Source organism: Emydura macquarii, unplaced genomic scaffold (assembly GCF_026122565.2).
Source record: "Emydura macquarii macquarii isolate MOO-44397 ecotype Brisbane River unplaced genomic scaffold, CSIRO-AGI_Emac_v2 contig_1253, whole genome shotgun sequence".
NCBI classification, from domain to species: Eukaryota; Metazoa; Chordata; order Testudines; family Chelidae; genus Emydura; species Emydura macquarii.
The window spans coordinates 3027371-3094170 of record NW_027131390.1 but is presented as its reverse complement, the minus strand read 5'-3'; the positions used below and the strand labels follow the sequence as shown (position 1 = coordinate 3094170).

General features: G+C 49.3%; 2 protein-coding genes across 2 annotated transcripts in view; both read left to right on the top strand.

Moving 5' to 3' along the window:
* Positions 1–22516: 22516 nt before the first annotated feature.
* RAP2C (RAP2C, member of RAS oncogene family) lies at positions 22517–34482 on the top strand. The gene is made up of 3 exons (XM_067548014.1): positions 22517–23180; positions 25597–25916; positions 32020–34482. The coding sequence occupies exons 1-2, from the start codon at positions 22908–22910 to the stop codon at positions 25873–25875; spliced, it is 552 nt and encodes a 183-aa protein (XP_067404115.1). The 5' UTR covers positions 22517–22907; the 3' UTR covers positions 25876–25916; positions 32020–34482.
* A 17620-nt stretch (positions 34483–52102) lies between these two features.
* FRMD7 (FERM domain containing 7) overlaps positions 52103–66800 on the top strand; it is a 24172-nt gene continuing 9474 nt past the window's right edge. Inside the window, exons 1-3 of the mRNA XM_067549670.1 lie at positions 52103–52348; positions 62486–62590; positions 64157–64199. Coding sequence (XP_067405771.1) covers positions 52103–52348; positions 62486–62590; positions 64157–64199 — 394 coding nt within the window. The remainder of the gene's footprint in view (positions 52349–62485; positions 62591–64156; positions 64200–66800) is intronic.

Sequence of the window (66800 nt, the reverse complement as noted above, 5' to 3'; positions counted from 1 at the left end):
AAAAAGCCCTGAATCTTGGAACTGTCCTTATAAAATTGGGACAGCTGGTCGCCCTACAGCAAGAACTGCAGGCTGTATTCCAGATGTGGACACACCATGGGTTTATATAGTGGCATTATGCTATTTATTGTCGTCTTATCTATCCCTTGCCTAATGGTTCCCAACAGTGTTAGCTATTTTGACGGCTGCTGCACATTGAGCGGATGTTTTCAGAGAACTAGCCACAATGACTCCAAGATCTTTCATGAGTGGTAACAGTTAATTTAGGCCCCATCATTTTGTATATATACTTGGGATTATTTTTTCCAGTGTCCATTACTTTGCATTTATCAACATCAATTTTCAGCTGCCATTTTGTTTCCCAGTCTCCCAGTTCTGTGAGATCCCTTTGTAACTCTTCACAGTCAGCTTTGGACTTAACGATCTTGAGTAATCTTGTAGTGTCTGCAAACTTTGCCACCTCACTGTTCATGCCTTTTTCCAGATAATTTATGAATGTCTTGAAAAACACTGGTCCCAGTACAAACCCTTGGGGAATCCCGCTATATACCCTTCTCCATTGTGAAAACTTGACCATTTATTCCTACCCTTTGTTTCCTGTCTTTTAATGAGTTACTGATCCATGAAAGGACCTTCCCTCTTATCCCATGACTGCTTACTTTGCTTAAGAGCCTTTGATGAGGTACTTTGGCAAAGGCTTTCTGCAAATCTAAGTACACTATATCCACTGGATCACCCTTGTCCACATGCTTGTTGACAAATTCAAAACATTCTAATGGATTGGTGAGGCATGATTTCCCTTTACAAAAGCCGTGTTGCCTTTTTCCCAATGTGTGTTCATCTATGCGTCTGATAAATCTGTTCTTTGTACTGAGATTGGGTTTACCAGCCTGTTATGGCCAGGAGCCTTTTTTTTTAAATTTTTTTAGTTGGCATTACATTAGCTGCCCTTCAGTTCTCTGGTACAGAAGCTGATTTAAATGATAGGTCACATACCACAATTAGGGAGTTCTGCAATTTCATATCTGAGTTCCTTCAGAACTCTTGAGTGAATACCATCTGGTCCTGGTGCCTTATTACTGTTTAATTTATCCATTTGTCACTTAAAAAGAACGGCTTAGAATCTCCCTCCCATCCTCTGCCGTGAACACCAGTGCGAAGAATTCATTTAGTGTATCTGTAACAGCCTTGTCTTCTCTGGGTGCTCCTTTAGCACGTTGGGCAGCCAGTGGCCCCACTGAGTGTTCAGCAGGCTTCCTGCTGCTGATGTACTCAACAAACAAACAAACAAAAGTTCCTGTTTAGTTTTTGAGTCTTTTGCTAGTTGCTCTTGGAAGGCTGTTTTGACCTGCCTAGTTATTACACTTTTACACTTGACGTGCCAGAGTTTACGCTCCTTTCTGTTTTCCTCACAAGGATGTGACTTGCAATTTTAAAAGGATGCCTTTTTTGTCACTAACCACCTCTTTTACTCTGTTATTTAGCCATGGTGGCATGTTTCTTGGTCCTCTGACTGTTTTGTTTGAGGGGCAGGGTGCTGTACATTTAGGGTGAGCCTCTATCATGGTGTTTCTTTTTTTAAATGTCCATGTGGCTTGCAGACATTTCACTCTGGTGACTGTTCCTTTTAATTTCCATTAGCTAGCTTCCTCATTTTTGTGTAGTTCCCCTTTCTGAAGTTAAATGCTACTGTGGTGGGTTTCTTCGGTATTTTTCCCCCTACAAGGAAGTTAAATGTAATTACACTGTGATTGCTATTACTGAGCGGCTCACTTATGTTCACCTCTTGGACCAGATCCTGTGCACCTCCTAGGACTAAATCAAGAACTCCCTTTATGGGTTCTGGGACTAGCTGCTCCAAGAAGCAGTCATGAATGGTATCTAGAAATTGTATCTCTGCATCCCATCCTGAGGTGACATGTACCCAGCCAGAAATCTCCCATTATTATTGGGTTTTCTCTTTTTGTAGCCTGTCTAATCTCCCTGAGCATTTCACAGTCACTGCCACCATCCTGGTGGGGTGTTTGGTGGTACATTCCTGCTGCTATACTTCTCTTATTCAAGCACAGAATTTCTATCCTTAGAGATTCAATGGCACAGTTTGAGTCATTTCAGATTTTTACTATATTTGACTCAATGTTTTCCTTCACATATAGTGCCACTCTGCCACCAATGAGACCTGTCATTCCTATCTATTTAGTACTCCGGTATTACCGTGTCCAATTGTTCCCCCAGCCTTCTGTGATCCCTAGTCTATCAATATCCTCATTCAATACCAGGCACTCAAGTTCACCCATCTTAGTATTTAGACTTGTAGCATTTGTATCACGTTTGTCAATATTTCGTTTTCTGCCTTCATGTGATGGAATTGAACCGGACTCTTTCTCATTTGAGTGTTTTTCTCTTCAGTTCCTGCCTGTACTTTAACAACTTCTGTCCTCTGCTCTTTACGAGGATATAGAGAATCCCTTTTAATAAATCCCACTCTAAGGGACGTCTCTGTCGGAACCGTGTGCTCCTCCGCACGTGTCCGGTTTCCCCCCCGCCCTTAAGTTAAAAACTCCTCTGACCTTTTGAGTTTTACACGCCAGCAATCTGGTTTCTGTTTGATGTAGGTGGAGCTGATCCTTCCTGCATATGCTTCTCCTTTCCAAAAGGTTCCCCAGTTCCTAATAAACCTAAATCCTTTCTCCCTACGCCATCGTCTCAGCCACTCATTGACACCCTGCAGTTCTGTCTGTCTGAGTCGCCCTGTGCTGGAACTGGAAGCATTTTGAAGACTGCTACCATAGAGGTCCTGTTCTGATGCCCTGGGAAGGAATAGGGCGGGGAACCTCCCTGGCCATTTATTGTAGGGTCTGATGTGCCTGCCTTGGGCCCCCAGAACTCCCTTTGTAGGCAGGAGGCTGGGCTGATCCTTGAGGGTCAGCGCTACGAGATGGAGATGATTCTCTCCGAAAGGCGACTGGTTTTTCCATGTTACATGCTTGGGAGCCCCATTGCATCAGGGGCTCCCGAGGCCCGTCCCTGCCCTGAAGATCTGACAGGCTAACTGCAGGAGACGGACACAGGGTGGGGAGACCACCATCGTATAGGTGGGGAACAGAGGGGCAGAGTGACCTGCCCCACGAAGTCCTGGGAATGGCTGAGAAGATTTCCCCAGTCTGACCACAGTGTGAGCTTTCCTCTCGCTGTGCAGCTGCAAACCCGCCGTGCTCTGCTTGAGGATGCTCCAGCTCAGGGAAAGCGGACGCCAAACAGCGGGAAAACATTTTAGTTTCTCTTTCATCTTTAGCAAAACAAGCCACCTTCCGGGGGGGGGGGGGGGGGGAACAAGCCAAGCACAGAAGAAATGATACAATTATTTTTTTTTATATAAGCCCATTACGAGCTGACTTCTCAGGGCACGTTAAGTGACTCCCTCGCTGTGCCAAGCTGCTGGCGACTTTTTCTGTAAATGATCTTGCCCAATCTGATTGCGAAATTGACTCTCTCGTTTATTTCCAGAACCGAAAACCAGGGCTCTGGTGCTCTTCCTGCCTGTAGAAATGGGGCAACGCTTCCAAGTGTTCAGATAGCGAGGCGAGCGCCGAGAAAGAGCCTTTTTTTAATGGCTAATGTGTTTATTCCCCCGGGGGGCCTGCTATCTCTGACCCTCAGCCTTGCCTCCACGGGGCCAGCAGAGCCTGCCCACGCCTCTGAGGCTGGGAACAGGGCCAGTGGATTTGGTAGGCGTAAGCTCACGTGATTGCTTGTCAGCATGAAAGAGGAACGTAGAGCTCTGTTCTTAAATAAGCTGTGTGCCGCGGCGACCTTTCCACCCAGCGCCTGCAATAAGGGCCGTTACCTGGGAGAGCCCCAGTTCCTGTCTGGGCTGGCAGGAGCGGGCAGCGGTGGGAGGGTGACACCTGGCAGTGCCGGTGCCGCTGCAGGAGTGGATCTGAGCTCGTGCCAGCTGCCCAGCGAAAAGGAGGGGGTGTCTGTGCTAGGGAAACCAGCACCGAGTCTGTCTCCCGGCTGAGCCCTCCCTGCGCGGGCCAGGCCCAGAGGGGCTAGTTGCGCTGCTGCCTTCGCCCACGTGAAGTTCCTGGACGTGTGAAGACAGCCTCCGGGGGATCTCCGGGCAGGAGAGAGGGGGCTGAAGGGTGGCGGGCACCTCTCCCTGCCGGCGGAGGGAGATCTATGCAGCTGAGCGCGGTCTCCGCCGAGCGTGCCCAGCCTGCAGCAGCTGGGGCGTCTCCGGGAGGCTGCTCCTGGAGCAGAGCCGAAGGGGAGTGATGCTCAAACACCTGTGCTGTGTCTGTGCTCGTCACCGGGGGGGCACACGGGGACATGGCTGAGGCCAGCCCGTCTGCAGGCCTAGTGGGGGAAAAGGTCAACAAAAAGCAGAGGCCACAGCGCCAGGACAGCCGCCCCCAGCAGCTCAGCCGTGCCCCAGCTAGACCAGGGCGTTTATGGTTCCAGCCCAGGGCTCGGAGCAGGCGTCTTTCCTGCTGTACGCACCGGGCAACCCAGCGCCATCAACCCGGCTCAGGCCAGCTTGTGGACGACTTCCCAGTGCCGTCAGCGGGCGCCGGGCTGGGCTCCTGGGAGCGGTGTTGAAAGCAAGAGGACAAAATGAGAGCTGCAGCCCATGGCAAAAATCCCCCAGGGCCGGAGACGGGGACACATGATGGGGAGGGCTCTGAGTTACTACAGAAGATCCTCTGGCAGGCGTCTGCCGGGTGACTCTCAGGGTCTAGCTGATGGCCAGATTTGGGGTCAGGAAGGAATTTTCTCCCAGGTCAGCTTGTCAGAGAAACGGGGGGCAGGGGGATTCCGCCTTCCTCTGCAGCCTGGGGCACGGGTCACTTGCCGGGTTAAACTAGTGTAAATGGTGGATTCCCTGTAACCCGAAGTCTTTACACCACAATTTGAGGACGTCAGTCACCCAGCCAGAGGTTAGGGGTCTCTTACAGGAGTGGGGGCTTTGTCTTAGATAGGCACCTCTTACCCCCTGCCTCCCCCCCCCCGTCCCAGTGTTTCACACTTGCTGTCTGGTCCCCCTACAAATGTCTGTCCAGAACGGGGAAGGTGCTTTACAGATGAAGCTACAACACAGCATGTAAATGAACGTACCTGATACCGTATTTGTGGCATGTGTCATGTGGAAGTATACGCCAGGGTCCATTCAGCTCTTACGCTGTTGAAGCTCCTGTGGGAAGCGCAAGGAAAAATCCAGATTTCCAGGCTTGCTCCACATCTGAATGGGCCTGTGTGGTCCTGACGGCAGACCGGTTTGTATTGAATCCCGCCTTGGTGCTGAATAAATAGCTCACTTTGATCTATTTATTAGGAGGAGGAGGAGAACTGAGGAAGAAATCTTTGGATAACCCACGAAGAGTTGTGGATTTAAAACAAAATCCTCTCCACAGAAGGCAGCCAGCTACCCCCTCCTTTAAACAGAGAGAGATGTTTCATGGTGGATGTTAAAGCAAGAAAAGGCCCTTTGAAAATAAGCTTTTTGTTTTAAGGCTTTACACTAGCAGTTGGGGCTTGGCTACAGGCAAAAGTGAAGCTGGAATAAGCGAGGGTGTGACTTTTAAAGCATAGTCACTATTTCTGATTAACTGTACGTGGATTCTCGTATTCCAGAATAACGCTCCAAGTAGACAAGTCCTTCGTTTCAGATGTCCCAGCTGTAGTCCTCTCTCAGCCGACACGGGCTCCTAAGCACTCAGATCCCTAGAGGTGGGCGTGCATCCAGAAAAGGGCTCCCCTACGGCCGTACGCTGAACGCTTTTGTGCTCCGGCTCGGGTTTGCATGGCTTGGCAGATGCCGCAGGAACCCTGCAGAACCCGCGCCGAGTCTGGTCTGTCACGGAACAGGCACCTAGTCAGGTGGGCGTGGTACATCACACACACGTGCTCTTCTCCATCCGGCCTGGCCATGTGCTTCGTGCATTGCCCTGAATTTGAATGCGCAGATCCAGCCGCGAAGTCCTGGCGTCAGCGTGCTCATTAGCAGGACGTGAGGAGGTCTGTATGCTCTGTGCGTTTCGTAGACTCTGGGTGGCATTTCAGAGACTGTAGCTAGAGTTTGCAGAGCTATTTCTGCTTTGCTCCACAGTTTGGGGGGGGGAAGCCCCACCTCATGATTTTACTCCCCTAGTTATGCCTCACCCCCAACAGCTGCAGCACACTCATGCTTTCTTATTCCTGTCCTCCCCCCAACCCCGTCCATGCACCAGCCCATCTCGCCCCACCCGCTCAGGGCGTGTACCTCCGGACAGGCAATGCAGCAGGTGACAAGCGACAGTGATGGACACAGCTGCCTTTATTTGCAAGGGAGTCTAGCCGTGAAGCCCAGCTGAAGGGGGGGAAGGACCTGGGGGTTACAGTGGACAAGAAGCTGGATATGAGTCAGCAATGTGCCCTGGTTGCCAAGAAGGCTAATGGAATATTGAGCTGCATTAGTAGGAGCATGGACAGCAGGTCGCGGGAAGTGATTATTCCCCTCTATTCGGCATTGGTGAGCCCGCATTTGGAGTATGGTGTCTAGTTTTGGGCCTCCCACTACAAAAAGGATGTGGACAAGTTGGAGTCCAGCGGAGGGCAACAAAAATGATTAGGGGGCTAGAGCACAAGACTTATGAGAAGAGGCTGAGGGAACTGGGCTTGTTTAGTCTGCAGAAGAGAAGAGTGAGGGGGATTTGATAGCAGCTTTTAACTACCTGAAAGGGGGTTCCTGGGAGGATGGGGCTAGGCTGTTCTCGGTGTGGCAGATGACAGAACAAGGAGCAACGGTCTCAAGTTGCAGTGGGGGAGGTGTAGATTGGATATTAGGAAATAGTTTTTCCCTAGGAGGTGGTGAAGCACTGGAATGGGTTACCTAGGGAGGTGTGGAATCTCCATCTTCAGAGGTTTTTAAGGCCCAGCTTGACAAAGCCCTGGCTGGGATGATTTAGTTGGGGTTGGTCCTGCTTTGAGCAGGGGTTGGACTAGATGATCTCCTGAGGTCCCTTCCAACCCTCATCTTCAAGGATTCTGTGATTCTGCCTCCTTTCCTTTCTATCCCTGGGGTCGCTGCTCCGGCGCACGGTGCTGCTCATCCGTCCCAGGAGCGTCTTGCCCCGTTCTCTTTCTGCTCTTGGGACACGCACGTGACAGGATGTGGTAAGTGACGGAGCAGAGGCGACCCACTCAGCCGGGTTGGTAAAGGCGTCGTGGTACCTGCCCCGTCCTGGCTGCGCCTGGGGGTGGGCCTGCCCCGGTGGAAGAGCAGACCTCGCTGGGAGAGAGCTGGGCGGCTGCTGTAAAGGCGGAAGGCGGCTCTGCAGTCGCTGCCCGGGATGAGAGAGTGGGAGGGCGCAGGAGGAAGCCGGGGGGAGAGTTGGCCCTGAGGTCCCCTCTTGAGTAGCCACGTCTAGTGGGACGCCAGGAGAGAGATGGGGCAGTCACTGGGGCTGGACTGCGGGGAAGGTGTTGAGTGAGGGCCTGGAGCGGGGTGGAAGGCCGAGCCGGAGGAAGGCAGACCTTGGGGTCAGCTCCATTTTGGGGATTTGTTAGGGAGTTCCAGCCGGGAGCCCGGCACGTCCTGGCCTGAGGAGGCGGTGGGAGAGGCCTGCTGACAGGCGTAGCAGGAAGGAGTCCAGGGGCTGGCAGCAAGTTGTTGTTGTGATACCTGGGCCGACACATTTACCCAGCGCGTAAGCTCCGCTGATGGAAAGCGGGTAAAGCGTCGTGCGTTGTCACGCCGCTCTGCTGTGGAAAGCTGGTCGGAAAAGGGGTGAGGCGGAAAGAGAGCGGCTGGGTTAACTGAAACAAAAAGGGGCCAGTGCGAGCGCTCGAGGGGTGGGTTCAGACTGGGGTGGGTGAACCAGAGGAGCAAAGCCCCGGCAATCGAGGAACTCAGTGTGGCTGGTTGGAAGCGAAGACCGATGGGTGGAAGAAAGGCGAGGATGGGTTATTCTGCCCAGAGCTGCCTTTGGGGAATCCTTAAAAAGAGACTGTGGGGGAGAACGCAGAAAGAACTGCTGCCATCACCCCGGCTTCGGTGGTGGGCCATTAACCCTCCGTGTCCTGGACAAATGTTCTGCGTATCCCCACTCTTGTTTCAACTGGTTATTCTTTACCACCCGTCCTAATCAGGCATGTTGCTGTGTGCTGTTGTTCTGCTGTTTCTGTTGCACCCTAGAGGTGGCTGCAGTTTAGGCCTGGTTAAAGCGTTGACAGGTTGCCTGTGGTTTGTATTGACACTTACGTTTGGCAGGTTTGGTGGAATCCAAGGCACCACCCAGGGCTGTGTGGCCTCGGAGCGTAGCAAGAGCTCGAGAGCTTCAGGGATGCACAGTGACCAGTTTTTAAATCCACAGGGACGTCCGGGAATATGCAAATACCCTAATGGCCCCTAATTGTCTAGCGTCGACCTCGCCGTCTCTGCTCACAACCAATGAGCACCGCCCGAGGTCTCGGCTTGGAAAAGTGCTGCCGGAAAGTCCCAGGGCAGGAAAGTGAAGACATCCGAACCCAGGAGGGAGATGCGACGAGCGGGCTGCCTGGTCCACAGATGAGCCTCGTGAAGCCGGAATTGATGCAGCCTGTTGCGTTGTTCCGCCTGCCACCAGCACGTTGGCCAGTCCCTGGCGGTGTTTGAGCGGAAGCAGTCGCTCTGTCGTTTAGACTGTGTCTGTTGGAATGAGAAATATGAAAAATCCACGGGCCGGCCCAGTGTCCTCTAAATAATGCCGGGCGCTGGCGCTTTCTAGTCTCTGTCTTTAGCAAATTGACAAAATCAGACGAGAAACAAGGCTTGGCGTCAGCCGAGGGCCGTGCTCACTGCAGCGGGCTGACTGGCTGTTCGCCTTCACCTGTCGGTGCCTGGGGTGGACGCTGAAATGCCTCGTCGGTCACGTTCTCTATTAATCGTTACTGGATGGACCAGCCCAGAGGAAATGACCAGAAGAACTGCTGTAAATGGAGCCGAGCACTCCTAGGAGCGCAGCTCTCCAGACCTGCAGCGGCATTGCCTGCTCGCCCTCAACTAGGAGCGGAGTCACTAGGCATCTGGGGTGGGGCAGAAATGCAGGCGTGAGACGTGTGGTAGGCAGGATTAAATGGGGGAATTCTCCTTAGCTACCCCCAGCAGAAACACCTCTGCTGAAACAGACTGTTCTGTCTAGCTGTCCGAACGCTGAGGACGTGTGCGCCCTTTCTCGGCTGTGCAGTCCGCTCTCGTCTACCCCCCAGGGGAAAGGATGCACCACAGCAGTCATCCTGCCTCCTCTCTTGGGAACTGTTGGAAGAGTAGCCTGTGAACCTGTAGCAAAATGCAGGAATATCTGTCGGGGGGAGACAGGCCATTTAAAGAACAGCAGCCCCCCCTCGCCTCACCCCTTTCCAACACTGGCGGAAGGGTGTCGTCTGTTAAAGGCGCTAGAGACGGACTGTGCAGTTAACAGTTGGCTTCTGTGTCGGATCCCAGCCACACCCAGGCTGGTGGGGAGAAAAATAAATAAAGCCGCCTGTCTGCTCTGCATCTGACACAGAAGAACAACGGCCGGCCACTCCCTGGTGTAAGCCTTTGTGGTTACTGTGCCGGTAGGAGGGCCGTTTGGCTGGCAGTAAGTGTGTCACTGGATCACGATCAGAGATCATGAATCATAAGTACCCACTGCCGGCGAACCCTTCCCTGAGAGGCGTTGCACAGTGTGACTCAGAAACGGGGAAATGGAGAGACACACCTGCAGAACCGGCTTCTCCCCCTTCTCCTCTGGGCTCGGGCTGTCAAAATGAGGGACCTTCTCTGTCATAAATCTGATTGGCCCGTGCGGCTGGGAAAACGACGTGAAAAAAGGGCAAAAATCCGCCAGCATTAGCACAGGTGCACAGGCCTCGCCAGCGCGGCTTTATTCCCCCGTTCCCCTGGGCGGATGGGAGTTCATTATTCCTAGGGTGGCTATTAGCGGGCGTTGAGCACCATTCATCATGCACATTTGTTGCCCTCTGTCCCCAAAGCACCAATGAAGACAGGGCGAAATGGCTTAAAATGGAAACTTTATTTGTCACTTTCCCTCCTGAAATCTGGCGCCGGGCAGGCTGCGCTCCGCTCAGCGGCTTTTCAGCCAGCTCGGCCCGCTGCGCCCAGCCTTCCATCATCATGGCAGGAGATTCTTCGACATGAAAGAAGAATCGGTCTGCCGGACTGTATTGGTCCTCGTCAACTCACTGGGTTCTTGGATGTAGCCTTTCTGCCTTAGTTTCCCGCTCTGTCAGGTGGGGTGGATGCTGTCCTGTCTCCCAGCAATGTTGTGGGGGTTCCTGGATTTCCCAGCAGCTGCCCCTCCTCTCTGCACCCTCTGGGGAAACTGAGGTTCCTCGATGGGAGCTGGGCTCTGTTGGGAAACCAATGGTGCAGCATGATTTCAGTCATCGTTTTCTGTATCCCGTGTTCACGCAGGTCAGGCTCAGATCCCAGTCCCCGTGTTTTCTAGATCTGCGACTGATGGACAGCTTGGTAAACGTGAGCCGTGGGGCTCCCTGCCCGGCCATACGTCGCACCAGGGAAGAGGTGCAAAGAGATGAAGACGCTCTGTGTGTGCTACAGACACTGAGACGTTATGAATGCGGCAAGCCTCCAGCCTCGCTTCGTTGTATTCTGTCCTTCTCTTTAATCCCATCGTGATTTGGGTAAGGAGGGGTTAGGCCCAGACCTGGAGTCTGCTTCTGCTCCCACTAAAGCCTGTGGCCCAATCTCCCCTTGGATTCCAGGAGAGCGGTGTCGGGCCCCCCATGTGCACATGGGGCAATGGAGACTGGGAATCGAGCGTGCCCTCAGCGCCCTCCCTCGCGTGTGTGAAGGAGGGACAGAGTGGGAGAAGGAAGAGGAGGCCACAGGTGGAGAGCGGAGCGGAGCCTGGCTTCCCAGCGCGGGGCCCGCCGGGCCGCTGGCACCGCACAGCCATCGCCGGCTCGCACGCTGGGCGTGAACGTGCTACAGAAACATCCCCTTAATGCTAGGGCTGCTGCGTGGCTGGGCCGGGCGGAGACGTTATCAAAACCCAGCGTCCCCTTCTACCCCCCCACCCGAGGGGGGGCTACCACTCGAGACGGGAGGATGCGACCCCCTGGGCAAGGCCCGCGGGCCTCCAGGAGGGGGGGAGTGAAGCAGGACGCGGGGCTTGGTTCCCAACGGGGCCTGCTTAGAGCCTTGTGGGGAGCAGGCCCTTCGCCCGGATGGAGTCACTCAGGACACCCTGCCCGAGCCGCGGCTCCTCCTGGGGCAGCGTTTCCGAGAGAAACCAGCGGTTCCCCTGCTGCGGGGCTGAGCTGCTCCCAGGAGGAAGCTGGGTCGCGCTGAACTGAACCAGAGCTGCAGCACTCAGGACTTTCTCTAGAAGGGCAAGTTGGCTGGGGTGGGGCCAGGGCTGAGGGGGGGCAGCTAGAGAAGGAAAAAAGGAGCAAGAGCAAAATGCTGCCCAGTCTGCAGCAGTCGGCGTCCTCTGCCCATTCAGTCCTTATGTAAAACTGGCACCGAAGCAGGCTTGCTCCAGAGCTCCCGCTGAGCCCGTCAGTCCCTCGGCTGCACACGCCAGGCAGCCTGGCTTAGGGGCATGGGCGCTACGGGCCGAAGACCTGAAAGGGGAAGCGATGCTTAGAAATTAGAACCAAACATGGTAAAACATGCGGGAAACGAGAGGTTCCTGACCACTTCCTCCTCGGCTGCCCCCTGCCTCAGCTCTGCCGGGAGCTCGTTTTCGGGACGACAGAGAAGTTGCTGTGAAATGAAAACACGTTTTTGAAGGGTTAGGGTTTTTTTTTTATTTTTAATTAAACCTACAATGTCTGAGTAATATTCTGGGGCCAGTCAGCGCACGCTGGAGAAGCTAGTGGGCCATGCCCGAGGCTTGCTAGTGCACACAGTTTGGCGTGACATCTCGCTGTGTCAGTCAGACTCGGCTAAAGATGAGATCAGGCCATGGAATTCAGAGTGAGATCGCAACTGCCAGCATGCTCAAGTCCCAGGCTAGCTGGGTCAGAGGGTTTGAGTTTGACCCATTGGAAGGGTCTGGATCTGGGTTTGAATTTCACAGATTTGTTCAGACCCAGCCATCGTGGTGTACATTCGTTGCACGCAAAAAGAAACCCAGGGGCAAATTCTGATCTCAGTTACAGTGGTGTCATTCTGCTCGTTTCAGTGGAGATACAACACTGGGAATCCAGAGTAAGCTGGAGCACATACTGGCCTGTCATATATAAATTAATATCAGGATCCAACTCAAAGAAAAGCTTCCTCTTGCCTTTTATCCAGCTATTGTTGTTGTTTGAGTTGCTGCCTTTATTTGTAACATAATGTCCATCGCTCGCTTACCACAAAGCACTGTGTAATGAAGGATAATTTTCTTTCTAGGGAACATGCACAAATGTGTGTCAGGCAGGAATAATATGCAAAGACTCCATGTTTAAATGATCAGAACATGCTGGCGATGCAAGGCATGAAAATGGAATATACAGGGATTAAAAAGATGTCATAATTATGCAGCCAAGTAAGAAAAAGAAAATGAAGACTGGAAGAATTTTAAAAGGGAAGGAGTTAAAATTCAGCATAACATAAAATGTTGCGAAAGGGGAAGAATGGCCGGAGAGAAAAGCAGATGTGTTAGACTGTAAGTTCTTCAAGGCAGGAGGCAAAATCCTGCCGCAATCGATCTCCGTCACTAAACTGCCGTTAAACCAGGTCCTCAGATGTGTGTATACAGCACCCGGGCACTGGTCTGAAATGGACGTTCAGGTTCTACTGCGATGTAAGTAAGACACGTGGCTTTCAGGGCTGGCCAGCTGGGAAGAGAGAGATGGGGCTGAGAAGCCCATGGGCACAGGGGGCTCAGCTCCTCATCGCATTGCGCTGGAAGAATCCTCCCTCGCTGAGGCTCTGGGTCTGGGCGGGCTCCATGGCCGGAGGGGGGGAGTGGAGGGGAGCAGAGAGGCTTTCACGGACAGGCAGCGCCGCAGGAAGCTGTGGAGATGGCAGGGGCTTGCGGGTCTTTGCCTGCAGTCTCTCTATCGAAACTCGTGCCAGCAGGAAGTCAGTGAAAGCTCAGAATTAAAATGGGGGGAACGAGGGGTGTAATCACCCATGTGCACCCTGACAGCTGGCAGTGACAGCAGGGGTAAAGGGTGGAGCTGAGCAGGTGCCGGGAATGTGCTACAGCTGACGAGCAGGTCCCCAGGAGCAACATCCATCTGGGAGTGTCGGGCGTCATGGGATGTAACGAGCCTTTTTCCTGCCTGTTTTAAAATGTCCACAGGAATCCAAATTCAGAAGAGCCGGGGTGTGATGGGGGAAGGGAAGATGGGGGGAGAACGGGAGGGTCCAAGTTCCCTTTCGAACAGGACTTGATTTTCTCCACCATTGGCTTGATCCTTCCCAGCCTGTTCAAATTAGGAAATGCATTGGCACTACAACGCACTGCTACACAAGACCAAACAAGCAGCATCCTCTCAGTGCTAAGGAAGGAAAGATGGCTACAGCTGGGTTTGCGTTCAGTAGCTTCTACCTGCACAATGAAGGCCAGTGAGTTCATAAACTGCAGAAGAGAATATTAAAGACCAATTGCCGATTACCCCTGAGACACCTGGAGTCCTTACAAGCATGGGAGTGCCATTAAGCCTGCTGATGACCTCGATTGCTTTTAATCACTCTCTAGTAAAATAGTAACTGGGTTTTCAAGTGGAGAATTTAAACTACTTTGCAACTACATCCAATTAGAGTGGACTAATTAAGTGGTCGCAGTAATATTCCCCAATGTATACACCTTAGAATAACGCTGCAGAAGTCTTCCTTGACTAAGCTCTTCACCCTTTCGATACCACATACAGAAGCTGGAAACCGAACCAGATGTATTGCTATGGCCCGTCGTATGACTGAGTCCCCGCGTTATCAGGGCTGCAGTGGTCATGGGCGGTGCGAGGATTCTGGCATTTCTCTGTACACTTTCCGAGTGGACTGGTGTCCGTGTCCAGGACATCTGAGAGATCCTGGCAGGGGCAACACACAGCTTTCCACTGTCCTGTCCCTTGCCAAGAAGGCTGATAGTGTATGTCTTAATGCGATGTGGGGTTAGCTTTTACGAGTGCAAGCTGGGAGAGTCCCTGTCTGTCTGGACATTACTCACAGGCCTGCCAAGAACCTTGTCTGGAAATTCTTTTCCTCTGGCCGGGGGTTCAGGGAGATTTTTGACCCTCCCCAGGGGCATCACAGTGGATTAACCGGCTCCGTTCCTGAATGCTGTGATGAATAAGAAACGTACACCTGACATTAACACAGCTACAGTGTAGACAGGCCCACTAGTGTCTGGGCAAGGCGAAAGGTGTGAAAAAGGTTCCTGGAGTGGAGTCAGCAGCAGGACTGAGAGACAGAAAATCAAATTTGAAACTGATAAAAATTTTCATTTTTCTGCCCCCAAAACGGGTTTGGTCTATTTTTGGGGGTGGGGAACGTCATTTTTAGCCAGATGTTCTACAGAAAATGTCTAACTGGAATTTAAAATATTCAGTTCGTTTGCTTTGGAAATTTCCCACAAGAAATCAGATTAAAAAAAAAATGTCCCTTCAAAACTTTTCATGAGTAAATAACACTGGGTTTCGTTCCCACCCAGCCCTGTCCAAGTTCTCCTCTGCCGGGGGTCAGAGGGTGCTAATGGAAGCCTCTGGGATTTCCGCTAGGGGCAGAGAGCGGGCAGAGGGCCCCACTCTGCTCTGTCACACTCCTGAAAGCCCATTGACTTCCCTGAGGTTGCTTTGGTGTAAGTGAGAGCGCACGGCTCAGCCCGCAGACGCTGGGCCTGATCATGCTGTCCTTTATGTCCGGTTTACACCGCTGTCACAGGACTGACTAACGCCTGCTCTTTACCAGTGTCCATGGAAGGAGAACGATCCCTTTTGGCCTCAGTTAGGGGGAGCTGCAGGTTGCTTCAGTCATTGCACGTCTGCCAGTGCAGGAGGTTTCCTCCCTAGCCCTGCAGTTACAGAAGCGTGGATGGGAGCAGCTACAGAGCTTTCTATTCGCTGCATGGGCCAAAAGTGCTCCTGGGCTTGTGTCTGCGGCGGTGTCCCCGCTGCGTGCTGGGCTGCCGCTTCTCCAAGGCCTCTGTTTCTTGCCCTGGCTCCTTCAGCCAGGAGCTGGGTTATTCTTTGCATTGCTGACAACTGTACAAAAACCCACTGGGGCCTTCGGTTCTGGTGGCCTCTTGAATTGTAGGATATATTCAGCACTGTCTTTCCAGACTGCAGGAAAGCCATGGCATGAGATGATATGATATATATATACACACATATGGTAAATGTTATGCAATGGGAATCTCATTGACAGAGCCTGGCTGGAGGCTGCACTCCTGCGGTGTGGCAAATAATGTGAACCTCACCCGCCTATCCTGACTCATCATCAGGAGTTCTACCACCAGGCAGAGGTTCTTTTGTCCGTTGCTCAGCGTCCAGCCAAGTGCGCAGGGTTTCATTCCAGGCAGCTGAGGCACAATCCAAGCGGGAACTGGCGAGTCCATACGAGCGTAACCCAATAAAATGCGCAGGGTTCATGTCTTTTGGCTCCCTATGGCTCGGTAAGTAAATACTGTGCCCGGGTGGTTAACGCAACACGAAAGCCGCCTTCTGCCCCATCTTTTCTGAATCCTGTGGTGGCGGCACTGAGGCCTGGCCCGGCCCTGTCGGAGTAGGACTTTCTAAGGGTTTTCATGCTCCAGACAGCACGCTCTGGAACGATGCAAAGGCCCAGAGCCTGAGCGGGGCTGAGAGGTGTGCACAGAGGTGGCCCTGGCATTTCCCCCATCACACTTCTCGTGCTCGCTGTCTGAGAAGGGGTGCGCTCCCCACACCGGCCCTGAGAGAGCTGCGTTAGGCCAGGTGGGCCCAATGAGCCAATTAAGCAGCAAACTAGGACGAGTGGCGTGCTTTGATTAGAAAGAAGCTCACCTGTGAGGGAACAGATGGGGGTGAGAGGCGTCTCTAAAGCCAGGAGGCTGCTCAGAGTGTGGGGAGGAAGGCAGTAGTCTCTCTCCCGTACGTAATGGAGAAGGTGCCCCTGAGAATGGAAAGCTTGAAGCAGCAGGGCAGGAAGTTGTCCAGGGACAGCACTAAGGTAGATGCAGCCGCTATCGGGCCCTGGACTGGAACCCAGACTGGAGAGCGGGCCTGGGTGCCCCTGCCATCCGCTGCAGAGGGGTGTTACACGGGCAGCGAATAGGAAGAGTCACCGCAGGAGGGACACAGTCAGGGCAGCGGAGGCGAGGACTGCCCGAGGGATGCTCCAGGGGCACTCGCTCCTACACCACCTTTGGGAGCATGCAATCCGCTTCCTCGGACTAAGTCATCGTTGCAGGCTGGGGTGGAGGGGAAGAGCGTTGCTTTGCCACCTCTGCGGGGTGTCTGGCACCCCAGAGGGCGCTAGCAGGGGGCTGTCCACGTAAAGCGTAGGGACTGTACATAGGCCTGGCCCCTGCTCTGGGGATGCATCCTTCTTATGCCTTCTGCATTCCCTAAAATCCCGTGAGAGCCAGGTGCTATCTGGACCAATCTCTTAGCTGGTTATATTCATACGAACCTTACTGCTATTGGCACGGATAGCAGAGAGCACCTGAGTCCATCCCCAGAATGGAGCAGAACTGGAGGGAACCGTGCTTGGAGCAGACGTTAACTTAGGAGGTTTGTTTTGACAGAGGAATCGAAAGCGCACTGAATGCGGGAATTGGCTGCAGGCTGGCAAGCCAAGGGGCTGCTCCCAAAGCCCTGGAGTCCTTCTAAACATTCTCAACTGGGGCTCGGGGGTGACACAGCTGCAGGAAACTTGTGAGCGGCTGCATGTGGCATTTACACAATTCCTGAAGGTGGAAGGGGGCATCAAGGTTTTATCAGCGTTCCCTTGGGGTGACTTACGTAACTCACTCATCTTTGCTCGTCATTATAATGTAGCTATTCCAAGCCCAGGATGGTGAGACTTTTACATCACCCCCCACCATCATGTAATCCGTAGGGACCGCGTCATGATGGAAAGTGATTAATAAAGATCTGTAAAGAACTGCTGGGTGAAATTGACAATATACACAGGAAGTACTACTGACACCATCCCAGAGACTTTTGGATGCGGGGACAGCCTCAGTTCAGAAGCCAGCTGTACGTTGGCCTGAGCGGCATTTTGGGAAGTAAGTCTAAGGCAATTTAAGCTGATGTAATTGACGCATCAAGCACCTAGAAGAAGGGGTCTGAGGGTCTGCGGTCCTGATCCTGCACGCACACGCAGTCCAGGCTCTGGGCTGACTTCGAAAAGCCAAATTTACTTTCACTTCAAGATTGTTTTTTCTCCCCCTTTTGTTTTACCTTTGACCCGTTATGCTTTTTTGCCCCAATTTCTCTCCCTTACCCGCCCCTCCATCCATCAGGATCACTGTAACGGAACAGCAGTACCAGAAAGACATGTACATAATGAACTTAAGTGACCGTGTAATCTTATTATTGTAACCCTTGTTCTCCTCTTTCACCTTTTCTCCCCCCTACAGTTTGTCACTCTTGCATGTTGTTGCATCATGACTAAAATTAGACTGGTAGCGCCTCCATAAGAGCCTGCGCCTGTGATTTGCTGTGTGTCGTACACTTTAGGTGCTTTGTAAATTATAGTTTATAATAAGGCTGAAGTAGGAAGTGGCTTGTTTTAACTAACACCTTCTTCTATCTCCTAGCTGGTTGCTTTTCCAGCCACTCAGTTTGTATTCACTCCAGCAATACACTCAGTGGAACAAATTCAGAGGTGAGCTGCAAGTGGGTCTCAGATATATGTAAGTAATAAATGGGGGTGACTCTGCCTTGGTATCACTTACATGCTGAGCAGGACAGAAGATTTGTTCCACCAACTAGAAGTCCCCTCTGAGTTTGGCCCATAATGTTCTTATTCTCTTAGTGTAAGGAGTAAAATGTGTGGGCAAAATACAACTATTTACCCAGTCTGACCGTGGAGCAGGGCCATCATCAGGACATTTTTAACTGCTGTTTTTTAATTGGCCCCCTGATATTGACAGGAGACCACTCCCCTGTTCTGCATAGGAAGTGACCAAGAAGAGGGCTCATTGTGCTAGGCACTGTACAAACAGAGCCGTAGGCAATCTCTGCCCCTGCAGTCTAAATACACAAGACAGGCAACAGGTAGGGGAAAGGGTTACTACATGTTGTGTAGACTGGAAGGTTCACTTTTCAGATCTTGTCAAGCAGAGCTCTCTGGTGTCCGGAAACAAATAAGTTCCTGGGTTGAGGTAGTAGAAGGCTTCTTCTCCTAATGCTAAAAACCTTTAGCACAGACAACATTTGATTGTGTTAAAAAGGGACACAGTTTTGATCAAAAATGGAAGTGACAGCTATCTGTTATTTTCCAGTCAATTCCTCTGAGAGACAGAAGAGTACAATTGTATTTTCATCATACTATGTATGGGAGAAGTGCTTTGTCTGGGAAATCCTACTGATTGCCAAACACAGTCTAGTACTGTAATTTTGGCAGTCTTACTGAAGGTCATTTCTGCAGATTTTCAGGCTTCAGTTGCTTTTTTTTTTTTTAAATCCTTTACTGACACCTAGTGTCCCTTGAGCTCACGGCCTCCAAGACAGCTACTGTAAAGCAGAAGAGAAGGAAAGGTAACATAATTCAAGTCATCAAACAAATAACTTCCTAGAGCCATACAACCCCAGTTTATTTATAATGATATTCTGTATCGAGTGGGTAAGACTTTTCATACAAACAACAATAAAACAAAAGAAAATAAAGCTCTTTATAAAGTCGAATCTCAGCACTATGCTAGGAACCTGTTCACACCACTGACTTGACGGTCAGGAAGCATGTTCTAACCAATGCATACTTAATATATAGATTGTGTTATAATGAACAGTTCCCTAACTGCATTTTGCCTGTGGAGACATGACAAAACCTTTTTAACCATGCTATCATATCACGTTACATCCCTTCCGAAGTAGTTACCAAGGATTGCTTCCTTTCAGCTTTATCCTTTTTTGTAACACAGTAAGTTAATAGCTCCTGACCTGAGGTCAAAGCCAATACAGGGGTAGATTCATAGAGGAAGTAAAGGTTTTCTAGTCCTGCCCCATGAGAATTGTGTGAAAACCTGTGAATGTGAGAGGGTGCAGCCAGTCTACAAACAATCAGATTTCCATAGAGATACGGGTACGTGATCTTGAATACGCCAAAGAATGTTATATCTTCAGAGAAGGCCTGATCCAATTTCCACTGACGTCAATCGGAGTCTTTCCAGTGGCTTTATCTGGGAGTTGAATTAGGATCAGAGAGCATCTAAACTCATCTCCCTCAAGAAGTATTGGAATCCCAAGCTTTACCTGACAGGCTGCATAAACAGTAAACCGCAGTGTGTGACAAAGGAACATTACTCTTACAGTCCTATTCTAAAACGACCGTCAGCTTGTCTCTGCCGCCTCATGAGATCACTCTGATTTAGTAAATTAAACCAAAAAGTTATAAATATAAAAAAGCAATGCCTCGTTTCTAATCTGGGCCTCAGGGCCTATGTGAGGACTGCACCATAGAGCTGGTGGAAAAGCTTCTAGTGAAAACTTGGGGGGGGGGGGTGTTTGTTGGAAATTAGTGTTTAATTGAAAATGAAATTTTTCATGGAAAAGCTTTCCTGATAGAATCCTATAAGAAAGTGGGGGCAAGTGGGCGGAAATTTTATTTTTATTTAAACAGTAAAACGGGTGAGTGAGTTGTTAACTTTTACTCTTTAAAGAATAACAAGGCCTGAAGAGTGGTTTTTTCCCTCCACTTTCTCTCACTTTTTCACTTTCCCCTTTTTTCCCATTCAAGCTGGGGTCCTCAGGGCTTCCCGGCTCTCAGCTGTGCGTCTGGGTGCTGAGCACTGACTACAGCCAGCAGGTCCCAGGGATTTCCAGCTCCTGGCTGCCTGGCTGGCAGGGAGTCTGGGAGGCCTGGCATGGCAGCGCTGCCCTGGAGCTGCAGCTCCTGCAAACTCAGGGCCCCTGTCTGTGGGGCAGGCCGTATGACATGGCAGACCCTGGAAAGCCCGGGTGCCCAGCAGCCTGCCAGGGGAACTGGCAAGGAACTGTTGGAAACCTGCCTCTGAATCAACAAAGCTGGTGGAGCTGGACTGACTTTCGTGAGCGATTGCAGGTTTGGTGAAGTGGCATTTTCCCACCTGCTCTCTTTTTGAGCGCTTGGGGTTTGGAATCTGGCTAATGACTCCTCCACCCCACCCTGCCGGGGGAACCCCCAACCCTGCAACATTGCCATCTTCCCCCATGCTGCTGGGGGCCTCCACCCCACTGTGACACCCACACCTCCGCTCCCCCAGCCAGGAAAGGGGTGGGGCTCAGACCCTACCATCCACTCTCCAGGCAGTTCAGTGTGGTGAAGGTGTGGTTACGTGACAAGCCGTGGACCTGACACCCAACCCTGGGAAGGGCTGAGCCCTCATCTCCTGCCTTACCCCTTCCACTCAGCATTACCTTCTCCTGGTGCTTATCCTTCCTGCTTCCTTCTCCCTCAGGCTGCCGATGAGACTGTGCCCTTCCCAATTTTTCCTCAGACTTCAGCAGAAGCATAACACAAACATAATTTACATTTGGTGCCTTTTGTTGGCAAACCTGCCCAGTCTCCAGCATTATTGGGGTTGCCATAGAGCCAGGTTGAACACACCTCCCTGACCCCACAAGGGGCCATGTATTGCTGACCTGTACGGGCTAAACACCAGAGAGCGATCAAAGACACAGCGCTGCACCACTCGCCTCCACTCGGCTGCAGAACTGAATACATGACTAGAGGCTGCAGCGGCGTGGTCAGAAACATGGGATTTTTTTTTTCCCTGCAGAATTTGCTGCTGTAAAAAAAATTCTGTTTGAAGTTTTTGATAAAAATAGTTTGGCTTCCTGCAGAAATTTTCTACATCAAATGAACATTTTAATTTAATTTCCATCTCCAATGTCATTTTATTTTGTTTTTTAAAGCTGAAACTTTTTTATTGTTTAATTTAGTGTTTCCCCTCCCATTTTATGACCTTTTTACTTTCCTCCTTTTTTAAATGGAAAAAGCTGGGGGGCGGAAGCTCTACGCTGGAAGCCTTGAGAAGCTGGGAACGGGCGCCAGGACGGATCACTCAATGATGACCAGTTCTGTTCATTCCCTCTGAAGCACCTGGCATTGGCCACTGTCGGAAGACAGGAAGGCTAGAAGTTTGGCGATCGTGGGAGGTTCTGCAGCTCGAGGGCAGCCTCCCCATGTGGATTGCCCCTGCTGGGCACCCCAAGGTGTCCAGATTCCTGGGCTTCCCAATGCCAGGTAGCTGGCCAGGACACTGGAAGCCCTAGGATGCCCCAGGGTAGTCTGCATAGCCGGTCTGCTCCTGATCCAGGGACCCCGGGAGTCCCAGCAGCTTGCAGACTGCAAGTGACCTTCTTGTGGTTTCATGCCTGCTAATGAAACTGACAAAATGTCCATGTCAGCCGGACACCCTGGGTCCCGTGGAGTGTATTTCACCATGGAAACACCACCACCATGTGTCCAAAATGACCTTTTCTTTGGGATTTCTGGTTTGGTTTGATTTCTGATTTTCTGGAAAATCTCAGTTTCACCCAACTCTACTCACCAATCTTTAGCCTTCCCCCCTCCCCGCTCAGTTTGGAATGAGTTTAAATGAGATTTTTTAAAAAGAAATACAGGTGGGATGCTTTTAATTTGAGTTTTGGTTCTCGGGGCGGCGGGTCCCGTTGTAAAGATTTTCCTCTCAGGCATGAGTGCTAGAAACCTTATTTCAACAGCCGCGGGGGTTCTCCCCTCCAGGAGCTGGGCCTCGCAGGGGAACACTAAATACCCCAAGCATGGCTACGGGGCCGGGCGCCCCTCGCCCTGCCAGGGGCAGGCATCCCAGGAGCCAGGGCCTGGAACAGCGCGGGGGAAGGACCGGGCCTGGGCCTGGCCCTGGGCGGAAGACGACAGGTGGCGGAGCCGTGGGGTGCTGAAGAAGGGCCCGCGGTGACCAAGGGGGGACGCGGGGTGTGAGGCGCACCCCTGGGCTGCCCCCGCCCCACCCTGGCGCAGGCCTGGCGCAGGAGAGTCCTGGTGCCTAGCCCCATCCCGGGTGTGGGCGCTCCCTGCCAGGCGGGGGGAGGGGCCCTGTCCCAGTATTGGGGGGCCCCTCAGCAGGTTGGAGGTAGTGAGGGCCCCCTCGGGGGGGGAGGGGCGGTGACGTCACAGCGGTCAAGGTCCCCTCGGGGCGGGGGGCGGTGACGTCACAGCACTCAGGGTCACCGCGGGCGGAGGGGGGAGGGGCGGTGACGTCACGGCGCTCGGGCGGGGGAGGGGGCCCCCCCTCGGGCGGTGTCACAGCGTTCGGGTTCCCCTCCGGCCGGAGCCGCGGCGCGGGCGCTGCCCGTTGCGGAAGTGCGCGGGCGGGGCCGGCCCTGTGGGCGGCGCGCGCAGCTGCCGGGCCGGTGCCGCGCTGTAACCCTTCCGGCCGGGCGGGCGGGCCGCGGCGCGCCCCGAGCCTGAGGAGAGCCCAGCCCTCCGCCCAGCCCAGGCAGGCAGCGCCGCCCGCCAGCCCATGGAGTGAGGCCGGGCCGGGCCGGGCCCGCCGCTAACGGCTCTCTCGCTCCCCCCCTCCCCCCATTCCTCCAGGGCCGGCCGGAGACGCCGACGCCGCGGCCTGGGGCCTTGGCCGGGCCGGGGTAGCAGCAGCAGCAGCAGCAGCTCGGCCGGCCCCCGCGGCGGGGCGATGAGGGCGCGGCGCTCCCCGCCCGCGCAGTGAGGCCGAGGCCGAGCCCGGCCGGCTGGTGGGCGCGGCGCGGCGCGGTGAGGCGAGGCGCGGAGGCCGGGCGGGCCGGCCGCCGGCCCCATGAGGGAGTACAAGGTGGTGGTGCTGGGCAGCGGCGGCGTGGGCAAGTCCGCCCTGACCGTGCAGTTCGTCACCGGCACCTTCATCGAGAAGTACGACCCCACCATCGAGGACTTCTACCGCAAGGAGATCGAGGTGGACTCCTCGCCCTCCGTGCTGGAGATCCTGGACACGGCCGGCACCGAGCAGTTCGCCTCCATGCGGGACCTCTACATCAAGAACGGCCAGGGCTTCATCCTGGTCTACAGCCTGGTCAACCAGCAGAGCTTCCAGGTACCGCCCGGGCGGGGGGCGGCTGGGGGGGCCGGGCCGGGAGCCGCCCTGGCTTCCAGCTGCACTCGCGGGGTCCCCCTGCGGCGCGCCTCCAGGAGCCGAGGCCCTGAGTCGGCGCGGCGCCGGCTGCCCGAAGAGGAAGTGGCCCGCCCGGCCCTGGTCCTGGCCCTGTGACCCCCTGACTCAGGCCGTGCCCTCCTTGCCCGCACCCTCCTGCCGATCCGGGAGCAGAAGGCCGTGCTTTGGGAGGGCGAGCCACCCACCCACCCACCCACCGCCGCGGACATGTCAGCCAAAGCCTGTCGGTGTCACGCAGCCCCGGGCACCGGTGTTTCGCTCTTTCCTTCAGCCTGTCCTCCTCCTCAGCATCCAGGAGGCAAGCTACCCGTTCCCAGGCCTAGCGGGACACCACAACGCTTTGGTTGCAAGGTTTAAACCGTTCCCACTGAACTCTTCTCAACAAAACATTTCTTATTCCTTTCAAAAGAAATGTTATAAAGCCTGAAAGTGGGGTTCGATTTAACCCGACTGGGTGCTTTTAAACAGGAATATTTTCCCAGTTAATCTGAGAAGGGCAGTGCCCAGGTTGCCTCTTTTCTGACCTGGAGTTGCTACTTATAACTTGTGAATCTCGCTAGTAAAACCTGATATTATTCTCTCTCTCTCTCTCTGTATAACAAGCTGCCATCAGGTGTAAGCTTGATGCTCACACAGTGTGGGTGGGGTGACCATGAGAAAGACCGGTCACATGTGGAAATGAAAGTCAACCCACAAACTTGCACTGCAAAAACTGACAAGAAGCAAAAAATCCCTAACTGACCCAAACTGCCTGTGGTAATCAGCTGCCTGTATTTGTTGGCTGCAGTTAGGTTGCTTGAGCTGGGTGTAGTCCAGCTGCTTGGCAAAACCTTTTACACCCTACTAAGGCAGAATGTTTCTGTTGAAAGCTGAATATTATCTTAAATGAGGGCACATACCTAGATAAATTGTCTCCAAATTAGGGATTTATTTTCCTTGCCTAGCAACCACAGTCGTCATGCTTTGAAGTTTCTCCCCTGCCTATGGTCAGCTCTCATTTATCTAGGAATTAGGGATTTTTCCCCTCAAGAATTGAGTCATGTAGTTAAGAAAAAAAAATCTTAGAATGGATGAATATATTTTACTTCAATTGCATGATTTTTTTTTTCTTTAGCCCATTTAATCAAAACAGTGTGGGTTTAAAACTCCCCATGCAGTTCCATTAACAGTGGCCGCTTCTAATTGCTTCTCTTAGAACTGTGCAAGGAATTGTAAACCTTTATTTATGGTAGCAAATTAAAAACTTAAATCCAAGGTGGTGGAGGATCTGAACTTCCAAGAATATGGTATATAAATATCTTTTCCTTTTTTACCTTTGGGAAGGCTATAGGATTATTGGGTTTCACAGAGTATTAAATCCTGTCTTTATTGTATCTAAATTGGTCATTTATGCATAACCAAGCCTGTGTGTTCACAGTGAACACTTTTTAAGCATGTTACAACTATGGGGGAGAAGATAGTGAGTTAAAAATTTAATTGTCACAGACAGTAGTCTGGTCACAAGTTTCCCATCTGTTTAAGGGATCACATAACATAGATGCGTACTGTAAACTTCAAGTTCTGTCATGAGATTAAAAGCAAACTTCACTTTTTGTAGCAAATCCTGCTGAGGACCAGAAAATAGATTCAGTTGTATATAATTTAAGTTAATTTATACAAAATCTTCTTGTATCTTAACTAGAGCTGGGCAAGAAAACTGGTCACCCAGTCCATGAAAAAGAAACTTTCCACAGAAAATCACACCCACCCTAAGGAGAGTTTGCCTGGGATGGTGAGAGCCATAACCACCACCAGGCTATTGAAGGCTAGGTGAATGGGTCTCTCTCACTGTGGCTGGAAATTCCTTCCTGGACCTAAGAAAACTTCTCAACAAGTTCTTGTTTTGACAAATCCATTATTTTCCAATGGAAAACTGTTTTGTCAAATTCCTGACCAGTTCTAATCCTAACCAAAAGGCTTTCTGGGAAATGAGGTAATTTTACATTGCAGTAGTGCACTTTCTAAATACAGGAAGATGTAGTCTGTATCCTTAATAATGTGCATTACAGATGGAGGATAAACCTCCTCTTTCTGAATTTTAGACACACCCTAGTCTAAATCCAAGGTAGGTATCCATTTAGGAATTTTTCATGAACTATTATGTTAATATTCCGTAACACATATATATAGCACGTATAATTCAGTAACACAAGGTCTATAAGCTTGTTAAAACACTTTTTGTTTTTAAAGTGGTATGTTTTCTGGAGCCAGTGTTAACTTTTACAGCAATCAAGTGTGATTATTACTTGAAAAATGCTTAGTACTAAAAGTGTATTAACCAGTTGGATTGTTTAATCAGGACATCAAGCCAATGAGGGACCAGATTGTCCGAGTGAAGAGATATGAAAAAGTTCCTCTAATCCTAGTGGGGAATAAAGTGGATCTGGAATCAGAGAGGGAGGTCTTATCTGCAGAAGGCAGAGCTTTGGCTCAGGAGTGGGGCTGTCCATTCATGGAAACGTCAGCCAAGAGTAAAACCATGGTGGATGAACTGTTTGCTGAGATCGTCAGGCAAATGAACTATGCGTCCCTGCCTGAAAAACAAGATCAGTGTTGTACAACTTGCATCGTCCAGTGAGAAAAATAAAGAAAAACCTCAATCATGGCCATACAGAGCAGGTGGGTGTATGCTCATAATTAATTGAGGTGGTTAACTGTTTGTGTTTAAATGAGCAGATTAAGTTGCTATAAGCACTCTAAAGTTAATTAGTCTAGCCTTGAAATGTCTTGCAACCTTTACTGAGAAAAAGTGTGTGGACCCAGCAACATAAAAATAGGCATCTTTATGTGAAATTGACCTCTATACATTATATGGGTATGCTTAACCAGGGATTAGTGCCTTTATCTGAAATATCTTGTATATTAATACTAATCAGGCATTTACAACATAAAAGGATGACTGAATTCATGTGCACCAATTTACTGAATGAGAACTACCAATACTATGTTGGTTACAACTTTATCCCTGGTAACCTACTGTGATGGTTGCAATAGGATGCTGACTTCATTAGGTGCAAATTACCTCTCAAAGGTCTCCTGCAAATATAATTACCCAAATTAATCGCAGCTAGTAAAATAGACTTGAACTATATGCTGAGTCTCCCACTAACCAGACTAATGAGGCATTCAGTATGTTAAATGAACTCACACTCTCTTAACAAAGCTCCCACAATGTCCACCCCAGCTACCCAACTCAGCTTTCTACTCCAGTGGGATGTCTGTCACAGCTGCCAAGACTTCCTGCTTAAGCATTGGTTTATGGGAGCTCCTGTAATTTCCATATTATTACTGATTTCTATAAGATGGCTTCACTGTTGAGCTATGTTCTATGGTTCCTGTGATGTCCCATGAAAGTAGGAGCTGTCTGTCTGATGGATGTTTCAGGACCTGAAAGAAAAATGGTGAGGTTAATTTAGTCTGACTAGAGGAGACATTCAGAATGCATTAATTTGGTCAACTCCATATACGGGCCACACCTTTCTGTGTACAAAAATCCTTTCTAATAAAGAATGGAGAGCTGTGGTAATATTGGTTTCCAAATAAATTGCTGTAAAGTCAGGTGGTTGTATTGGTTTGTAATTTTTATATTTAAAAAGTTAAGTTTTAGTTGAAAGTAATGACAATATTTTAAATTTAAGACTATATGTGGAAGTTTTTCATTCAGGTGAACAAAACTGAAGAGATGGAATTGTGTGGAGGGCTTTGTCCTTGTCCAAAATTCCCCCTTACTACTAATAGTGTGCTGGCTGGCTGCCTGTCACCTCAGAAGTGGCTGCATTTCACCAGTCAGGACTTCACACTTGATTGTAGTCACTGGGATTGTGTACTCTTCAGTCTGTCTGTGAAAGAGAAGCCCAATCTGTGGCCATCCCTTCTGAATGGAGGCAGAGCTCTGTCCTCTTTCAGACCTCTGCTGTGCTGTGGGGACAGAGGTTCTTGAGACTTCTCCCTCCCCCAGTGACTCTGCACGCGTGTGATTGGAAGAGTCTAATGTGTTCATTAGGCCCATTACCTTTTTGCTTCACTCGCCTTCCCACCTTCCTCCCATTTCCCACGGTGGTAGCTGGAATCCACCCTCTGTAGGGGTAAAAGCTCTCTTGCAAGACCATGATTTGCTTTCAATGACCATGACTCTCATTCTCCTTCTCTAGCACTGCTGCCTGTATATATAGACAGGCAGCAGTGTTACAAGGAGTAACTGCTCTCCTGGTGGCAACTGTAACTCAGCAACCTTGTAGGAAGGGATTAGGATATAATCCCTGTGAAAGTTGTTTTAGCCAAAGAACCTTTTTTGTAGGAGAATGACAGGTGAGGAAGAATAGGGATAGTGTATTTCAAGTTGTGGGTTGTGTGACCACCTCCACATCAAGAATATGGGCACAGGGAACTCTCAGTTAATGTCCATTATATTTATAAAGCACTTCGAATGTGAAATGTTACATCTGTTTTAGATACCTATGTAGTCCCCACAACTGTAGTATCATGATCTGTAATGTATTTATAACCTCACAATACTCCTGTGCGTAGGGAAGTATCACTGTCCCCGTTTCACAGACGAGCAACTGAGGCACAGAGAGACTGACTTGCTCACAGTTACATGGGAAGTCTGGTGGAGCAGAAAATTGAACCCAGGTGCCAGATAAGTACCATGACCCATGGACTGATAGAGGAGGACTGCTCTGAATAAAGACACTACAGAGTGCTGCCTTTTGTTATGACTCAAAATGCTGCTGGGTTAGTCTCATTCTGAGAATACCGTTTAGAGTAAAACAAAACCAGGTGGTTCAGCTGCTCTGGTGCCTACTTCCCACTTGAGTTCCAGGCAATGAACCCTCGATGATAGTGGCCAGTATGAGTTTATTGGCTTTACCTTGCATGTTGAAGGCTATGTGCACTTCTGACTTGCCATGCCAGAACATGCCAATGGCCTGTCTAGGCCAGCATGCTCTCCTGAATGCTGGCAAATCAGATGCTTCAGGGATTGTTTATGAAACTTCATGGTGGATGCTTAGAGAACCTTTCTAATCTCATCAACCAGTTGTTGACTTGTGTCCTAAAACATCAGAGTTTGCATCTCTTATTTAAAAAACCACAAAACCATAGCTAATGAGAACATCCACAGTCTTCGCTATATAAATGTCTTCCTTTGAATCCTACTCATTTTTTGCCTCCATACCTAGAGGCAATGAGTTCTGCTGGCTAATCTGGTTCCATTTCATTTATCTCTAACCATTCCCAATGTTCAGTCTCTCTCCTCATATGGAAGCCTTTCGGTGCCTCTTAATCCTTTGCATCCTCCATTTCCAGATCCCTTCTGACATCTCTCTCCTGAGGTAGGGAGACCAGATCCAAACACAGTATTCGGGGTGAAACTGTACCATTGACTTATATAAGGCCATTATAATATCTTCTCTCGCAGGAGTTCCCATGCTTTTGTCAGCTTGCAATTACACAACATCTCTCAAGAAGCTATCGTTATTCCTTGCAGGAGGGCAGGCGATAATTGCCCCACACAAACAATCTCTCCAGCCCTAGCAACGCAAATTTATCTCTTCTTTCCCCATCCTCCCACTGTCTTTTTAATATCCATAGACCCATCCTGTCCAATCCAATCCTCCCTATGCACTGGTGCCTTCTTCCCCCTACTGTACCATTCCCATTTGCAGCTCTTCTCAAGCTCCATGGTCTCGCCTCCTGCCCAAGCTTTTGGATCCTTTCTGCATCCCTGACTCTCATCACTTGGTCCTTGTCTCCTGGCTCCTGTGGTCCAGTGTCTCCTTGGCCTAACGACAAGCCTGGATGCCAGATTTCCATCCAGTATGTTGTAATGAAGGATGGCAGCTGACCGCTTCCTCTGTCAGTTGTCTCTGATCCTAGGGATAATTGCTTTTGCATCTTAGGTAGGCAGAAGCAAGTGGTATCTAGCCTTGTAAAACTGCAACCTTTAGTGGCAGCTTCTTTCTTCTGGCAAAGGGGTATGGGCCACAGTTTGGGAACCACAATTCTGTGTCCCAACATCTCGTTTGCTTTTTTTGTTGTCCTTTACGGCACACTGAGCTGGTCAGTGACACCTCCCTCTCTTTCCAGAGCAACTAGTCAGGTTAGAACACAGCAACATGTCTGAGTAGTTCAGATGATTCAGCATGCACTTACCTTGCATTTGTAAATGCTAAATCTCATCTCTCCTGTTGCCTGCTCACCTGTCCAAGCTTTTATGGTGAGCACATCACCATGGACCTACCTGTGTTAGTTCCCTCTGAAGTTTTAAAGTCTTGATTAAACTAAAATGTCACTTGCAAATTTTGCCACTGTTGTTCCTCTCCCTCTTCCTGGTGTGGATTCTTTGGATACCCCATTTCCAGTCTTTTATCATGATAAAAACTGGTCACTTACCTATATTACTTGTGTTCTCTCTCAGTCAGTTTCTTAGTTTTCTTTGTACCCGCTTGTGAGAAATGTTATCTAAATCTGGATTATCTGCTGTTCTTCAATTATCAACAAAGTGGGAGATAAAGAATTCTAGTAAAAAGGAGAGCCAGGACTTTCCTTTACAGAAGCCATGCTGGTTTGTACCTTACATATCGTGTTCTTCTGGAATATTTTCTTGAATTATTGTTTCCAGTTCCCTAATATCCCATTGCACGCAATTTTAGGAAGAAGTGGTACTATGTGTCCTACCTTTTTGCACTCCTCCCTTTTCCCTCTAATTTAATAGCAGATTTTAATGATCATGTTCCTAATTAGTAGTTTAGTCACTTTATTCTTAAATTTCTTCAGGGGTATTTTTAGATGAATTTGAAGTTTTGATGTGTTGCCACTTAATTTATCAACTTGTAACTCTTGCTTTTTTGATTCCTCAATCTGACAGCCCATATTTTCCCTGAAACTTTCTCAAAATATGTAACAAATTATTCTGCTACCAAATATACTGAGTGTATTCTGAATTTGCACAGTACAGAGTGATCTCAACAGTAACTCTTAGTTAGTCATCTGCCCCTCCTCATGCCTGGAAAACATGACACAAATGGGAGCTATGTGCATATCTAAATATGAGAGGAGAACATCTCACTGGAGTTTAAATTTGCAAGCACACTCTAGAAAAATAGTCCCCTGGCATATGCAGCCTGCAAAACTGTCGCACTCTCTCAACCTGCCTATTCAGTGCATAATTTAGAAAATATTAATGGTTACACTAGCTCATTAAATTCCTGTCCAAGTCCTTGGTTGGCACTGTATGAATACTATCTCAGGGATGATTATTCAATCTCGAGTGCTGTCTACACTAGCGGCACTTTCTAAATATGTCCCACCGTGACCATCACCAGTTCAGCTCTACTAGCATCAGGAACCCGATTATAAATGGTCTTTTACTGCCATTCCTAACGTGCCCTGTACCCCTGCTCTCAGAACAAGTCTAACAAACTCCCTGTTAGCAGTCAGCTGGCTGCTGCCAGACTTTTCACTGTAGGGTTCTCAGCCTTGCTAAAAGTGATAGATCTGCAGCATTGTTAGCAACACGAGGGAAGCGGCTAGTAAACTTCTCTAATGAAGATGGGGTCTGGGTGTACAGCACTTGTCTTCTCTGACAAATCAAGCTTTCACTTTTTTTAGTTCTTGGGGACTCATCGCTCAGCTACAAAAGAGCTCTGCTGTGAATGTTGGTCACTTAAGTTTTCTTCCAACTTGAGCTGTTAAAGCTTTGAGCAGAGCTCACAGTTGTGCAGCGTCACTTACCCATTGTAGAATTTGTTAGCTGATGTATTCTCTTCTTTACAACTGTCAGTTGAATTGATAAAGAGGAAACTGGAAAGGTCATGACACCCTATAGAGAAACATCATTCAACATTTTGGAAATTCCTTGAAAACTTCAAATCATATTTTCCTGTTGTGCTATATGATAGGTTATGCTCCAATATGTTTCATGGATCCTTTCAAAGGAAGGCTCAGTCTCTGTAACTGTGATTATGTATTTTAAATACTTTTTTTCTTTCTGAAACACAAAAATACAAATCATCAAGCATGCAGATATGTAGCAGTTAGTGGGTATTATGGAATTGGTAGCTGCATCTCTTGCGTGGATGGAGTTATTTGACTTATTTGTACATTTGACTCAGACTAGCTACAGATGCAATCCTGCCTACCAAGAAACAGCCTAATCTTTGATTTTCAAGAGGTTTTTTTAGTATTAATTTTGAGGGTCTTATTATTGAAAATCAGAGTGGTTCAACTTCCTGGTGTACAGTGGGGTATGGAAAATCTGACATCACTGGAATAAGTACCTTGTTATGATACTGTAAATCCTGTGCTACTGGGGGAATGCATAAGCTAGTGTTTTCTGACTAGCAGTGTTTACACAGAACACAACTGCTTCGTGTTGTCTTGGCATGTTTTGGGCTGAACCTCACCACTGTAGAGAGCAATTCAAATTCTTCAGTTACTCCTTCAGCTCTTCAGAAGGAGCTACTGAGGTGCATAGTATAGAAACCTGGGCAGTGCCTGCTAGCTTGCCTTCCATTATTGATAGAGCTGTTACAAACCAGGAACTCTTTCTCACCAAAACTTCTGTGGAAAAATTGGTTCTATGGGTCAAAATGTTAGAACGTTTCCACCAACTTTTCATTAACATGCTAACTAAAGCTACCTTGATTTGAACATGGCTTTTATTCACTATTATTTATTCACTATGGCTTTTATTCACTTCTTTCTTTGGTCTAAATTTCAGATAACTCAGAGGAAACTTGCCCAGATGCTGCTTTGGAGAACTCTTTCAGCCCAGTTTGCAGAGCTGAGCCGTGGTGAACCTGTCTCTATCACAGCACCTTGCCATACATCTAAGTGCATACGGTCAGTGGCCTTCCAGATCCACAGACCTTCAACCGAAATGCTTAGCATGTTTACCATACGTTAAAATCTGTTCTTATCTTCCTTTTATAGCTTTTAAGTTCATATTAATGGCTAATATGCAAGAATTCATTTTTAATGTTTTAATTGATTTCTTTAATCAATTTCTGAACTTGTATTTATTAAATACTTAAACTCAGTATTACCTACTCAATGCCTTTTAAAAAAGTTTGAATGGAGAATAAATTGAGCCTTAAACAAATGGTTACTTCTGTATATTACCTCGAATCAGTGCTTCATTCTATTTTGCAAAGTTTTCTCCTACAATGTCGTTGGTCAATACTTTGAGACTTTATGTTTACGTGTGACAGTGTCATGAAAAGATACTGAAGACACCTCTTAAGTTGCATGGATATGATATTCCTTTTCTCAGGCATATGGAGTTGGTGATAGTGTTTTTTGTAATTGGCCTGAGACGACGATAGCCCATTTCAAATAATCCCTATCAAGCATATCAAGCTAACCTGTTTTTTCTTCCAGTGCTGTGGGTTTTCAGATTACTTTTATTAATGGTAATTTGTGTTGAAAGGCAGCAGTATGTTTTTTTCATTCTGTTTCTAAATTTGCTAGTTGTTGATCTGCTTTAGTATGCCTTTGAAAAGGGATAATGTATCCTCCAAACTGGGTTGTATGCCTAACCAGAGTTAGCTCAAGTTTGCCCAGCACATTTAAGTGACATCTAGTGGACCTCTGCACTTGTTAATATAATGCAAATAAAATGATCTTACATTTTATAATTCCTAATTGTCTTTCTGAACAATATTTTAAAGCAATATTTGTTAACGTTTCTCTTGCACTGTCACAAATTGCTTTTTAGTTTGTTTTTTTCCCCAATAAACAAGTTAGCATTAGAGACGAAGTTGGTTGTAACTAGGGGAAAAGCACCAGGTTTCAGTGATACTAACTGCAGCTGTGCTTTAAACAGCCATTGCCTTCCATGTTGTTTACCTGATCAACATTTTGTCTGAATACTTGAAAATTGTAACAATAACACAGGTATTAAAGCCGAATGAAAATGTATAAAGAGCAGATGAAATCTTGGTTCAGTTTTATTAACAATTATTGCATACATGAGAGCTTTTTCTAGTAGTGGTTTAAAATGTGTAATTTGTTTTGCAGAAGTTTAATAACTGCAGCTCACCTACTGCACCAAAGTTCTACGTTTTTAGGAGCCCAGCTTTAGTCATTTGAACATGCTTCTAATAAATATAACTATACATTTTTCCCTGTAGTAGCTAAATAACTTGGACAAGGAAAGCTCCAGTAAAAGCAGTGATGGATATGCGAGGTGAAACAATTTCAAACTCACTAAATGTATTGTGGATGATGGCATTCAAACAAAACTGCAGATGAAGTCACCTGTGTAGTATCTCAACATCGATTTAATGTGATTTAATGGGTTAATAGAACACAGGATATTAAGACTTACAGTATTTAGCAGAAATTAAGATTTTATTGGCTGTGTTCTTAGTGTTGAATTTTAATTCCGATGAGAATAAATTCTCAAGGTTTCTGCTTGGATATCAAAACAGCTAACTTTGGTGTAGGGTTACTTAAAACACTTGTCCCTGTTTGTACAAACTTTTATAAACAGGTTGAGGCTAATATTTAGGTTTGCACTTTAATACCAGAATTAAACCAAACCCTGTATTCAAAATAGATTTAAGTGGTGATTGTTGATCTTTTAGTAGATATACCAAGTAATAGGAAATAAACGTAATTCATTAAGATCTTAGTTTTCCATTGTCTAAGGGAAAAAAGTTGGATTGATATCAGTCAGTGGTTCTTTCCTATGGGTAGTTTATCAAACAAAAGTATTCATTTTCATTGACCTCAGCAAAAAAAAAAAAAAAACTTGAACTATCTTAGAGTGACACAGATGGGAAAATACGAGATAAAGATGGTTTCATCAGCACACTTTGAAAAAAGGGACCAAAAGTTATTTTAGGCTTCTTCTATAGATTGCATGTGAAGTTGCTTATTAGAATAAGAAGCTAATAATAAATGCAATATGTGTATTGTCTCTACTATGGCATCTGTTTAGGAGTTGTTCAAATCACTGCAGTAGGGCTCTACAAATAAAATGTAACCTAACATCATATATCTAATGTACTGTATCTTTATCAGTGATAGGTGAAATCTGGAATAAGAAGTATAAAAATTGAACAATTACCTATAATGCTTTGTAAAAAGTTTTTCCGATAGATTTCATTCTTGTCATTTTGTAAGACAACCCTACAGTCCACCTGTTTGTAACTTTTTTAATAAAATAGATATCTGTATTACCAAACTGGGCTCACTGTTTGATTTGACAACTTGCTGTTCTGCAGGGCTGGGTTAATGCATAAGCATTATTCTCATACTTGGTATTTAAAATAAAGCACTAGCAGAATAGATTTTCAAGTGTACTAATTATAGAGACTACTCCAGCACCTCTGTATAGTCTGTCTATATTACTGGCTGATGGGGTGACCTAAGGCAAGTTGCTTTATCTCCCTATCTGCAAAATGGGGGTGCATCTGCACCCGATAGGGGCCCATGTAAATTACCATGTAAATGACTGACAATGTAAAGCACTATGTATTGCACTAGCCTCCTTTGCTAGAGAGGAAGAATATTTTGGCTGACATAGAATTGGGTGTCAGGAGCTGTGGACTCTTTATTCCCTGTCTTTCACTGACTTCCTATGACGGGGGGACAGGGGGGACAAGTCTCAACAGGACACTGAAGGGCCGAAATCCTGTAAATGGGTATTCCATCATCCACCCTACCCTGGGAAGAGGTGGTGTGAGACTAAATTCACTAATGAATTGAAAGCAGTTCAAGCTTCTCTGATGTAAAGCATTAAATAAAAGCAAACCTCTAAGTACGTACAATGTGTACACCTTATGCAGACCCTTGCATAGGGAGCCTTACACAAAGTTAATCTTTCTGCTGCTTTGTTTAGTGGATTTAGCTACATGTATGTCTTGGATCAGACTAAATCTAACTTGCTTTTTATGGCTTCCACACCCTGTCGGCTGTTTAAATATCTCGGTGACTGCAAGCAGGTGAGTGAATTTAGCATGGTTTTCAATCCATAGATCCAGTGGTTGGCCACTGCTGATGGTTACAAGCTCTGTAGTGGCACAACGTTAGCCATGGTAAGGCCTCGGCAGCATTTCTGGAACTCAGCTCTGAAGCTTGAGTGCTGTTCAAGAGGAGGTGGAAGAAGCCCAGCTTCCCCCATTTCACCCCAAAATACCATGCACACATCACTGGTGAGTAGAAGTCTGGCTACTGAGCATCCCAGGGCAACTGCTGGCAAGTAGCTGAAAGTGTTGTGATGGCATTGCCTTTCTAATTTTACACTTAGCTTTAAATCCAACACAGTCTTTACTCTGAGTATGCAAAAGCTTTAGGAACCTAAAAACATTTACCATATTGGCAGCTTCAGCCTTAGAGACTCCTGTAGGCCATTCAAAATCACCTGGGATCCTGACCCTTATCTCTGCTAGCTAAGGCTGTACTATAATCCTGTACTGTTAGAAGCTTAAGTGTCGATAAGACTACAGTGCTATCTACCCTACATCTGTGGCTGCTCCCTGTTAGTGACGGGAGGGAATGCTGCTCATTCGCTAGTGGGGAGCGGTAGCTAGAGAAATGGAGAGAATTCTCACTTTAAACTGTACAGAACACATAGCCCCTGCTCCCTTTATTGCATGGAGACACAATATTCCAAGTTAAACGGCACTGTAGAGAGAGCAAGTAGGACCACTGGCACATTTATTAACAAACATCTGTAAGAGTCATTGTAAGCAGCGAATAGCTGTTAGAATTAAGTTTGCCTCCCCAGAGGGGTACCCCCTGGGCTAATCCAGGCACATGCTGCGTGTGTCTCAGTGATACCTTCACGGACAAGGGAAACAAAAGTGAGTTATTCTGAAATGTAACAAGTCTGTGTCTTATGCTACATCTACGTTTGTTAGAGGGAAGAAGTATGGCACTGCAGACAGTGATGTTTCCAGTTCCTTGTAACCCTTTCTGCAGCCTCTTCTGACTGATGAAACAAGCAGTTTTCTGTACCCTTCATGGCCGCTGCTTACGTTTTGTTATCGGATCGGAATTCAGCAGGGTAAACTGGGTAAACTGGCAGATGACCCCAACCTGGAAGAGTGACAAATGGACTGCACCAAAAGGGCAGGAAGGGACTGGAGTAGTCAGGGCTGCAGCCCATCAAGGGAAGCTAGGTATCAGTAACTGTAAAAGCCAACATGTACTAAGGATATGTCTTCGCTATACAGCTAACTCTGTCTTGGTGCCATGATCACTTGGGCGAGTAAGTGACTCCCTTTTGCAGTGATGACACGGCCTAGCCCCTGAGTGCTGATAGTCCTCTAACACCTTCCCACACTACCCCTCTGTTCCTAGAAGGGCAGACAAGTTCTCCCACAATTCACTGGGAAGGAATCAGAGTGGCTCAGTTTACTGTAGTACAAAGAACCAGTGGGTATGTTCCCAGAAGTCCTGGCAATACACGAGTGAGTGCAGCTCCAGCAAGCGAGGACACGGTAAGTTGGGCAAGGCTTCTCAGGGTGGCTGGTCCCCCCTGGGTGAGGCTAACCTGGGTGCTGATCACCCAGGTGACAGAAGGAAATCCACAAGGGATACTAAATGGGCCATGTGTGACCCACGAGCTGGGGCTGTCTTTAAAGCAAGTATGCTGGTATCTCATCCCTTTCGTGCTTCCCTAATAGCTTTTAAAATAGCTAAACGTGAAATCCCTAATTAAACAAAATCAGTGTACAGGTTCTCTCATACAGAGGGATAAAAATGACAGATGTGTTTCAAAACAGTGCGGGCGAGCTTGTGTGCTGCTTTTATTTATTTATTTGTGGTCAAATGACCACGGCTCAAAAGCCAACATTGCCATTGTAGATTTTCTATCCAGCACTAGCGGAATTGTGGATCATACAAGCTTAACTGCCGGCAGGTTTCATTGAGAGAGAGAGAGAGAGACGCAGCGAGTCTCCTGTAGTAGGAGACTTGACTACCTGTGGGCGGTGGCCCTGATCCTGGAATTCACTCTGCCGGCAAACTCCGTGTTGAAGCAGAGCTCTACTGACGTCAGTGGAGCTACGTAGCACAAATGCAGCGGGCCTTTGTTGTTATACCGAATGCATAAGAAAAGCACTGGCACCAGTAGACAGAAACTGAAGTAATTGTTAAAACCAGTCCCTGAAGAAATATAGCAGTTATATGAAGAGAAGTGGGGAGCGGTACAGGTGCTAAGTGTGAAGAAAATAGGTATAGATGTGCACGTTGTAAAGCTATTTGTTGGTTATAAGAGGGGAATATTTCCTGCTTCCTTTTCTAGTTTGATAAATTCTGAAGGACTAGGACTTATTTCTAAGAAGGGAAGGCGCAATGTCATAAGACAAATGTATTAAATATAAAAGAGGAGTCGGGAGAGAAATGGTAGGCCAGCCCAGCTAGCTAGTGCTTTATCTGTGCGGAGTTTTTGGGGATTACTGAAGCAGGGCTTGTCAGAAGGGGTTTCTTTCATGTGTCTGTTACTGTGGATTTACTGATGATTCACTTCTTCACTGCAGCAGTCTGTGTTCCTGTAGCTTTATATTTTCATTTGGGAGCCAGAGGAGGTGATAAAGCAAGAAGTGGAGCGCTGCAGTCCTTTCATCAAGGGAGCGAGGAATGAGAGTTAACCGTTCAGACTAATGGGGAGGAAACTCATTAGCAGCATTTTAAAAGGTGTGTGCGTGTGTGTGATCAGAAAAGAGAATGTATAAAAAATAATGGCACCGTGTGTAGCCCGTTGTAGTGACAAAAGGGGGCGTCTTGGGCTTGTCAGACAAATAAAATGAAGAAACCAGACAGACACAGCCAGGTCCATATAAAGGTGTATACCAAGCATAACCAAACAAAGCAGCCATTGCTGCTCTTCAGAAACAGAGTAGAACGAGTGTCACTAGAGGACTCTCAAAAGGGATCCCTCTGCACAAAAGTACGACAACATTGCTTTATTTTTAAATGCCAGTCAAGGCTGCCCGGCCAACACAGCGGTGGGATAGTCTGGCCTGCACAGGATTGTTTAGCAAGTTCCATCTCTCAGGCCAGATTCTGCCTGCAGTTACAGCTGTCAGCTCTGGTGATGGCAGCAATGAGCTTGCAAAATCTTTCCTGGGGTGGTTGCTGCAAGTGCCAGAACACCTCCGTCATTGTGACTTTCTTACTGTAGGTGGTGGCTAAGGGGCGGGGGCGGGGGAGAGAAAGTATCTTTTAATGTGAAAAAAGTAAATATGGCATGAAGCCAAGGAGAGAGAACTTTCACTTCCTGCGATGTCATCCCTTTCCCTTTCCAAGCAGCAAATTCACTTCAAATTCCTTCAGGAAGACAAGCGCTAGTGATGGCACTGGAATAACAACCAGAGAAGAAAGTGACGTCTCTGTTGAGGTGCTTCAGAAACACACAGTCATACTAATTTTCAGACAATCGTTGTGATTTATTTTCATTTTTTACGCTTATGTTTCATGGTCCTCCATGGGTTTCATAACCAAAAAAAATCTGTCCAGCGTACATTGACAGCTTTGTAATTTTAGAGTGATTTGTTTAAAAGAACCATGGCATCCCAATGCCTGTAGAAGAGGCAGGACAGTCCAGTGGTTAGAATGCCAGTCTTGGGAGACCCATGTTCATGGACTTCCTGAGTAAATGTAAGCTCTGTGCCTCAGTTTCCCCCGTTGTAAAATGTAGATAGCTCTTCCCTACCTGGCTGGGTGGCTGACAATACATACATTAAAGATGGTGAGGCACTCAGATGCTATGGTAATGGGGGAGGCATTTAAATACTATTGAGTATTGTAGGGTAATTTTTTTAATTGACTTTGTTTTAAAGCGTACAAATAAATGAAAATGGTCTAATAGATATGTCAGTTAAGAAGATGACAAGCCTATATTCGTCATGAAAGCAATGATTATATCTGATATGTTGCACTATCGTAAATGCAGCCAACATGTTCAGACTTGAAGCTTTGATGCCTATGGTAGAAAGTATGAGCGGTAAATCACCAAGATTGAATAAGTAAACTAGCCGTTATTAGCTAGTTTTCTGGGGCGCACAGGGCTCTCTCTCAATCCATCTCACGTCCTGCTGTGCTGGTATTTTACCTTTCCTGTGCTCATGCAACCCTCGGTCCCAGTATGATATATCCAGGCCGGGGTGTGGTCATTCTTAAGCATTTCCTTTACCTTTTATGAACTGTCCATCTAGTTAAGAATTGGCAGGTAGACTGACTAGTCGAAAGTTTGGGAGTCATCCGACCCAGTGTCCTCTGTGACTCTGGCATAGGTGCGCACGTAAAACCATGATACACCAGCTCAGATTTCAGTTGCATGACCGATGCTGGGACTGTTTTCTGTTTGGCCTTCCTGCCCAATGCCCTGCTTCCACGGTGATGGGGTGTTTGGTAATTTATCAAGCTGGTTTGGATGAAGGTTTACCCTTAGCCCTATGTGCTGTCAAAGGTCACACTGGGGTTAAGGAAGGCTTGGGAGGGCCAGCTTTAAGGGTTTCCTCTTGGCAGGGGAATGTAAGTTAATTAAAATACTTGTTAAGAACCGTGACCCTCTAAAATTGCACCTGTTTTTCTGTATCTCCCATCAGCATAGTACTGAAGGACAAAAAGAGTTGCTTCGTCCTACAGCCTGAATTAAATTTTGGAGAGCGTCCCCATAAACCTTCAAAATTGTTCATGTCTTACTGCCCCCTCGGCCTGCCGAGGTGGAAAACTCCGTGCTCCCTCTTCAATCATGTGAGACCTTGATTACCTTCCACATGAAATAATCTGAGAACTGCCCTGGCTTTCCTACCCCAAATAGAGACCAGTTTCCATGTGAAACAGGATACCATGCTGGTGTCTTTTTGCTCCAGCCCTTCACCCCAGAAAGAATGACTTTGACCCAGCCTTAGAATGACTTTGAGTTCGCCAACGGGAACTTGACTGAGTGAAGGATGGCCTGAAATATGACCGACTTTTTGGGGTAGGGCTCCTTCTTGGCAAAACCCAATGGCAGGATCACGGTGGCAAGAGGGGCCTGATCTGTCATGCTGCAGACATACAAAGCAGATGGATTTCCTTGCCTAGCTGCAGTCGGGGTTTACTCAACCAGAGCTGTTCATCTGGAGCCAAGAGGAAAACCAAGCGTTACAGACCTGATGCAGCAGCTTCCTCAGCATCAGCCTTTGGCTGCAGGGTCCATAATGCTGCTGGTTTCTCCATCACGTCCTTAATTCTCTTTCACTAAATGGTCACTGCTGATTATAGTCCAGGAGTCTCTATTGCTGGCACTGCCTGGATAGACAAGGCGATATTAGCTTACCTGTAAATGGGATTTCTATGATGCTGATAAAAAATTATGGGCGCCATCCCTGGTGCTCTTTGAAATCCAGATATGTTTCTAACAAGTATCTGGCTTGTTTTTGCCTTCGGACAAAATAGTGGAAGTTTCCATGTGTGATTCACAGTGGACCCTGGAGAGGAGATCAGTCCTACAGCTTTGTCCGGTCAGTCTGCCTGCCAGTTCCCCTCAGAATGGCAAGCCTGCGTGTCCATATTGTCTCAAAGCCGCATTGTGGAGCTATTCAGTTTACAGGTAGGGTGACAATTTATCATCTTTTATTTCTAATTTAGGGAGATGCAAGTTCAGGACTGACACCAGGAACTGTAAATAGTCAAGATGAAACAAAGGGTGCACAGACAAGAAATGGATTACTTGTGTTGCAAAACAGATATGTTGCAGTCACAACTCCATGGCTCAAAGTGGCTGGGTGCCAGGAGAAGCCCATGTGTTTGGGGCCATCACCAGACATGGAAGAGGCTCTATTTTCTTGTCTTGCTTGATATCGTGTCTGAGTGACGCACACTAGCGTCTTCTCTTGCCTTTTTGCAGTTTTCCTTCGGTAAGTGCAGCAATACCAGGCGTCATTGGTGGACATCAGTTTGGATAATATCAGGAGCCCGTGCTATTATTTAGGACCTGGAAGCACTTCCTATGGTATTTGTGTTTGTACACAGCACATAGCATTTATTCACCAATTTATTCGGTTATATGCCTAATATTGATCCTGGCATTTCTTAGTCAGTGCGCACAATCCATTCCGGATACGTAGATACAAGCAGAAAATATTAATCACTGCATGTTAGATTGTACCTTGCAGCGCTCAGACTTACAAACCACATTTTACCCCTTTGATGTTGGATTGTTGAGCACAACTTCCACAAGAGGGAGCTTCTTTAAAGCAAAAGTCTCTTTTCTTCCCAGTGGTTTTTACAGGTTTGTTTTCTCTGAGTGTGTCGTGTGTTCTGTGCCCAGCTATCAGCGTTTTGGGTAGTGAGGTTGCGTTACCCTGGAGGGAGGGGCAGCCAAAGTCTATGGCAGTTGGGAATCATTTTATGTTTTAGGCTCCTGGCCTGCTGTGCGGTATCCTATCCGGACCAGATCCATGGTGTGCCATGTATAATGGGAACTACCTCCGTCCTCTTCAAAAAGGTTTGCTCTCAGGATTCATTCTTCTGGTTGTCAGCTCTCTGTGTTAGCAATTCCAGCTGCTATCACCCGGAGCGGTGTGCAGGAATCAAGGACAGTATATGGCCCCACAGCCGATTCTCTGACTTGTTACAACAGCCAAATTGACGTGAAAATTAAGCAGCCAAGGCACAAAATCCACGCCCCCATTGTGATGGCGAGACTGGGATTGCAGAAATAAATGGCCCAGCTAAACTGACTTTCACATGCTGCATTAGTGGCGAATGAGTGAGTGGAAAGGCTCATTCTGAATGGACTGGCAGTCAGTCAGCTGAATGGACTGGTAGTTTGTCTAGTGCTTTAAACATAGCCTCACCTGTTTTACGCAGCACCGTGGTCTGAGACTGAAATGGCAGCAGGCGTCTCTCCACAGTATCAGAGATTATGTAGCTGTGCGTGCGATGTGTCTCACTCTGCAGGCTTGGCTGGGAACCAGTCTGCGGGCTGACGTCAGGGGGCCCTGCACAGAATTCGGGCCGCTCTCTGCAGTTTGTACCAAGGCTTATCTTGCACTGTTCGTTGCTGCATGCTCGTGCCTATGAGCATTATAAAGCTGTCTTGTCAGAGCCATGCCATCAGCAGCAATGGCATCTCACGGCCAGATTGTCAAGCGGTTTTCAGCCTGCTTTAATATTGATTTAACCACCAAAATAAAAAATAGTGTTTGCATGGGACCTTCTGCCAGCTTCCAGACACAAAAATTAGCCCTCGTCTATGAAATGTCCACCTCAGGCCTTGCAAATCACAATTCACCAGCATTGATTTATGCAAGTGGGGCGATAAAGTAAGTTTCATGTGATGAAGTAAATAAGTGATGGTGACATTAAGCTGAGCAGGTATGATTCCACACATACCTGGTGTGGCAGAATCACACACCAAGGCCCAGATCTTCTCAGGTATTTAGGGGCCTGACTCCCATTGAAATACCTTTGGGGACCTGGGCCCAAGAGGGTGAAATGTGAAGGGCCTTCTCAGGTAGGAATGGGGCAGCCTTTTGGCACAGAAATACTCAGAAATAATCTCATCTAATACCCAAACAAAAAGTGCAGGCTGGATGCACCTGAAAGTAATGCAGAGGAAAATGAATGGGAAACAAGGACCTGACAACACAGAGCCAAAACAATCACACATGTCAGCTTTCCTGGCAGTATAATAGGGATAATATTACTAAGCTATATCACAGGAATGGTGTGCAGTCTTTGGAGAGCCTTGGATGCAAAATGCTGTAGAAGTGCATAGGATTATTAAGCAAACAGGTTCTGAGACAGGATTCTTTAAGGAAATATACCTGATCAGTCCATGCAATTAGAGAAAATATTGCCCAGTAAAGTACAACATCGGAGCAGCCCGTAGTATGACAACAACACCAGGTAATAATTGTTGGCAGTAGTGAAAACAGGGTGGATTGGTTTAGATAAGAACTCAGTTCATTATTTAAATCACCACATGGAAAACCTCAGTTGAAATAATCAATTTTAATCAACTTTTCTATTTGTTCTTCAGTTATTTTCTAAAAAAAGTGCACTCTCATTGGTTGATATAAACATTAAAACATGTTGATTTGCAATTAAATAGAGCCTTTACACTTCATTTGATACATCACTTTGCTACCTAGGAAGATACACTATAACTATATATATTTATCTAAGCAAATACATAGCTTAATATTTTCAGATTCTTATGAATTGTACATTTTTAGGATGTTAGAAAATGGTGAATGATATTTTGTTTATTTACTAGGTAATTAACGCTGCTCATGATTTGTGTCAGGTTGCATTAGGATGGCAACTGGAATTTAATTGAGCATAAAACAGCACATACAATTTATTTTTATTAAACAAAATAACCTTCAATGTTTTGGATACATAAACTTCTCATCAAAATGTTTCACATTTACAGCTAAATGATTTATTAAACAGAGGACTTTACTGTAGTCAGTGAATTAAACTGATTATTTCAGGTCAGCCTGGGAATATTTTCAAACATGCCTAACAGGAAGCTTAAGTTTGTACTCGCTGAAGTCTCTTGAAAATGAGGCAACAGTCTCCTAAATGACTGAGGCTGTCCTTCAAACTTTTGAAACTAGTAGATTTCGTCCCCTCCCTCCTCATTTTTATTCATAGACTGGCAGAGAGAGACAGACACGTTTTCCTGTGTTTCAACTCCCAATTGATTTCTCAACTTCGAATGAATTAGTCCAAATGAAGTGCCTGCAGAAGAGACTACTGGTGTCAAAAGCTGGTTCAGCACGTCAACAAACTCTGGTTCCAGGTGCTTAGCCAGTGACTTCCGCCAGGTCAGTGGTGTGACTTTCTTTGACACGTCATCGGCAAACATGCACTGCTTGATGGGCTCACCTCCAGCCCTGCAAGTTATTACGGTCGGCATGAGCGGTGGGTGATTATTAGATGCTCAGGTCAAAGCAGCATCTTCTTCAGCACTTAAGCATCTACCCTGGTACTTTGCTTGGTCCAGCCACTTCAAGTTAACTTTGTTGTTGTGTATTGCTTTCATCAAAGTTTCTTGAAGTTCTTTCCAAATTTCAGCAGCATCAGCAACACAGCAGCAATCTTTCTGCAGTGTGTCCAAGGCTATGGAAATAGGTTCCAGTGCATTCAGCGTATCGTCTATATTTCTCTGTAGTCCAGTGTTGACTACTTTGGTAGTTCCACCTATTTTGTCACGATTTTCTTCACAAACTGTCGTCAGAATAGACCAGTTCTTAGTACATGGCTCAAAACAGTCAGCCACCGAACGCCGCTGTACATCCTGGGGGAGAATTAGTTTGGCGCCTCCTCCTCTCTTCAGTGAAGCTGAAGCAGAGTGGTTGTCACGTAAGTATTTTTGCAATTTCAGCAACATTTTCCTTTATTCCTGGAGTTGTACTTAATGTCTTTGGCTAAAAGGTGCATCAAATGAGCCTTGCATGCGTACGTTACACATTTCAGGTTCCTTTCCTTATCATCTTGTAGATTTCTTCTCATCTTTGGTACATTTGCAGGACTGTATGTGACAAAACTATGCACTTGACTTCAATTTTTGCTCATTTTCCTACAGCTTTTATTGCTACTTTTAAGTATTCTGCTGTGGGGACATTTCCGGCTGTATCAGTTGTTTCTGTAAGACAGACAGCCCCACTTTCTGCTGTCACACAAGCACATATTACTGGATCAATATGTACCTTGTTCCACCCATCAACACTTAGATTAACGAATTTCCCGTCGATGTTTTTTGCACACGGTTCGGTTTCCTTCTCAGACACTGTATTCAGCAACCTTCTAACAACATCTGCTCTGCCGGGTGGAGAGTAGCCTGGGCATAACTGTCAATGAAATGTTTGTTCTGAACAAGACAAAAAGGAGAATTTGGTGCATAAATGAACTCAGCAACCTTTTCATTCATGGAGTCTGCCTGGAATTGGCTTGTCCTGGTTACAAACAAAGCCACTGTCTGACTTTATGTTCAGTTGCAGCACAGCTGGTTGCAGAAGATGACTCTGAAGTTGCAGACATTGCAAATACTGGACATTCCCCACCTCTGATGTCTAAGCTGGACTCTGAAACAAAATGGTAAAACTACCCAAGTCACTCACTCACCAAGTATTACTCAGTGCGCGGCTTTAAAAAAATGAGATTGTAAATGAAACATTCCTCCCACCACAGCTGTTTGCACCACTGTTTAAATTATGTAATTTATTCTAAACCCAGTTTTGTAGGGAAAATAATAAATCATAAGGATTATTGAAATCTATTTAAACCCTTATTTCTAGCAACATACCAAAGCGCTTAGAAAAAAAAGGTAAATGTTAAAATTCATAAATGCCTGATAAAACTTTACTTTTAAACAGGATTTCATCAGCTAGGATGTTAGATTATATTGTGCAATAAAACTCCTTCCAGAAGTCCAGCAGTAACTGGTAAATACTCCCACAGCAAACTTAACATGCCAATAATATTTTGAACATTAACATTTTGAAATTCAGAAATAAGTAATCCACCCAAAAAACCAATTTACGGCCACAATCTCTTATCAGTTACTATCATAGTAAGTCACGGTAGGCAAGCCACCAGAACGGTGCAAAAATAAGTTTACTAACCAGTTGATCCAGGTTGTTCAAACACGTTCACATCATCATCTTCAAAGTCATTGTCATCTGAGGAGCATTTTCCATAATGCTGTGTCATTCTGACAACCAGGCCGTTGGTCTCTTAGTCGCACCGTTTCCATTTGGCACGTGTTCCTTTTTCACCCAGAAATTTCTTGAAAATATTCCCAGATAGGGACTTTTTTTAATGGCCTGCAGCCATGGCAGCTGTTTTTCTCCAGGTATTGAAATCAACACTCGAGGCTGCACAAAGCTCGGGTAGGGAGACGCTGTAAAATAGGTGTGTGAGACCATCCAGGTGGACTCGGTGGATGATCCTAATAAGATACATGATGGTGTCTCCTGGGGTCAGTGACTGGGTCCCGATGCCTCTGATGGCTTTGCCAGTTTCTTGCGCCTACTAGCACAAACACCTGGGTTCCCCACAGGGGCCCAGCCTCACTGAGTCTTGATATCGAAAGCAGCCTTTCATGCCATTTTCCACATAGCTCATGGATTCGGCATACTTATTATTTTATTTAAATGTTATAAGAGATTCTAATGAGTTTAGACCGTGACATATTTTGCATTTAAGTCAGATATTTAAACAGTTTTATTTTTAAAAAGAGAAGCTTACAGTAATTTAAATAACAATAAAAAGAACATTCCTCTCAAACCAACTCCACCTTCCCCCCTCCCAAAAAGAATCATCGCTTTTTATCCCCTCGCATGGAAAAGGTGTTTGCAGTCTGTACTCAAAGCTGCAGTTAGGCAGGCGGTAGCAGGACACCAGGCCAGGTCTCATTCCAAAGGCTCAATGAATCAATACTCAGCACATCGATATAGGCCTGTTCGTACCGAGATCTGAACATGCAGTCCGAAGGCGGCTAAGAGTTTGCTGGTGGAGAAACTGAGGCATAGAGAAGTTAAGTGACTTGCCCAAAGTCAAACAGTGAGTTAGTGAGAGACCCAGGGTCTCCTGAGGCCCAGTCCGTTCCCCTTCCCATGTGTCCTCAACGGTCGAGTCATGAGGAGCGTGGGAGCAGGGCAGGGTGAGTGGCTGAAATCACCGAAGACGGAGCATGTGACAGGAAGACTCTGTCTTTGGCAGCTGCAGAGCCACGTATGAATCAGCCCCAGAGAGACTCTCACGAGTTTGGTACCAGCCGGAATGGGCTGTGAGCCTAGTCCCGACAACAACAAACAAAACCCGCCCGCCCTTTGCTTCTGGTGTCAGTTGTTGGGTCCTGGCCTGTGGGGCTGGGCTGGAAAATGAAACGGAAAGTGCTGAGTTCAGGGGGCTGCGCGCTGCTCGGGGTCTGACGCGCTTCTTACCCTTGGAAACGGAGTTAAAAATAGTTACAAAACATATCACGCAGCTAAGCAATAAAGAGGCAGAGATCCATGCAGCCGGCTGCAGTGCCAGCCCGGGAGCAGCGTGTGCAGTGTTTACACTACCCCCGTGCAGAGTGCATCTGTGCGGAGCGCTGGCGCCTGGGTGTGCTGATAAGGAACTGAGGCGGGTGGCGTTCCAGGGTTTTCGGGGATGCCTTCTTGCTGATCTTCGCGGGGGTGGGGCAGGAGGTGGGTGGGTTTCCCACCCCAAAAGCTAGCTCCATGGAGTGGCATGTAGAGTGAGCAGTGCAGGAGGGGGAACAGCTGGACTGAACCGTACATTTGCCAGCTGGCCGCCGGATGTTCAGGAGGCTCCAGTCACGTAACCTGGGTGACTCAGCTTCTCGTCAGAGGCCCTGGGTGCGGGCCAGCTGCCCCGTGCTGCTCTGGTCACTGCCTTGGGGAGGCGTTTAGGGGAAGTAAAGACTGCGAGTCCAAACCCCACGCTCCAGAAATGGGAATAACCCGGGGGCCGGAGCCGGAGTCTCTGGGGGCTGCTATTAGAGTGCAGTTAGCAGGGGGGGGGCGTGGGGAGCCCAGGCCGCCCCTTGAGTGCAGCGGGACATTTGGCCTGGCTGCTTTTCCCTCGAGTCGGAGTGGTGCTGTGACCCCCTGCGCTGGCGGGGGCCCTCCACCGTCACGCCCCCGGGGAGGGTGGAAGGCTGGATCTGGGCGTTTGGTGCTTCCTGGGACACAGGAGGATGAGGGGGTCTGGGGCTCCCAGAACAGCTGGCCCGGGGGTGGAGATGATGCTCTTTGGCCTTGCCGGAGTGGAGCCAGCGGAGGAGGAAGCGTGTGGGGCGCTGGGTGGCGGGGTAGAGCAGAGGGCCGAGCGCAGGACTGGGGATGGGGCCTAGCAGAAGTGGGGCTAGTGTGGGGGGCTGGGTGCAGGGCAGGGGAGGTAGAGCGCTGGGGGGCTGGGCCAGCATAGCAAGGGTTTGGCAAGCGCAGACCAGCCCTGGCTGCAGACGTAGCCCGAGGGGATGCTGGGGCTGGCCACGTCTGTCGGTGAGGGCTGCTGTCAGACAGCCCCACGCTCCCGGCCAGACTGGACCGTTCCTGAGAGATCGGGTCTGGCTGGTGGGGGATGGAGTCGGCCAGGCCAGGAGACGCACGGCTTTGCCCCACCCTCGGCGCGCTCTGTCTGCTCAGTGCACCGCTGTCAGCGCTCCGGGCCTACGCGTGGGTGCAGGTGCGGGGCAGGCCGTCAGGGCAGGGGCTTGCGGAGAAGCAGCTCCCCTCGGGCCGTTGGTGGCCAGTGGCTGCCGGGCGAGGGGCTGTCAGATTCCAGCCCGGTCCCGCAGAGACAGTCTGACCTTTCTTTCAAGCCCCGCACTCGGGGAGCCCCCGGAGGGTGCAGGGGGGCTGCGCTTTTAGTCAGCCTAATGCAGGCCGGGGAGGAGACCGGGCTTGTGAGAACTGGATGCCAGCGGATCTGCTGGCTGGGGCCGTGCGGGCTCGGCAGAGCCGGGCCGTTTTCAGTGTGCAGCCCTCCGAGATCCTCCTTCCGTCTTTAGCCGGGACGGATCCACCGCGCTCCAGCATGGCTTGTGCCACCGTTCCTTGTCCTCTTCCCCTGATTCCCCCCGTTGCCAGCCTCGTGGTCGTGTCACTTATTGCTGCTGTGGGTTCGATGGCTGCGCGAGGGACTCCACGTCTCTTGCTACTTCTGCGGCTGAGGCGTACCCCCCCGCAGCCCAGCCCAGCCAGCCCTCACGCCCCCACGCGTCAGGCCGTGCTCAGTCCCTCGGCCCTGCGGCCTCCTGTTGGCGAGTCCCTGGCAGAGCCAGAGGCCAGGATTCCTGACTCCCAGCTCCAGCCACCCCCGCCACGGTGCCTCCCCAGCAGAAAAGGACTGAAAAGCAATTCGTGTTAGAGACAGCGGGAATGACATTGGACTCTCCTCAGCCTCCTGGCCGGGCCTGTCCAAGCTCAGGGACTTCTCCGCTGTCACCCCGTTCTTCTCAGTGGTCAGAGTTCATCCCGTGGCCGGGCCGTCAGTGCCGTCCATTCCTGGCCGTGCCTGGCTCGCTGTCGCTCCGGTGGATAACTGCTGCCGGCACAGGGCTCCCCGGGCCCCACCAGCGTCCGCCTTCCGCCCGCTGCTTTCATTATAAGTTCTTACGTCAGCCTGTCCGCCAGCCTCGCCTTCGCCTGCGCCGCCTTTCCACGGGCAGGGCAAACCTCTGGGAACAGAGCCCGCCGCCCCAGCACCGAGGGGCACTGCCGAGCGATCAACGCGGCCGGACAGATGCGGGCCGGGCAGGGTCAGAGGCACCAACAGGCGGGTGATTACGGCTGCCCCGTGCCCGCATGGCGTCGTGACGTGCCGCAGCGCTGCTCCCTTCTGTGGCTCTCGATCTTTATGGGTTTGAGTGTTTCAGAACTCGGCTGTCGCACGCAGGAACGCTGCCCTCCAACTGGGGTGCACTAAGTCTACTGATTTATCCAGGACAGACGCCTACCTCCGCTGGCGACCTGAACGGCCTGAGTCATGACCCTCGGCGACGAGCGTTCGTTTTGTCCATGGCAGCACCTTTGTTGGAATCAGTGGGGTTTTGACTAGAATGGATGTGGACGTAAATCCAGGGCCGAGCACACCAGGGCGTGCAGAGGGGCCTCCTTTCTGGCCTGGGCCAACGGCTGAGTTTTGCTGTCTGGTTGGGAAGGGGCGTCGTTCAGAAACTGGATTGCCTTGTACCCGCTCACAGGCTGCTCCGCTCAGCAGCTAAATGGCGCCGGATGAACTGCAGGGGTTCTGCCTCTCGTCATCCGCCACGTCACCCCCTCACTGTCCGAGCTGGCCCCAGCTCCTCTCAGATCGCTGAGCATCTGGAGTCCTATGGTGATCTTTCCATTCTTGGCCCAGACCCTGCGTCCCCCGCTCCATTTGGCACTCCTGTGGCAAGAATCGACTGGCCCAGGCGGCTGCGTCAGATCAGGACACTGGCTGAGCGTAGCTATGACTGTAAGAACTGTTATGTACCGTTACTCCAGTGCCGCTGCCCCTAGCTATGCAGCATCCCTGCACCGAGCACCTTCCTGCGCTGGTGTAACAAGCCATACAGCAGAACACGCTGAGTGCGTTCCAGAAATGGGCGGTGTTCTGAACAGTGGGTTTTAAAGAATAGCTGGTGCGAGCAGGACCCAGCCTGAATAAAGCCAGTTCACTGTACACACCACGTGGCTGATTGCTCGCGTACAACCCTCAGGAACTGGAATAGAATCAAGGGCCTGGATATCCACCAATGGCTTAGGCCAAATTGTACAGGAAAAAAGGAATGTGGAAAAAAGAGAGCATCTTGGTAGGTCTGTGATGATGAACTCGTGGTGTTGTTATGTCCAGAGCGGTGTATGGGTAGGAGGCACTTTACAGAGGCAGCAAGAATGTAAACCCAGTCCCTAATGACGTTTCCTGGTCGGCGTCGTTTGTTTTAGTTTTTTATTTATCTGGCAGTAGCACCGGGAGGCCCAGGAGAGCCTGGGCTCTCCCTCTCCTGAGGACTGCAGATACACATCGCGAGACCGCTCCTGCACTCAGCAGAGCTTACAGTCTAAATGGGCAAGACGGACAAAAGGGGAGCAGGGACAGAGGCCCAAAGAGGTGAAGTGACTTGCCCATGGTCACCCAGTAGATCAGTGGCAGAGCCAGGCCTCCTCAGTCCCAGTCCAGTGCTCTCTACTCCCCCCACGCTGAGGATTTTCCCATGGCAACTCAGCAGGGCCTCACCTTGTATACACTGCTGGAAGGAATGGTTTCCTTTTGGTCCCTTCCCTCTCCCGTTTGCCTGATGCTCATTCCTCTCCAAGTGGCAAGACAGTGAATTATTCTAGCTGCCTTCACCACTGACCCCCCACATTCACACCATCAGTTATTCGGCCAGGTGCATCATGGGGAATATTTGTCATTGGACTTGTTCCACATGGTAACCAGAGCTATACTCCGCCTGTAATCATGCCCGTATCTCTCAGACCCTGACAACTTACTCGCTCAGTAGCGTCATCTAGTGGGATTGTGCCACTATTCCTTTAAATCCAAATAAACCTTAAGGTTGTAAAGATTTTCTTCCTACTGTAAGTGAGTGCAGTACTGCTCCCTAGTGCTTACAGGTAGAAATGAGAATAATGCCGTTTTGGGGGGGGGGGGAAGGGGACATGCTGGCCCAGTGTATGGAGCGCCTCAGCTCTGAGGCCTGAAATGTTAATATTAACTGTTTCACAGCTGATCATTTTAGGGGAAGCAGCCAGCTGGTCTTTGCACTGGAGCCAGGTTGTCTCACAGAATTCTGATCCTTCACTAATCTTTAAGCAAACGTGGTGTAAGGCATGAGTTAGAAACAAAACCCTAGAACAAGGATGTTTTGTGTGGTTTCGGGTTCCATTGTGAGCATTTCTCAAGGCTCTGGTGAAAGATATTCATCTGTCTGTCTGTTTGCTACATACAGATCTTATCCCTCGCCTGTGTTCGCAGAAATGGCAAGAATAAGTCTGATTCCATACAGGCTCCTGAACTGTTTTTCTAAGCTGGAATTTAACCTCATGAAAAGAATCAAGTTATTACCATCAGGCAACTAAACCAAGAACAGTATAGATCTTCTGACTTTTCTATATGAAATTTGGATTATTTTAGCCATTGCATTTCTTAAATGACTAAGGAAAAATCTCTGCTTTTGCCAGACCCACAGTGCATCAGTTTAAATCCTGAGTGGCTCCATTTAACCCTGTCCCGTGATGTTTTCAATATTAATTGAACATTAATGTACAAAAAGTGATCACAGGTTGCTATTCAGAAGCGAAGGTTGTCTGAGTCTCTTCTTACTGCATTTGTGTTTCTTCCTAGGCATGAAATTCCTTTGCTTCCAAACCTCATCCCAAAGAGAAGTCTGCATCTGTGTAACTGTGACTGCAGCCTTCACCATCCAGCTGAGAGTGAAATTGTGTGTGAAAGAGAAGTCAGGGTACCCTGGCTGGCACACGGCGCAGATTACCAAGACTCCTGCATTTGCTGGCAGCTCAGCTGCGGACTCAAGGATGTTGCATCTGAAAGTCCAGTTCTTGGATGACTCCCAGAAGATCTTTGTAGTGGATGTAAGTGACTGTCATATTGTTATTGTTTTGTTCTAATTAATGAAGTCGTTGCTGCTCCAAAGAATTGCATAACCCTCAGATGTTCTGTGATCGCTTCTGGTTTTCAGCTTTGGAAAAAGAAAGGTGTAGCGTTATCCCACTATGTATGTTGCAGGGCTAATGCACACGAGCTGCTCTGTCATTTGCATCACATTTTTTAAAAAGTGGGGGAAATGGGTTTTACTCGTCTGGTGTCGTCAGCTTGAAATCAGCTGTGATGGGGTGTATTTTTGACAAATGTGCGAGTCTGTCTTCGTTTGTCTAGATGCCAACATAAGCATCGGCCAGGAAGAAAAGTCGGGTCCAGGATAAAAATAACATTTAACCAAATTAACCCTGGGGATGGGGGAAGAGCTGCATTCTTGTCTGCGTGGCTATTAGGTTGATGAGAAAAAGAATGGGATTGCACCGAGGCGATCAGAAGCAAAGACACTCATTGACTCGTATTTACTGTGTAACAATACCTGGGAAAACGATAGTGATTTCCCATCCACAATGAATAAATATTAACCTTGATTATTAACCTGTAAAATATGCATTAAAATATTAGCCTTTAATTTTGACATGGGTACGGCTTTGCATGTAACTAAATGCAAAGTGATAGCACTGTAGCCACCTCTTTTTCGGAGGAATTGAGAAATCGTATAGTCACATTCAAATACTACTTAACCAGATCTATTTCAGTACTTAGTTCTCTCTCCCCAGGGCGCATGTTATTTTATTCAAATGATAATACATTTCCTAGGAAATATTTTCTCCCATTTTTGATAACATAGCCGGAGAGAACTTGTATTCAGTCTCAGCTGTACAGTTTAGTTTCTTTGCCATTGCATTTTTGAATAAAGTAATGCCATCCTTTGAATCACTAGGAAGTGTTTTTTTAAACCTGTATGTCATTACATCGATGTAGCATAGGGATGGAATCAGCCTGCAAATGAGTTGTTTTTGAAAACGTTGAGTTCTAGCATTATGAGACCGGGTAGGGGACAGTTCAAACGACGCTGGCGGTACAATAGTGTGGCAGTTTTTCCATCTCTGTGTTCTTATTTGCACAAGACATTTACAGCACTATTGCCCTGCATGCCATGTTATCACAGCAAATAGCCTCCATTAGAGCAAACTACTAGTCATTTCTTTCTTTCTGTTTTTTTATTTTTAAACGGAGCAGTATTGGAAACCCCCATGGGCATTTGCTGCTCTGTGGTTACGCTGAATGAGGAGTTGAATTAGTGAGTTCTCCAGAATAAAAAGGCTGCTCCAGGCTAAGCTTTGAATAGATATTTCCAGCAACTCAGATGTGACTCTTCCTAAACCCCGACTGACTTTGGGAAGCGCTCTCAAATGCAGAGCACTTTAGCGTAATGGGAGGAAGAAATACAAAGGAGACCAAATATAAGAGGCCTGGTTCCCACTCTCTGGTGTCTTGTATAATCATTTACACCCATCCCACATGAACATAAATGCTTGTGGTGGGACTGGACAAGTCAGATCTCATAGCGCCCTACGCCTGCTTTGCACCAGAGAAAACAGCTACACAAGGGTGCCAGCTGCTGGAGAATTGTGTCCCAGGGTATCTCTTTTTGGCAAATTCAGATCTTCAACAGCTCCGTCACATGTTCCTGCTGCTAGCAGACTCCCTGGCAGCTCACGTTTGCTTCAAGCTCAGGGGAAACCTGAAAAATGCGCAGATGCTGCATTGTCTCATTTCAGAGCACGTTCCCAGGGCTGTCCTTTATCGGACACACGCCAGGCAAAGCAGTGTCTGAATCTGCAGACCCGGGGACAGCACCGTTTCACCTCCTCCATCCTTCTTGTAGGGTTCACTGGCTTCCTTCTCACACCAAAATCCCCTGGAGGTGAAGCAATCCTGTGGCTGCAGAGTGACCTGCCCCCAACCCCAGAGGCAGCCAGGCAGCCAGGCTGGGGATCGGTGACATCCCCACCCAGAACTGCATCCACTGCTTTCTGCTGGGGAGTTTTGCCCCTGGGTCTAGCAGCTGCTCGCTCTCTGACTCCCGGTAAAAGACCGTTAGGTGATGAGGGAAGCAGCGAGGCTCCTGTCTGCATGGCCCGGCCTTGCTCTCGTCCAACGTCTCGCGCGGTTCAGAAACGTCTGGCGATCTGCCACCTCATTCCAGCCCACGGCCCATCGGGATCCCCCAGCTGCATCACCCCACGTTCCTGCTTTCCCGGCATAGCATTCATACTCTTCACGTGCCTGCGGAGAGTCCTGCCCCTCCTTCGCCGGTGCCGAGCCAGGTTCTGAACATGGATTCGTCGTGCTCCTCACCACCCCGTCCCGTCTGCTCCTGAGACCTCTGCGTTGCTCTCCTGTGAATCCCTCCGTCTCGAGGTGCCCACGACTGACCCCTGCAGTAACCGGAGCAGTTTCCCCGGGGCCCTGCAAGGAAGGGGCTGTCACTTTTCTGCTCGGTTGTCTGTTCCTGTTTCTTTGCATCCTTTCCAAGTATCATGCTTAGCTTGCTGCTACCTAGACACCTACCAGGCCCATGAGCTTCCATTTGTTTAGATGAGGCTGGCGTTCTCCGTCCCGCTTTCTAATCTCCCCTGGCCCCTCTGTACCAGCTTTCTGCCTGGGCTCCCAGGCTGGGATCACCTGAGAATGTGAGGACTGTGCCATCTATTTTATCCTGCGAGCCAGCGCCAATTCTGTCAGGCGCCTTTGTGGTGCTTAGTGCCTCTGCAGAGACGCAAGCGTCATTACGCACGATTGCAAAGCCTGGGAACATTGCGCTCCTGTTACAGGATCGCGGGGAGCCCACATCATGGGAGAGAGATGAGCCTGCATGGTGCCGGCGGAGGCGCACGCTGGTGTTTTCCCTAGCAGGGCCCTGTCGGTGCTGAGTAGAAGGGCTCAGCTGAGCCCAAGCCTACCCTCTGGCCCCTGCCGTGCAGCCCACAGTGTTAGTGACCTCCTTGAACTCAGCAATTACTTCCTGTGCAGTGGCAATGGGGCTCCTGCGCGTCTCTCCCCCACGCCCATGCATGGGGGCAGCTGTAATTTGGCCCGAAGTGTGCCTCTTGCACTGCCGGGGATATTGCAAAGCCATTTGCAGCGCAGCAACAGCCTTCCTTTTCCCTTTCCTCCCTGGGTGTCTGAATGAGCTAGCCAGCACCTGCTCCCTTATGTAACGGCACTCAGGCCAGTCTGCCGACTGCTGGAAATAGTTTAAACAAAGCAGCGTGACTGGACTCCAGCTGCATTTTGAGACTCTCCTAGAGCAGGGCAGAAATGGAGAGGGAACGGCTTTTGTTGCTTTCCGATCCTCACACAGGTGGAACGTTTGCAGCGCTTGCTTCTTTGCCAGTGTAATTTGCAACAGGGCAAGGTTTGTCTGAAACGCAGCAAACCTAATGGCCAGGCTGAGTCGGTAAAGGACGCGTCTTCGACGGCGTCCACCTGTCCGTTATCGTGAGGAGAGGCCGGCATTTACTGACAGGGATTGAATAGCGCTAGCTGCCCTGTGTTGTGAGCAGGTGCACGCAAATGTGCATAAGCAAGTGGACAAGGGGGAGCCAGTGGATATTGTGCACTTGGACTTCCAGAAAGCCTTTGACAAGGTCCATCCCCTAAAGGTTCTTAAGCAAAGTAAGCAGCCATGGGATAAGAGGGAAGGTCCTTTCATGGATCAGTAACTCATTAAAAGGCAGGAAACAAAGAGTAGGAATAAATGGTCAGTTTTCACAGTGGAGAAAGGTATATAGCGGGGTCCCCCATGGGTCTGTACTGGGACCAGTGCTGGTCAACATATTCATAAATGATCTGGAAAAAGGGGTAAACAGTGAGGTGGCAAAATTTGCAGACGATACAAATGCTAACAGAATGCTGGGAATCGTTAGGAAAGGGATAGATAATAAGACAGACAATATCGTATTGCCTCTTTATAAATCCATGGTACGCCCACACATTGAATAATGCATGCAGTTCTGATCACCCCCTCCCAAAAAAGATATATTAGAAAGAGAAAAGGTTCAGAGAAGGGCAACAAATATGGTCAGGGGTATGGAACAGCTTCCATATGAGGAGGGATTAAAAAGACTGGAACTGTTCCTCTTGGAAAAGAGACAACGAAGGGGGAATATGATAGAGAGCTATAAACTCATGACTGGTGTGGAGAACATGAATAAAGAAGTGTTACTTACTCCGTCACATAACACAAGAACCAGGGCGCTCATTGAAATTGAGAGGCAGCAGGTTTTAAACAAACGAAAGGAAATACTTCTTCACACAGCACACCATCAACCTGTGGAACTCATTGCCAGGGGATGCTGTGAAGGCCAAAACTATGACTGGGTTCAAAAAAGAATTAGATAATTTCATGGGGGATTTTTGTCAGACCAGGTTAGTCAAACACCTGCCAGGGATGGTCTAGGTAAACTTGGTTCCGCCTCAGCCCAGGGGCTGGAGTTGGTGACCTCTCGAGGTCCCGTCCAGCCCTACAGTGCTATGATTCTGGGATTCCCCATTCCAGGCCTTAGGCCTTTCCCACTCAGGAAGCATTCAGAGCTCCACGCTGACCCAGTTCTCCTTCAAACCCGCTTCTCCCTTTGTGCCCATGTGCCACAGCCCGCCCCTCGCCAGGAGGGCGGCACTTTTGCTAACAACTTTACGCTGAGCAGACTGGGACGTGGCACAACATTCAAGGGAAATGTACGCTCTCATCGGCCCCCCGTGTTACAAACGCATGAGTTAGGCCCCCCCCAAATCATGAGACTGGCTTTAAAAGAACGAGATTTAAAAATAAATCATCCACGGGGGAGTGGGGGGATTGTTTTTTGGTGCTGAACCATGCGGGCTAGACATTTAGCTCCACGTTTGCTACGCACTGGTCAGACTAGCCACGCCAGTGGAGGAGGGGCACAGACCAGCGTTATGTTCCTACCACACGTCAGAGCAGAAGAGGAGCCGTGCCGTGCCTTGGAGGCTCTGGGCTGATCGGCTTTCACCCCACCCCCTTCAACTCTCCCTAACGCCCTTTGTATGCGGCCGGCGCTGCCACCTCCCGGGTGCAGGAACCTTCTAAGCCAGACCTGTCTCCACAGCGCTGCTCACTCGATGGCGGCCCCTTCTGTTCATTCCCTCTGAAGCACCTGGCATTGGCCACTCTCGGGAGACAGGATCCTGGGCCGGATGGACCATTGGTATACTGACTCGGTATGGCCGTTCTTCCGTTAGTTAGGAGGGAATTACTGTCAAACGCCTCCATTAGCGAGTTCTGCACATTCCTGACCAGTCGTTCCTCTGCTTTTTTAGCACTAGTCTTCTCGGGCAGCGTGGCTACCCAGTCATGTGCTCTCCAATGATAGCCGCCGGTGACTGACATAGATATCGCACTGCTCAGCAACGTCAGAATGAGGACCCCACAACCGTCAGCTGGCAAGGAAAGTCGTCTGTTTTGATTTGAAAAGAGCATCCGAGTCGGCTCGCGGGATCTCTTGCTGGATCTCCGCATGCTAATGCGCGTCTCCCCTCTGCCCGGTCTCTCTTCCACGGGCTTCCTTTCCTGTCTGAGCTCCGGGAATTCATCCTTGGGAAAAGACAGATCTAGCAGGCTCAGCCCTCTTTGGTTCCCTCAGACCCTGGAGGCTACGCTGACGGATGCGGAAGGGAGGGTATCTGTGCCAGCCGCTGAGGGTGGGTGGGGTGCTATTTCTCCAGCCTTCCCTTGGGGCCATATTGCCCCAGCAGCAATATTTCTGAGAGCCACTTGCTGGGCAAATCACTATTTTTCGTTATTTGTATTATGGTGGAGAGGCTGAATGAACTGCCCACCCCGCCCCCCGGTGCTAGGCGCTGCACAAATACAGCATTAGAGGCGGTGGTTGCCTGCGGGGGCTTACAATCCACATAGACAAGCCAGCCCAAGGGTGGGAGGAGAAGCAGCGGTGCCGAGCGGGGAAGTGACTCACCCCAAAGTCACCCAGCAGGCCAGGGTCAAAGCAGAGCCTAGAAGCCAGAGCTCCTGCTGTCTCCACTAGAGACGCTGCCTCTCCTGACGCTGCTGAAACGCTGGCTGCGGGGAAAGCTGGGATTCGGGGAGGTACCGAACAGTGGCTGGGTGCCAGGTTTCCCACAGCTGGGTGAGTAGCTATGATTAATGCCAGCTATTTATTAGCCACTTATTTACAGCTTCCCTTTAACACGCTGAATGCTTTGAAAATACTGGGCTTTTGTCCCCAGCTCGTGCCAACTGGCCTAGTGCCGTCGATGGCAAGGCAGCTACTGCACGGCACGCCAGCTGGAGCTCCCTGCCTTGGAGAGCTGGCAACGGAGCTGCGAGCCGGCCTGCGCCGTAGAGGCGAACACGCTTCGGTGCGTGTCCCGTTTCGGGTCAGGCGACGGCTCTTCGGAAGAGGCGTTGAAGAGCAAGTTCCCGGGCGAGGGCCATGGAAAGGCGTGATTGGAGGAGTGGGAGAAGTGAAAGGGCAAAGGGCGAAGATGCTAGTAGGGGCGAGGCAGGAGACACAGGGAAGAGATGAGGAGATAAAAGTCCCTCTCTCCTCCCGGAAAGCCGTGATACTCACGCTTCTGTTGCATGGGATGCCATGTGTGGGGTGAGCCGGAGCCTGAAAATGACTAATACGTGTGTGAGAGAACAGCCAGCGCTTCTCTTTTCCGGCTGCCCGTCAGGAACCCAGGGCTGTAATGCTAGACAATTCTAGCCTGGATATGAACCATTCTAATTGCTTTAATTATCCTCGTGAGCTAGTAATTTCGAGGCCAATCAGGCGTGCTGTCGCGAGAATGCTATTATTACGCTGTCACTTTTCAGCAGACGTAGCGCACGGGGCTAGTAATTTCAACCCCCCTGTGCGTGGCAAAGGATGGCGATTAGTGGGAAGCATGGACACATTGCTCCGAACAAGTTGCAGTTTTCAAGCAATCTCCTTTTCCCTCTGGAAGGAGCTCTTCAATGAGGAGCGCATCCATTTGCACGCTAGTGCTGTTCTCTGCATCAAGGTTTTAATCTCAGGATAGAAACGTGAAACTCTCATTATTTTCCTGCTTTAAACTTGCTTTCTTACCAAACCCTGTTCATTTGTGAATGTTTAGTATTTTGTAAGGGACAAGGAGGGCGAGGTAATATATTTTACTGGACCAGCGTCTGCTAGTGAAAGAGACAAGTTTCTGAGCTACACAGAGCTCTGTGTCAGACCGGAAGAAAAGCGCTCTGTAGCGTGAAAGCTTCTCTCTTTCATCAACAGAAGTTGGTCCAGTAAAATATATTACCTGGCCCTCTTTGCATCTCTAATAACGACACAACCACCGTGACACTGGCAATAATATTTTGTACGTTAAAAAAGCAGTTACAAGGTTCAGACAAGAAGATCAGGACTGTTTTGATACACCGCATCTCCTGAAGCACTTGCTCTGGTAGCACCTGGGGCTAGGCCTCAGGACACCTGGTTTCTATTCCCAGCTATGCCAATTGATCATTGGGAAAACTTAGGTAACCCACTGAACCTCGCTGGGTGTACGTTTACTGGATAGACAGGACCGTTGGCCTCACACTCACAGAATTGTGCAGCGTAATAAAAATGTCTAAAGTGTATTGACAGCCTTGGGTGCTGGGCGCTATATACCGGCAGTGCATTATTGAAGCTGTTCGCAGTCCTGCAATAGACACCTCTCTTTCCAACATTCAGCACCTGTTGTTACTGAGAGAGACTACTGGGCATCCCGAACCTTTTCCCCAGCTGGCTAGAAAGGATGTCAGTGTCATAACGCTCGCTGCCCTGATTGACAACAACTGGCTGACCTGGGTGGGCAGAGACCTGCTTCAACACAGCCAGGTCAGAGCCAAAGGGACTCCTTGGTGGCCGGGGACAGAGCTCCAGTAAAATCTGATGGGCTGATTTGGATGCCTGAATCTCATTAATTTAAATATCCAAATCTTTTAGGCAGCTTGCAAATCTCAGGGCTCACATAAGGTCCCTGGCATGGCTCTAATTTCAGAGGAGTGAGCGCCGTTGGATGCTCATGTTTTGTTTGGACAGTCCAATTTTCAGCTTCCTTTTTTCACTGCAGGCAGCATTTTTCCTTCTTCCTTCCCAAGAAGTTAAAGGAATGTCCCCAGATTTTCAGCATGGAGACCTATTAATTACCAGCTCTCAGGCAGCAGATCCATGTGCACCAACAAGTTACACAGGTTTGATGTTTGCTTCCAGCTTGCTGTTTAATTCAGTGCTTTTGCCATGGCAACCCTGAGTTCACATGATATTTCCATATGGTGGTGCTGAGCACAGTGCATTTGTCTTCAGGAAACATCACTGCATTGTCTGAATCACTCTGCTCACACAATGGCTTCTGTTAAAAGCCATCCAAATAACATAACATTTGGTCCAGATTTTTTTAACGCATCAGATTCCTGGGCGTTGGGAAAAACTTTTCACATTTTATTCCCCATGAAGGGTTTTAATTCAAAGGCCTGAGAGATGCTGCATTTAGTAATTCACTTCTGTCTCACATGCAGAGGCAGCTAGCTTCTCTTGAATAAGGCTTGACTCCGGATCATGTTGCCATTGAAAAGAACATTTTCAAGTTTACAAAAACAGTCCAATAACACCTGTTTAAACTCTCTGAAATTTTTCTTTCCTGGTTCTTCCGGTCAGTACGTGGCATGTAGCAGTTGCAGTAAGAAGTGAGAGCTTAAGGCTTGTAAAACAAGCTACGGCAGGAATGGGAAAAGCCGAGCGAACAGGAGCATAAGGGGGTCACTCAAGTTAACTGAAATTGGCACAGGAAAGTGCTGATACTGCAAGATTGCCAAAATATTACTAAACTATGTAGCAGGTGCAGAAGGCACCAAGACATTCTGCCACCAACTCCCTAAAATGACACTTTGATGGACAGAAATGACTTAAAGGTGATACATGGAGTTGTTTTGCCCAAATCAGCCAATTAATGGGAAAAGGTGGTATTAGACTACATCAGGAGGGTGGCAACTACCTACGTCAAAGGGGGCAGAGCGAAATTGTATGTAACAATGCATAAAAGAGGGTGTCAGAGGGAATACCGGCATCCGGTCTAGGGGATAACGGAAAGTCCCGCCGTTGGGCCGTGGCCATTGTAACGCCGCCTCTACGAAACTGACCCAGAGATACTCTGCAGGTCACTTCTTATTGTGCCGCACGCAATAAACCTGGCCATGGTGCCCTCGTTGCTCAGCTAATTCATAGTCGTGTTGATTGATTCGATGGTGAGAGCGTCTCAGTTAGAGCTGGGACAGCATCTACACAGGGACACACGCACGCAGCCTACACTGATAAACATCGGTGACCAACACACTGTACCACAGCAGCAACGTGTTGAGCTGGGGTAGAATTAAGGTTTTTATTGGCACTCATTTGGGATGGCTGGCATAAGCTGCGTCCCACGTTGCACCAGTGTGCAGAGAATATAATCATTATAAAAGGCTATGGGCCACGTTTTCAAAAGAGACAATTGAACCTTTGCATGCACCCATTTTTAGGTGCCCAACTGGAGACATCGTAAAGGGGCCTGATTTGCTGAGAGTGGGTGCTCTGTATGTCTGAAAAGCGGGTGTGGCATACCTACAAGACACCCGAAACCAGAGTCACTCATCACTAGTCACTGCTGAAGTGCAGACCTGTTGTGTGTGTGTTCACGCATGTGCACGAACACCTTGTCGAGGCAGCTAGTTACATCGGTGAACAACAGCACCGACCGAGTCTCACTGGTGTGAGGCCGACTCAGGGCCGAGGCCGGTGAGTGAGATCCTGGCTCCGGTTCTCTGCTGTGCCCGTTACACACTGACTGCAGCTAGCGAGGCAAGGTGTGCAGGGCAGCGTAAGGCGGGCAGACGAATATAACAACGAGGAGACCTCTGTGCACCCGACACGCGTGTTTGTTTTGTGGTTCTGATTTACGTATTACGTGCCATGTACAAAACGTGGGCTGGCTACTGTACAGTGCAGAAGTCTTAGAACAGGGGCCCGTAGACAGCGTCAGCTCTTCCTGGCTGTCCTTCCTGATTGAACTCGTTGACCTCAATTCCGCTCTTGATCCGGGCTTCGCCCGCTGCACGGCTGCTAACGAGCTCTTTTGTTTGTTAGCAAAAGTCCTGTGGCAAAGGGTTGTTTCACCTGAGCTGCAGCCACCTGCGCCTTGCCGAGAAGGAATACTTCGGGCTGGAATTCCAGAGCCAGGCCGGACATAATGTAAGTGATGCTCTTCGCTAACCTTCCCCGTGACTGAAACACCCCCGCAGGCAAAGGCAGCAGTCAGCAATCCCTGCGCTCTCGTTGTTACCGATATTACATTGTCCTTACATTTCAAGATGAGGTGGAAACGCATACGAAGGTTGCCCAGTAAAGCACGCACAGGTCAGAAGCCGGGTTGCCCGTGTGACTGATGCTGCCATCTTGTGCGTAGGCAGCAAGATACAGTCTGTAGTGACAAGATCACACACAGCACACGTCTGCAAGTCCCTCTTCCCTTTCTCTGCCCTGTCCCCAGCACCTTCCCATAGCTCCAGCCTCTCTGCTCCCGTCTGTCCCCACCCTCCCCGGCGCCTGCCCTTCCCCTCCTGTCTCTGCTCCTCTCCTTCTCCAGCCCTGACTCCTGCCCCAGTTCTACCCGCCCTGCCTGTCATTTGTTTGCACCAGGAGGCCCAGGCAGGAGTGGAGCTGGACGAGGCTCTGAACACACACACACACGCAGTGAGAGATCGCTACTGCGCCACATTGCTCAGGCCGAGACCTTCCAAGGGACATACAGCACCGCCCTTGCCTGCTTTCAGTAGGAGCTAGGGACCTGTGACGATCTGGGCCTTGCAGACTAACCACTGATGCGACAAAAGGGGGAGCGAGGAGCCGGGGGCACAGAGAGGGGGGAGGTGACTTGACAAGGGTCACACAGCAGATCAGTGGCGGAGCCAGGAACGGAGACCATGGTGCCTTATTCCCCGTCCACTAGACCACACTGCCTCTCCGTGAAGGGAGTGGAATGTGGGCATTAAATTGTAACGGAAAAGAGCAGGAGCTTCTGCCTATCCTAAGGACACCGGTCACACGAGTGCCTGGCCCAGAGCCTGAGAACTTCCCCTCGGTTGCAGGCCGCAGTCTCCCCACGGCTTGACGGCACAGGTGCCGCCCTGCAGCCCTCCACCTTGGCTCCGTCTCTGGTCCATAGGAGGAAGCGGCTGCATTGGGAACCATCAAGAACACGTGGCTCATGAGCGATGCGTGGGCCAGTCGGGTGTCTTAGACTAATTTTCTATTATCCCTTATCAGGATCCGTCGGCCGGGCTGGATACTGGGGACAAAGGCTGTGCCAGGAACCTCACAGGCATAGGAGTTCCCGGCCACACTTTGTCAGCCGCGCTGTTCAGAGCCGACATGTGCTGTTTAAAGGGGATCCCCCCCCTCCCCCCGCCCATTTCTTCTCGTTGCGCAGTGAGATTCCTGCAGACTAGTCCTCACCCTGGCATTGCACACGAGTGGGAACGGTCAAAAGTCGTGAGCGTCCTGGCCCTAAAGACAAAAGCAAGTGCCATGAACGGCAGCGTGCTCCAGGGACTGCTCGGTCCTGCAGTGGGTGGACAGCCCCAGCTGGGTTTATTGGTCTTCCCCGCGACTGGCAGGTCACTACGTAGCGTTTCCTTGGCGCCAGCAATCCTGGGTCTTTTCTACTTTCCCTGCTGAGCGGCTGCGTTTGTTTTGTGTGTACAAACCCAGCGCTTCGTGAGGTGTCGCCACCAACTTCTTCGTTGCTCTTTATTGCAGGTGTGGCTGGAACTTCTCAAACCCATAACGAAACAGATCAAAAGTAAGTGTCTACAGGAACGCACATGCGCTAGCCACTGCGGACGACTGCCGTCTAGTAACAGGAGCCTCACCGGCACGCTGGCGAGCAGGCTGACGCTTGGGGCAGTGGGCTTGCAGGTTCTGGAGTTTGCTTGGGTTCATCCGATGGGGCGGGGCTGGGGGGGCTGTTTACCAAGTCATCACGTTGCATTTTAATTCCTGGGAAAGTGCGGCAGCTTTGGGAGCCAGGCTGGCGTTGTCACGGGTCTCTGTAAGCAGAGCAAGCTGAGTCACACTCCGAATGCTGGCCTGGCTGTAACAAAACCCTGAGACCCTGGCAGCTCCCGGGTCTGCTCAGCGTTCAGCCAAAAGCCCTTTTTCTGTAGCTCTGTGTGCCTGCGGCAAAGCCACTCAGACCTCAGCGGGTCAGGAGCCAAACTGGCCATCACCATTACCTGAAAGAGCCGCAGTTGCGTGACGTCCTGGTTTCATTCACACCAGGACTATCCGTGTTTAAACAGCACGATGGGAAATAGTCCGTGTTTGTGAATATACAGACGAGTCTCACGGCAAAGACGTGAATAACTTAGTGCACGTTGCTCAGCTGGCTGGTTAATAACGTAGCAGAAGCAGCCTGACGGGTTGATAACGTGGGCGGGGTAAGAATTAAATCACCCAGGGTTTTCACACCATGTGCTGCAGAGAGCCGCGGTGGAGAGCCCCGGGGGGCTGGCGAACTGCAGTCTGAGGATCAGTGGCCTGCAGCATATCAGCCCGAACACCAGCAGCCACACCCGAACCGGCCTCTGACGGGCGAAATCCCCCCCTGCATAGACGGTGCTTCGTTTGTGCAGGGCTGAGTCCCAGTCCCAGCCCCAGCCCCGCTCCCATCTGGGCTGCCACATCCCTTATGAAGGTAAAACAGTTGCTTGAGCGGCGGTGCCACTTTCGTCACAAGCGAAGCACTGGCCTCTGCATGGCGTAGGTGGCAGTGAGGGCTGGGGCTGGGTTTCCGCAGAAAGCTGCGTTTCATCCGAGCCCCAATCCGCACGGCACAGCCCGTCCCGAGTGGGCTTAGCCCGCGGCGACCTGCATTTCTGTTCCTGCTGGAAACAGAACCAAGCATCCAAACGCTTTCCCCGGCCATGTACAAAATGAATTTGCGAGCGCCACCAGGCTCCGGTATCTGCAGCCTCACGCCCTGGGTGAAGTGGGGGTCACGGGCTGCAGGAGGCCAGGCTGCAGGGAAAGCAGCAGGACTTGTCTGCAGCCGTGCACCCCACGCGTTTCAGCCCGAGTGGAAGGCCTGGCCCAGGCGCCTGCTGCACGGCGGTGACGTGTGTCAGCTCTCGGCCTCGCCTGGGGGGTTTGCCACAGCTCCGAGCAGGCGGGCCACGTGCTTTCAGGCTGGCCTGGCCTGGCCTGCAGACTAGACAACGCAGCCGGCTTCGCGTACGCACGTGCTGTTGTGTGCTGCCACGCGTGCCAGTCAGAACAGACGGAAACCAACTGTTCTCGGGGTGCTCCCTCCCGCCCCCCCGTCATCGCAGCCCCTCCCCCAAGCTCTGCCATTTCAGGTGATGCCACATCATCCTGCCTATGGATTCTCAGCTTTTTTCCGGCTTGACGGGGATTCCTGTCTTCTAGTCAAATCCCGGCCCCTGGGTCTGAGAGGAGCAGGGGATTCTGCCCTGCAGCTCGCTTCAGGGAAGCAAATGCTTTCGTGTGTAGCTCCTGGAAACACACAGTCCTTCGGGGATCCCCTCGGCCACATTGCCTAAGGCAGGGCTAATGCGTGTCCGGGGGGGTGTCAAGGGGAAAGGCTGCAGACCCAGCCATCGGCCTGCGTGCGCCGTATCTAAGCCCATGTGTACGCTGCAGCTGTGGTTGGTATAAGTTGTGTTGTGTGGGGTGTGAATAAGCCACCGCCCGAGCAACGTAAATTACACCAACCTCCGCGCCGGTGTGGCCATCGCTACGTCACGGGGAGAGTTTCTCCCGCCTGCCGCTGGCGGGGGCTGGAGTAATTCAGCGCTCTCACTTCGAGTGTCTGCACGCGCAGCGGCGCAGCTGCAAACGCCATAGAGAAGCCAGAGCCTGAGTCTCCACAGCTCCGAGGCCCTTGTCCCAGGCCAAGGTAGCCGGGCGCTGCTGACCGAACTCTGCTGACGTTCGTCCGTGTGCTGGTGCCTTCTGCAAGCCACGTCAGGCCTTGTGGGTCGCGCCTCTCGCCCAGATGTGGCGGAGACACGACGTGCTTTAAAACGCCGTCAAGGCCCAAAGTCTGCCCTTGGTTAAACCCACCCACAGGCCTGATGGGTTTGTCTGGGTGTAGCCTCAGGCAGAACTGGGTGCTGGGAATCTGGTGCACCACCGGATTTCCCCAGTGACATGCCTGCCACCAGCCCCTCCCTACCCAAAACAACCCTGCAGTCGATTTATCGGAGCCCATCCTGCTGCTCTAAGAGTAAAAGTTGCCTTTCAGGGCACAGCCGAGACTTTGGAGGGGTTGTTCCATCCGGACACCTCCTCTGGGCCGTGTGGGGCAGGCTGGTTACATTTCCTCTCTGCCTGGGGTTTAATTGTACACCGGTATCTGTGGGGTAGGGACTGTTATAGCTGG

Coding starts and splice junctions, on each gene's coding strand:
- RAP2C (XM_067548014.1), top strand. CDS start 22,908: ATGAGGGAGTACAAGGTGGTGGTGCTGGGCAGCGGCGGCGTGGGCAAG. Junction 23,181..25,596: donor TCAACCAGCAGAGCTTCCAG/GTACCGCCCGGG, acceptor TTGTTTAATCAG/GACATCAAGCCAATGAGGGA.